The sequence below is a fragment of the Pinus tabuliformis genome, chromosome Q (genome assembly GCF_031772625.1).
Source record: "Pinus tabuliformis cultivar Carrire ecotype Pingquan chromosome Q, CPIR1, whole genome shotgun sequence".
NCBI lineage: Eukaryota > Viridiplantae > Streptophyta > Pinopsida > Pinales > Pinaceae > Pinus > Pinus tabuliformis.
This window is the reverse complement of record NC_142296.1, coordinates 202,894,232-202,966,320: the sequence shown is the minus strand read 5'-3', so window position 1 is coordinate 202,966,320 and position 72,089 is coordinate 202,894,232.

Here is a 72,089-nt window from a genome sequence, read left to right as displayed (position 1 = left end):
GTTTGAAAAGGATCATAAAAAAAGAGACTCTATACCTCGTCTGTTTAATTTAATGAGTCCAAATGAGACAACTCGATGGTCTTTTCATATTTAGAGAGTCTGAAAAGAACGTAAAGAATGACTCCAGGGTGGTCCCTTTGTCATAGTTTTTAATTGGGTGCGACAAAAGGTTAATAGTATACTCGGATCGATTACTTTTCCATGAATTAATATATTGAATCCGGATAAAGAGAAACCTATGTTCCATAGATGTTGACCTCATTTTGTTACGAGTATGAGGAGACAGACTAAACTCATTTTTTGTTGTGAATTTTTAATGAGTCATGTGACAACAAACTCAATACCTTCATCAAATTTTAACGAGTCAAATGAAGAAAACTCAAGGTATCTTTTTCAGTTTATTGAGCAAGGAAAAAGAGGTAAAAGAACTACTCATTCCTTATTCATAGATTTAACGAGCCCGAAGAAGGGGAAAAACTCGGGGATTTTTCAATTTAAGAGCGAGAAATGGTCCCAAAAAAGTAAGTGCTCTTGCTGATACCGTAGATGTTTTAACAAGCCCGATGGCAAAAACTCGGGATTTTTTAGTTTAACGAGTGAAAAAAGTACCTAAAAGAATGCTCGGGTCATCTTTATAAATGTTTAACGAGCTTAAAGAAAAAACTTGGGATTTTTTCAGTTTTATGAGCGAGAAAAATCACCTAGAAAGAATGATCTAATGATCTTTTTCAGTTTAATGAGATAGAAAAAGAGCGAAAAAGAGTTGCTCGAATCGTCATTGTATGTGTTTAACGAGTCCAATGATGACAAACTCAGGGATTTTTCAGTTTTTTGAGAGCAAGAAAATATCCCATAAAATAAAAGTGCTCATTGAGAATTGCATGTAATGCTTTACTACTTTTCATTCCTAAGGGTACTTTCATCAAAAGCGAAAAAAGCTATAAAAAGGCAATAATTCCTATCCATATGGGTTCATGCATGATAAACAATCATGGGGAATGGACTACTTCCTCTTTAATGATTCCAAAAAATCATGTCTCCAAAACTAAATATAAGGAAGTTTTTTGAGCTTTCACATTCACCATTTTCACTATTTAAGAATTGTGAGAGTGTTTTGGAGCCAAAGAGGAGCAGATTTTCTATGGACCATTGCAGGAGATCCGGGCAACCATTCGATGTACCACCAGTCCCAAGTAGAGGCCAAAACCTTGTTCTATGAATTTTTTAACCTTTCTTATTAGTTTTTGGGGTGGATTTTTGCAGATCTGAGGTGCCCTAAAGCAGTATTTTTGCACTAACACCCTCTAGTTGGACTGTAGGGAGCGTTAAACACCCTATATGACCTGCTAGAGGGCGTTAATCCTCCCTGTATATCATTAAGGGGAGCATTAGAACTTGAGGGCGCAGTTTAAAACCTCATGCAGTGATTCCTGAAGTTGTATTGCCCCATTTTGACTGATTTTTAGGTTATTTTGCACATGTTTTAGGCCATAATGACTAGCCTATGGAGAGAATGGGCCCATGATAGCTAGGAATTGTTGATGCGAAATGATCTAGCATGCATACTTGCTTTGCACCGTTGTGGTTTATTGAAGTATGCAAAGTTGGAGTTGATGAAAGGGCAGGAGGATTTATTGAGATGGATTATCCAGCGCTAGGATGAACACGAGCAAGTGTTCAGGATTGTAGATCATGAGCTGGCTATTGACCATGATGACATATACTTTTTAATTGGTCTGTCGTGTCGTGGGGCACATGCAAACCTCACCGGGGGTAGGCCTGATCCACGATCTACCCTAGAGCTGGTGCAATCCTACTGCATCCCTGAGAGTGGACTTGTCAGCAACAGGGTCCCCATAGAGAGGATAAGGTCTAGGTCTATGACAACCATTTTATGGTTGATTGTGTGGTTGGCAGGGTCAAAGAGTCCCCACGTTGCGACAAAGGCCAAATTGTTGCTTGCAGTTGACTGTGTCCAACCACAGATGTTCAATTGGTGTGAAGCAGTGCTTCACCAGTTGAAGGCAGAGTTAACCACATGCAAGACTTGAACCCAACAAACTTTTGGGTATGGTACTCTCATAGTCTCATTCATTCTTGAGAGGGTACTTGTTATGTGCCCAAGGATGAGCTTAGGTCCCTTTGATCTGAGGGAGCCGAGACAAGGCTGATGGTCATCACTCAATCCTCTTACAGGAGGAGGACCAATCTGAGATTTCTTCGAGGAAGATTTCTTCTAGTGGCTTCGTGGCCAAATCATGATGATTGATGACTATGCTTATGAGGGCATGGACTTTACCAGCAACCCTGACTTGACGCTGCTGCCCGAGACCAATTAGGGTCCTCAAGGTGAGAATGATTTTTGAAAGTGCTTCAAGTATTTTTTAGCTTTTAAATGTTTATGTGATGTTTTTTATGGGTGAACAAGTACTGACATGAAGCTTTATACTTAACACAGATGTGGTGCCGTTACAACCTGCAGGCGAACCCCGTCATATGAGATGAGGAGGCCAACTACCTGTTGGTGGGGGGGGGGGGGGGGGGGGGTGATGCCAACAATCTTTGCGAGGTTCTGAGGAACCTGGAGGGCTTGAACATGGGTGTGCCCCCCCTCCTATGAGGGAGATTCTCGCTCATATGCAGTGGCACACAGTCGGTGTACTTGAGCAGTTGTTGTTCCCTCTTCGGAGGATAGCTAGAGTGGTTTTAGCATTTCATAAGCAGTAGGCTCTTTTTAGCAGGTGTTTTGGTGTAGCCAAAGGGTGTTGGTAGCCAGGCTTAGTAGCCATTTTGTACTTAAAACATCCAAGTTTTGGAATATTTCGATGTAAAAGACTAGATTTTATCTATCTATCTATATATATATATATCTATATATATATATATATATATATATATATAGATATATATATACAGACATTTTGGTATTTTGATGACATAAATGTTTTTTAAATTTTTTTGTAAAATTTTTAACTCTGTAAATTTTTACTTTTCATGCATACTTCTATAGTGAATGAGACAGATTCCAATCTAACACATAGTTTGCTAATGAATTTGTGACCGCATTAAATTCTTTAGGAATGTGTTCATATGTGATTATTTCAAATTGATGTTCCAAGAGTCGTACCCTTAAATAATGACGTAACAAGGTCGGATTACGAATGTGATAACGATTTGTCAATTGCATAACAACTAGCTGAGAGTCTAACCTGACCACCAGATTGGAGATGTCCCTTGATGACGCTTCAATGAGAATTGAAATTACGGACATGTACTCAGTAATATTGTTGGTGATGGTACCAAGAAAGACTCCTTTGGAACAAAATAGTTCCGACTTTGGTGTGTAGATGACCCAAGCACCTGATGTAATGTGCCATGTGTGACGATTGGCACCATTCGTGTATCCTACGTATGCTAAGGGTAACGAAGACATCTGCATTGTGAGAAGGATGTATGAGACAAATACTCCAATAAATATCAAAACAATCCAATCACACCAAAAAATGAAGAAAAACTTATAAATACATAAAATTATAAAGCACATGCCTAGTGCAATACTAGGCATAATACTTTTTCAGATAGAGCCCATTTCTGGGCTCGGTGAGCGGGACTCCTTCCTAGTCCTGAAGTTCACATGCCCCTTTTGAGAGGGATTTCTTGACAACATAGGGACCTAGCCATAAGGGTTGAAGTGTTCCTGCCCCCAAGAGGTCATGTTTTTGATCATAGAGCAAGACAAGATCTCCTTCTTTGTAAGAATGAGGCTTGACCTTTTTGTCATATTGGGTTTTTACCCGGTGCTTGTGAGCCTCGAGTGCCAATTCGGCATCTCGATGGGTTTCATCCAGTTGATTGATGTATCGTAGGAACTCTTCTTTGGCAGTAATTCCGGGTAGGAATTCAATGACTATTTGTAGGGAAGGGATCTGACACTCGGTGGGTAAAATTGCTTCTAGGTTGTAAGCTAGTTGAAACGATGTAAAGCTAGTGGCAGTTTTTATTGAAGTTTAGTATGCCCATAGTGCCGAATATAACATTCGATGCCAATTGGTTTTATGATTTCCTACCAACCTACGGATCATGGTCTTTAAGACACCATTGATGACCTCTACTTGACCATTAGCTTGGGGGTATTAGGAGGATGATTGATCTTGGCAAAAACCTAGCAACGATGTTAAGTTAGACATCATGTGATTCTGGAAATGAGACCCATGGTCTGTAACGATCGTGTGGGGTACACCGAAGTGACAGATAACCTGATTAAATAGGAATAGCACTGCGGTTTCCCCATCGGCCCAATAGGTGGGAAGGGCTTTGGCCCATTTCGTGAAATAGTCCACAACTACTATGATATAGTTGTTTCTAGCAGAGGAAACGGGATTGCAAGTTACGAAGTCTATCCCCCATTTGGAAAAGGGGTCAACAGAGATAATGGGGTGGAGTAGGGCCGGAGTAGCATGCATTTTATTTGTGAACACTTGACAAGGATGGCATTGCCGGATGGCCTTGACACAATCTTTGAAAAAGGTCGTCCAGTAATAGCCTGCGCGCAAGATTTTCTCTGCATTAGATATGCCAGAAATATGATTGCCACATGCCCTAGAATGGTATTCATTTAAAATTCGTTTTTCCTCTTCAGGAGTGAGGCAACGTTGAATAAATGTATCCGCACCATGATGATATAATGTATCGTTAATCACTAGATAGTGTCACGCTTGGTGGCAGATGTGACAACGGTCACATGTCGATAGTTCAAGGTGGAACCATTATGCTTGGAGGTAGACAAGAATGTCAGCGTACCAAGGGTCAGTGGTGTTAATAAGATAGACAAATTCATCCAAAAGAGGATCGTGGGCTATCTCGTTAGGATTGATGATGGGAAGGTCCAACAAAAGTTCGATGAAGACTAAGGAGTGTTTCGCCTTGGCAACTGTGAAAACCAAATCAAATTTTTGGAGGATCACTATCCATTTCGAATGTTTTCCTCCAGTTACTTGACGAGACAAAATATGTCTCATGGGATTCTCCAAGGTGATGACAGTAGTCTGTCACAACAGGATGTAGCGTCGGAATTGGTTGACAGCAAAGACGACTGCCAATGAAAACTTTTCCACATGTGAATATCTGAGTTTGGGCCTAGCCAGGGCTTTGGACAGATAATATATCACATGTTTACTCCGGTCATCAGGAGTTTGAACCAAGACCATTCCAAGAGAGGATGGCGAGGCTGCTAGGTATAGAAGAAAGTCATGGCCGTAGTTGGGAGCGCTAAGGAGTGGGGCTAATATAAGCACCTTTTTCAAGGAATCAAATGATCGTTGAGCTTGATCATCCCACAGATATGACACGCCCTTCTTAAGTAGGTGCATAAAGCCTTTTGTCAACTCAGCATATTTTATGAGGAATTGTCGTAAAAAGTTTGCTTTCCCTTGCAAACGTTGGAGCTGTAGAACGGATTATGGTTCGGGAAATTGAGTAATTGTCTTTACCTTATCGGGATCAACCTTAATCCCGTACTTGGAGACAATGAATCCAAGTAAGTGTCCAAAGTCGACAAAGAAAACACATTTATGCGAATTCAGACGGATGCTGTAAAACCGGCACCTAAGACAGATGGCTCTTAAATGGTTTAGGTGTTGCGTTCGTTGCTTGGAATGCGCTGGAAGGTCATCCAAGTAAGTTTGAATGATATGCTTGATATCATGAAATGCCTAGTCCATGCCTCTTTGAAACATTTCTCCAACATTCTTTAAACCGAATGGGATTTTTCAACAGGCAATGATGCCCCATGGGCAGACTAAGGTGATTTTGTGTTGGTCTTTGGGTTTTATAGAAATCTAGTTGTAACCTAAGAATCCATCCATGAATGAAAATGATTCAAAACTGACGTAGTCATCAATGATTTAATCGATGAATGGTGTTAGATAATTATCCTTGGGACACAGAGCCTTCAAGTTTCGATAGTCGACACATACATGGATGGTTCCTTGTTTTTAATCGACAAGAACTAGATTGGAAACCCATTTCGTTTAAGGAACAGGATAGATGAAACCAACATGTAACAACTTTTCCACTTCATTTTTGATAGTTTCTATTTTGCGGGGATGGATTGGTCGAAGCCTTTGACGGACAGGTTTAGCATTGTTGTAAAGCTTGATCTCATGCTCGACAATAGACGGATCTATGCTGGGGATTTCCTCATAAGACTAGGCAAATACATCGTGGAATTTATTAAAAAGGTAGGTGAAGCTTGCAATTTCCTCAGGATTGCAATCCACTCCAATCTGGATGTTTTCCACGATGCCTGTCTTGATAGAAATATCGATGCGCAATGTCTTTGAAATATTGCCCATGTTTCCTTCCGCCACCAAAGTTTGGATAGTCGTATAGGGTGAGGAAATGATTTTTGGTATGTCAGATGACAGGATTTGAAGAGGCATGTCCGAATCAGATATCGAAATACGATGGTGCAAGTCCTCCCAAGGTCACTCTTCTAAACTCATGATTTCTCTAATAGCTTTGTCTGTACGTAGGACTTGATTGAGTGGATCGAAATAAGTAGTCATTATGGGAGGGGCAGTGGTACCATTGGTTGTAACCAAAATGACCAGAGATTCAAATGTAGATAGAATGGCTTGGTAGGCCAATTTAGTTGGTGATAACGACATTTGTTTTTCGTAAGTGTTAATGTCTTAAGGAGCTGGTAAGATCCATGGATCGGTCTGTTCATGAGGAATGGATGAAAGCATATTGATTGTCTGTGAAACCTTGGGTGGATGAAGAGGGAAACAACCCATGAGGGAAGAATCCTTCAGTAGACCAGTACCGATACTGACGTAAGAGTCAGGTACACCACTTACTAGGGGTACAGAGCCACTTGGTAATGGGGAATAATCATGGGTGAAAAAGGACAGCTGGTACACTGTAACTACCTTTCCATCCAATGGAAATAGGTTGATGTGAAAGATAGTAGATACAATGGCCTTCATGACATATGTCCAACTGCGACCCAACAAGATATTATAGTCGAGATTTTTATCTATGACTTCTATGTCCACTGTTACTGTTTTCCCATACAAAGTGATGGGGTAGCTAGCTAGGTACACTTTTGGGATGAAAGTGTGGCCATCGAAAGCTTTAAGGGAATTCGATGGTGGAGATAGGGTTAGAGAACCCAAAGCAAGCCAACATGAAGCCAACATGGCACAAGTAGAAGCACCTTCATCGATGATAGTTCTCTGTATACCTGTACCTTTCGAAAAAATTTGCACCTGAAATGCAAGCTGGTGGGAAAGGGGAGGTTTACACTTTCCCATGTCAAAAATTGCAAGCATGGTATCTTGTGGGTTGATACCACCAATAGACGAAATAAAAGCTTTCATTTGTGATAGACATGTTTGTAATACTTTGAGCGCCGACATAGCCAATGGTGCATGTGCCAAATCTACTACAATGTTGTAGTTTTGGGTGGCACGTGCAGATGTATTGTGCATTGTGCATTGAAGTGCCCCTTTAAGGGGGCGAACCACAAGGTCAACAATCAGCCTTTCGATATGAAAATCATTGGGTGGCGATGGGTTTTGACTTGAGGAAGGTTCCTCTACATGAGCGACATGAGCTCCATAGGATTTGGCTCTTGTTTGTAGATCTACCGTTTCAAAGGTGTAAATGGTAGAAGATCCTTCACCAGCTGAAGGATGTTTTGAACCACCATTGCCCCCTTGTGGGGGTTGGGGTTGGTTTGCAATGAGGTGTTGTTGTTGTTGAGTGGAGAAAGGATTATTAGGGATAGTAGGGGTCCTACCAGTATACTTTTTAGCAATGAAATTTCTACATTCTTGAAGATGTGGGCAGTGATAGGTCATGTGGTCTTCAACACAAAATTTAAAAGGGAATTTGGTGGGTTTATCCTTTCCATCATCAGGAGGTGCAAATTCCTTCTGCTTTGGGTTTTGTTTCTTTGTTGACTACTCCTCAGAAGGAGCGGTCTTTTTCTTATTCTTCTTGTTCTTACCACTGACTTTTTACATAGACTACACAAAGTTTATCATGGTGGTAGGAAGAGCAGTCGATTTGGTAGAGGGGTCCACTGACATTTGGGTAATGTGACCCCTGAGTTTTTTACAACAGCCTTGGAGGTTGCGCTGATAATCCCATCGGCATGCGCTCCAGGTTGCTGAGTAGTGGAAGCATTGGAGTTGCGAGGGGCATTGGGGATTACGTCGTAAAGAGTTCCATGTTGAGATTGCAACAAGATGATGGAGCTTATTGAAAAGAGTCGTCTTCACTAAGTGGGCCCACAGGCAAATTATGGCGCAAGTTCTATTTTTGATCACAGTGTGGATGATCACAATGTGGGTGACCACAGTGTGGGTGACCAAAGTGTGGGTGACCATAGTGTGGGTGATCAAAGTCTATTTTTAGATTGGCTGTCAAAAATAGAAAAGTCAAATATTATTGTCTCATAATAATATTTGGACTATAAACTTGATCGTATTCTCTTGGAGCACTTCAGTTTGAGCTACAGATGTGGCCCATGCAGCTGTCAGAAGGAAGTACGCTTTTCTTATGAGTCAGTTGAGTTTTTTCATGCATGACTTCAGTTAGAACTCAATCAGTTGAGTTTGGTGGAGTTGATTGTGGAGTTGATGGAGTTGTGTTCAGTTTGACTTGGTTAAACTAGTTGTAGTTAGTCTAACTGCAAATAGACTAATGATGAGTTGTTAAACTAATTATTAACTCATAATACAACTATAGAATACATCAGTTAATTTAGTTGCATGTCAGTTCATGTTCAGTTCAGCAGGGACAGGTGTTAGAGAATCAAATTGCTATCAGTTGTGACTATAGTTGTGCATCAGATCTTGCACAATCAAAGGATTGAGTATGCCAATGAGTTTGCTCATGTATTTTCCCAGTTTGTAGCTTCTGCTCACGTCTTACACATTGTGAGTGATTCTTTGGAGGTGAAATACGAGTTTGGTAGACCATTCTCATTCATTCTTGAGCAGGTATTGAGCAGTGGAGGCAGGCAAGCAGTGGGATAGATTTGGAGATTAGATATGAGTTGTATTGTGTGTAACAGGTGGAGCTGGTACTGGATTGCTTGTGATAAGCATTGTACTTTGTAATGTTACATGGTCTCAATCATTAATATACAGATAGTGTGGGGTTTTTAGCGAGATGCTTTCCCCGGGTTACATACTGTGTTAATGTGTGAATGCTCTTGATGTTTTATTATTATTGATGCTGCTATATTGATGATCAACATAGAGGAGATTATGTATTGTGTATGTATTCTGCAAGAGTACATGATCAGGATAATCTCTGTTGAATATGTGGTAAATTATTCAAAATTTCTACATGGTATCAGAGCGAGCTAGATAATTGTAGAAAAAGTTTCTACATGGTATCAGAGCTGTTGATCATCAGATCTACTATTCAGGAAGTGTTTACATTCTATTTCTTCAGGCAGAGGCTATAATCGGGCCATGTAGCCTCTGGATTCATCCTTCCTTTGGAAGGTGAGATATCCGATGAATGCCCATACAGTCAATCTCTGTACGAGAAATATTGTGTTCTCACGAATTTTAGATCGAAAGCGGTTGAGTTTGAGCTCGTGGAAATCGAATTTGCAGGAGTGTTGTTGAAATGTCTTTCAACGGATTGCAAATGTTATTCGAAAGCAAGAGCGATCTGGCGCTCAAGGATAAACTCAGTAACAATAAGTATGAGAATGGATCTTCATCAAAGGTATCTGATGAAGAGAATTGTGCTTTGGCTGCCAAAGCAAAGAAAGGGAAGAGCAAGAAAGCTTCTCAGTCTGGTGCGAAAGGCAAGAAGCAGGATATATCCAAGGTGAAGTGTTTCCACTGTCACCAGCACAGACACTATGCCACTAATTGTTCGCAGAAGAAGAAGAACAAGCAGGTTGCTGGATCTTCAGCAGGAGAGGCTCTAGCCTCACAGTTTGAGCTTGATTTTTCATTGATCGCATGCTTGGTTTCAAGTGTGATGGGATCAGTGTGGTTCTTGGACAGTGGTGCGTCTTTTCACATGACGGGAGATAGAGATTTGTTCTCTGATCTGGAGGACAAAGATCTTGGAGTGCACATCGAGATGGGCAATGATGGTAGATACAGTGCGACCGGTATCGGTACCATTTCCTTTGAGAGGGAGTCCGGTAAACCCTTCGTATTGAAGGAAGTCATGCATGTTCTAGGATTGATGAAGAATCTCATCTCAGTGGCAATGTTAGAAGACAAGGGGTATGATGTTGTTTTCAGTGAGGGAAAGGCTTTCCTGCGCATCAAGACAACTGGTGAGACCCGGAAGATAGGGGTTTGAGTGAGGAACCTTTATCAGTTTCATGTAGATGGATGCGCAGCAATGGCAGGCAAGGCAGAAGGATTGGTGAGCCGGGATGATGGCGAGTTGTGGCACAGGAGATTGGGTCACCTTCACCATGGAGCCTTGAAGATACTGCAGCAGATCACTACAGGGCTTCCTAAAGGCACACTTGCGCAGTCAGATCAATGCAAGTGATCCGGATTTAAACAGGAACGCAACAAATTACAGAGATAACCATATACACAAAGATGCAGCGGAAATAATACTTCATTTCATTAATGGAAAATACTGAAACATGTTTACAACCAGAAATGGAAATAAACTAGCTAGGGCGATGGTAGCTTATCTCTGAGAAGAGATGTGATGGCTACATGCCTCTGAACTGTCTTACAATGAGGCTCGAAGGCCTATTTATTGTTGAGAAACAGTGGAAAAACCCTTAACATTCCAAAACCTAACCCTAGAAGATGAAACGCCAAACTATGGGGCCCCGTTTGGGCTAAGTTTGTACATCAACTTCCCGGGGTCGTAACTTTGGCATACGATCTCCGTTTGACGCATACAATAGCTCGTTAGAAAGATCTATCCGAGCACTATCATTGTTGGAACAGGCAACATCAGTCCATTCCATGGACCCATGTTGCCCCCGGATTCCCCAAAAAACGTCGTTTAGGGCCTCAAAACGGCTCCGGAAGTTCAGGACCCGAAAAACTGCTAAAAATAGTAAGTTGTGCTACAATTAAGGAAACTGAAAATGCTGAGAAGAACAATGGTGGGGGTCCAGGTGGACTTGGCAGGTGGCCACCAATATCCATCTGGATCATTCCTCCCCCCTTAGGAAGCAATGGTCCCCATTGCGTTGAGCTCCTCCATGAGATGAAGAAACTTTTGCTAAACTTGTTCCCTGGTGAGCCACTTGCCCTGCTGAAGGAGTTGGCCTGCTTTGACAACTCGATACAGTTGGATATTCTGTTGGCGAGTGTTCTTGATCTGTGTGTCCATGATCCGATCAGTTGCAGCTTGTTCCATGCAATCTGGATTTAATTCTGTGGGTTTGAGCTGTTCTGCAATGTCGGATGTGTCTAGCAATGGTGGAAAGTATGGCCGAAGGTGGTCCACATTGAACACTGGGTGCAGGCCAAGGAATGGGGGAATGCTGAGCTCAAATGAATTGTCTCCCATAGCCTTAGTAATGGTGTAAGGACCATATCGGAGTGGTCTCAATTTCCGATAGGCTCCAGTAAGGCGTTCCTTTTGCAAATGCAACCAGACTTTGTCGCCTACCTGAAACTTGTGTGGCACCCGATGTTGATCATGTCACTGCTTGTACTTGGCATTTGATTTCTCAAGAATGTCATGGACCTGCTGGCGAATGTGTTGGATGCGCTCAATGAAGCTGGTGGCCTTATCTGTTTCAGACTGGACATGAGCTGAATTTATGTGAGTAGCTGCAAGTGGCATGGCCACATCAATGGGGCATAGTGGCTGGAATCCCAAACCCACCTGAAAAGGGCTATGGCCAGTGGAGCTGTGAAGAGCTCGGTTGTAGCTGTGCTGAACATAGGGGAGGCTCTCGTCCCATGTGCGTGGATGCTTTGAGTTATACATGCGCAGAATGTGCACAATCATCCTATTGACAACCTCTGTCTGGCCATCAGTTTGAGGATGGAAGGCTGTGGACTTCGTGAGTTTGGTGTCCAGCATTGACCAGAGACTGGACCAAAATGTGCTGAGAAACCGACTGTCCCAATCTGAGATGATAGACTGTGGGATCCCAAAGTGCACCCACACTCGTTCAAAGAAGAGTTTAGCAGTGGCTTCTGCTGTGATATTCTTCTTGCAGGCCACCATAATGGCCATCTTCGAGAACCTGTCGACGACCACAAAAACACAGTCATTTCCATGCTTGGTGGAAGGAAGGCCTGACATGTAATCCATGGAGATGGATTCCCAAGGTCGACTTGGGGTAGGCAACGAGGTATAGAGGCCGTGCTTCTTAATGGTTGGTTTGGCAATGGCACAGGCAGTACATGATCTGATCTACTTTCCAACATCCTGTCGAAGATTCGGCCAATAGAAATAATTTTGCAGAACTGCCACTGTTTTCTCGACCCCGAAATGCTCAGCAGCCCGACTGTAGTGGGCTTCCCAAATCATCTTGGCACGCTCGCTTGAAGGAACACAAAGGTGACCGAGGTGGCATAATAGGGCATCCTGGAGGTGAAAATCTAGAACATGCCGACCCTCCAAGAGTGTCTGGTATGTGTGGCCGAATTCTGGGTCGCTTTTGTAGAGAAGTGGCCAATCAGAAGTCTCGTGCCCACAAGAGTTGAGCACGGTGGTTAACGCCATGATCGGTGGTTGACTGAGGCAATCTGCAACATTATTGGTGCTGCCCTTCTTATACTTGATATTCAAGTGGAACTGTTGCAGGTATGTAGACCACTTCTGATGGCGATCATTCTGCAATTTCCCTTGGGTCTGTATGAACTGCAGGGGTCGGTGGTCTGTGTGGATGACCGTTTCCTTCCCCAAAATGTAATGCTTCCATTGTCGGCAGGCCTGTACAATGGAATACATCTCTTTATCATAAGTGGGGTACTTCCGAACTGTGTCTGAAAGTGTTTCACTGTGATATGCCACTGGATGTCCATGTTGAGTAAGGACTGCCCCAATAGCATAGTCAGAGGCATCTGTCTCGATCTCAAATGGTTGTTGTAAATCTGGTAATGCGAGCACTGGTGCCGTGCAGAGGCGATCCTTCAACTCCATGAATGCCTTCTGTTGAGATTCAGACCAAAAGAATTTTGCTTTCGCCCCTCCCTTGGTGACTCGACTCAAGGGCCAAGAAATATGAGAAAACCCCAACACAAACCTGCGGTAGAAGTTGGCAAGACCTAGAAAGCTGTGGAGCTCTGTTAGAGTGGTTGGCGAGGGCCAATCCCGAATGACTTGGATCTTGGCTGGATCGACATGCACCCCCTGTTCATCAATGATGTATCCCAGATACTGAACCTGGGTCATGCCAAAAGTGCATTTCTCCAAATTGGCACATAACTTGTGTTGCCGCAGTGTTTGGAGAACCTGTCGGATGTGGTGGAGGTGCTCTTCCCAACTCTGGCTGAAGATCAGAATGTCATCCAAGTATACTACTACAAAGGAGTTGGTGAATGGCCGCAAGATGTCATCCATTAGCCTCATGAAGGTTGCAGGAGCATTCGTCAATCCGAAAGGCATAGCCAACCATTCGAAGAGGCCCTCCTTGGATTTGAAGGCAGTCTTCCACACATTAGAGGGTTCGATTGGTACCTGGTGATATCCTAACTTCAGATCGATCTTGCTGAAATATTTCGCCCCCTTTAGTTGGTCTAGGAGGTCATCAATCCATGGGATCGGGTACCTATTACGGACAGTGATCTTGTTCAGCGCCCGATAGTCAATACAGAGTCTCCACGTCCCATCCTTCTTCTGTACCAACACGATCGGGCTCCCATAGGGCGATGAACTTGGACAGATGTGACCTTTCTGCAGGAGCTCCTGAATCTGCCTCTTGATTTCATCGTTCTCCAGAACAAAGCGCCGATAAATTGGTCCATTGGGTAGCGGCGCACCTGGGGTCAGATCGATGGAGTGCTTGACTTGACAGTGCAGAGGAACCCCTGCCGGGGAGGTGAAGATGTCCTCGTACTCCTCCACAACCTTGTCCATCTGTAGTTGTCGTGCAGAGGGACCCCGTCTGGAGGCCGCAGCCACTGTCTTCTTCTTTCCTTGAGGGCATATCATCAGGAAAATGAATTTCCTGGTTTTGGAAATGATCTTACTGCATTGTTTTGCAGTAATAAAAGAGATGGCGGTAGGTGGTGCTACCTCTGGTATCCTGTACAACTTATTTCCCAATGTAATAATAACAGCACGGGGCCTTGATTCATACATAGCATTTCGCTTCCACAGGTATGGTTGTCCTAGTAATACATCACAAACTTCAAGGGGAGCAATGTCACACAATACCTCATCCGTGAAGGGCTTGATGTTGTATGGAAGGCGACACTGTTGGCTCACGCGAAGATCTCGTCCTTGGTGAAGCCACCCAATGGTGTATGGTTGTGGATGTGCTGTGGTCGGTAAGCCCAACCACTTCACGACCTCTGCCGAAATGAGGTTCTTTTGACTCCCTCTATCAACAATGAACTGTATCGGGGAGCCCTTTACCCACATCTGGGAGTGGAAGAGACGCTCCTCCTCCTCTGGATCTTCGGGTTCATTTTTCTGGATCTTTGCGGTAGCAACAGTGGCGCTGGGATCCGCATCAATGATCTGCTTCCCTTTTTCATTCCCCTTATCGTGTTCTGACTCAGAGTCGGAACATGCATCTGATTCTGAAACCTTTACCTCAGCCACCAGTGACTGCTTGGCCCCCGACACTCACTTGTGTTGTGAGTGGAGCTCTTATGGAACTCACACCATTTTCCAGTGTCCTTTCTCGGCTTCGCGGCGCTGTTCTTTGCTTGCAGCTTCGGCTGGTTTTCTTGGGCTGTCCCGCCTTGGCTTTGTCCTTTGTTCTGTGGTTTAGGGGCACCTTTCCCCTGCTTTGGATTCGCAGATCCAAAGTCTCGCTTCTTTTGTTTAAACTTCTGCTCGACCTTGACGGCATATCAGTATGCTGCGCCGAGCGAGGAGATGTTTAGGAATTGTATTTCTTCCTGGATGTACTTGTGCAGGCAGCCATGGTATTTGAGTATCAAATGTTGCTCCGAATCCTTGATACCCAACTTTGTGCGAAGGGTATGGAAAAGATTGGTGAACTCCAGCACGTCTTGGTCCCTTCCCTGCCGCAGCGTGGTCCACTTTATGTATTCATCCTCATAGCTTCCAACAGGGTAGTACTGCTCCTTGATGGCATCCTGGAACGAATCCTAGGTGGGTGCGGCTGAAAATAGTGAGCCAGTACTTTCATCCTTCTGCTCGCAGTAGGTTTCCCACCAGTCCTTGACGTGGGGGGCTGCTTTGAGAAGAGCAAAAACAATCTTTTCCCGACTCGAAAATTCATGAACAGAAAAATAACCCTCTAGCAGATTTAACCATTTATCTACGGCATCTGCATCTATCTGACCCTCGAATATGGGGATTCCAAAATTAACTTGTACCTTAAAGGGTGTGGCGTTTCCAGAGTAGCTGCTGGAAGCCGATGCGTTGCTTCTGGGTAGCCGCTGAAGGATCTGGGCAAAGTTGTCCATCATCGCGTTCCGTTGTCGCTCGAGGGCTTCTTCGAGCAAGATTTTGATGGGATCTCCTGCCCCCTCGTCTTTCTTCTCATCCGCCATGAGAGGCCATCGGGATTTGCAAGGCTGGTCTTGCAAAGGTTCAACTAGTTCAAGCCCTAACTCCTTATATCCCGACATTGTTGGGGACATGCAAAGAAAAACAGAGAAAAAGTAGACCACTCTGATACCACTGATCTGGATTTAAACAGGAACGCAACAAATTACAAAGATAACCATATACACAAAGATGCAGCGGAAATAATACTTCATTTCATTAATGGAAAATACTGAAACATGCTTACAACCAGAAATGGAAATAAACCAGCTAGGGCGATGGTAGCTTATCTCTGAGAAGAGATGTGATGGCTACATGCCTCTGAACTGTCTTACAATGAGGCTCAAAGGCCTATTTATTGTTGAGAAATAGTGGAAAAACCCTTAACATTCCAAAACCTAACCCTAGAAGATGAAACGCCAAACTATGGGGCCCCGTTTGGGGTAAGTTTGTACATCAACTTCCCGGGGTCGTAACTTTGGCATACGATCTCCGTTTGACGCATACAATAGCTCGTTAGAAAGATCTATCCTAGCACTATCATTGTTGGAATGGGCAACATCGGTCCATCGATCCATTCCATGGACACATGTTGCCCCCGGATTCCCCAAAAAATGTCGTTTAGGGCCTCAAAACGGCTCCGGAAGTTCAGGACCCGAAAAACTGCTAAAAATAGTAAGTTGTGCTACAATTAAGGAAACTGAAAATGCTGAGAAGAAAAATGGTGGGGGTCCAGGTGGACTTGGCAGGTGGCCACCAATATCCACCTGGATCAGCAAGGGGTGTACTTTGGGGAAGTTTGTGAAAGCCACCTTTCATGAGAAGGATAGTCGCACCACGACAATCCTTGAGAGAATTCACACAAACGTGTGTGGACCTTTCTCAGTTGCTTCGACAACAAAACACAGGTATTATGTGATTTTTGTTAATGATTTCTCTCGTAAGTGTTGGATCTTCTTCATGCAGAAGAAGAGCGAGACATATTCAAAGTTCTGTGAATTCAAAGCACTGGTCGAGAAGGGTCGGGGAAGAAGGTGAAGGCTCTTAGGAGCGATAATGGTGGTGAATACATCTCGGACGAGTTCAAGGATTTTTGCAAGCCAAAAGGGATTCGTAGAGAGCTCATAGCTCCCCATAACCCACAGCAGAACGGGGTAGCTGAGCGGAAGAACAGAACGTTTGTGGGTGCTGCACGGGCAATGTTGCATGATCAGGGCCTACCCCTTCACTTGTGAGCGGAAGCATGCAATACAGCAGTTTATGTGCAGAATCATTTTCCTCATAGGATACTTGGCATGAGTACACCTGAGGAGACTTATTCTGGTAAGAAGCCTGATCTTTCTCATTTGAGGATTTTTAGTGATAACGTTTACATGCATGTGACAAAGGATGCCAGGAAGAAGTTGGAGGCGACCGCAGAGGTTGGGATATTTGTGGGGTACACTGATACGCCCCACAACTATCGTGTGTATTTGCCAGACAGTGGTAAAACTGTTGTGCGACGGGATATAAAATTTCAGGAGGAGAAAGCCATGAAGTGTTCGCTTGAGAGGGAGCTACACTTGCATGCAGAAGAGGAGCTATTAGTTCCTAAGGATGAGCTTCAGGACGTGGATCAGCCACAGGACGAGGTTCATGGAGTGGAAGAGACCACTCATGCAGCGCCAACCATCAGAGGGTGAAAGCACTTGACAGAAGCTGAGCGACTGGCTCAAGATGCAGAGAAAGTTGTAGGACCACCTATAGCCCAACGCAGGCAGAGACAGTCACCTGATCGGTACACTGGATACATGGCTCTGATGAGCAAGTGTGTTGTGACTGAGCCATCCTCTTTCGAGGAAGCTGTGGAGGATCCTGCATGGGTAGATACCATGGTGGAAGAGTATGATTCTATTGTCAGAAACAGTGCATGGGAGATTGTTCCTAGACCGGAAGGGAAATTAGTGGTGGGTTCGAGATGGATCTACAAGGTCAAGCAGGCAGCTGACGAGAGTATGGAGAAGTACAAGGCAAGATTTGTTGCCCGAGGCTTTTCACAGATAGAGGGGATCGATTATGAGGAGACTTTTGCACCTGTCACAAGGTATTCTTCCATACTGTTACAGGGAAAAGTGTCTATTTAGAACTGCTCTATCCCACTAAGGTGTGACAGCTGCCTTAGAAACAAACAGAGAAAAACTACTTTTGTATTTTCTTTATGAATTATAGATAGAGAGGAATAGAAAGAACCAACCTGTGTCTTGCGCTAATCCTTTGATCCAATCCCTCTCTTCTTTGATAGTCTCCAGCTACCTACTCTCTTGCATGCCCAGCTTCACAAAGTACCTGTAAGATCACAGAAGCAGAACACTATACAAAGACATGGATCTATATTCATAAACAACTTAGGATCAGATTTAAGTTAGCCATACAAATGTAACAAGCATCAATGATACAAAAGCATGGAGGAGAACTCAAATAGTTTTTATTGATAAACAAGAAAAGATCCAGGAGGAGTTACAACCAGTGGTTCCAACCCAGCATCAACCTCCCAGCAAAGAAGCCCCTCTTCACCTCAAACAAATCATAAATCAGCCAACAATCTGATGTTTGTCTCTAGAAACCAATAACAATTCCTTACAATATGCAAAATTCCAGCCTCTGGATCTCTGGGATGAGGGATCCATATATAGATATCTGTAAGGAGGATGAGTCAGCTTGTGATTTGATTAGTGTCTTCTCTCTGTCAGTTCGTGCTTCCACTTGGAGACTGAGGGCCTCTTACTCATCCTTGGTCGAATTCAGTGAGGCAAGTGTCACAGGAGAAGATCCTGGAAGCTTCCTTTGCCTCTCCACCTCGCGGAATGACACTGCCATTTGCCATTTCTCGCCCATCGCACCCTACAGAAGGGAGTTTTGAAATGCAACGCACCCTCACAGTGTATTTAGGTGCAATGCAACGCACTTAGCCAGTGGAGTAGCTGAAATGATCTTGTTTTGACCAATTCTGAGCAGTTTCTGGTGGAGAACTTCTGGGAGAAGCTGTAATCTGTTGACCTTGTTCCTTTAGGGGTTAGAACAACACTTTTAGGGACTTAGGAGCCCTTGGTTTATGGACATTTCATGCTTGGAGTTGTAGGGCACAAAAATGTCTATAACAGTTGCCCCCTAAAGTATGAGGCCGTTAACCTTTTGGGATGGGTGAAATGCTTTATTATGAGGATCTGAAGTTCTTTCAATGCTGGGAGGAGACCTGTAATAAGATACAATACAATACATTATCTTCATACTGTTTTCATGATCTAGCTGAGGCGGGCATTCCCATGCTCAGCTTTATAAATTCATTTTCATGTACATAGGACAGACAATCGTTTGAGTGTAGACTGATGATTCTGATAGAGTCATCATCCTTTTGGTAGGATGATTTTCTGTGCTACAATGCTGTACATTTAATGTCTTTATTTCCCTGAATATATATCGCAGCCCGGATGGATGAAACTAGATCCGGGGTCTTCAATCTCGTCCGATCTTCACTCGAAGTACAAGTCGATCCATGTGAGAAATGTTTTGAAGTCGAACATGGAAAGACATCGCTTGATTACCAGTCAATGATGTAAACTGTTAACAAGCGCAAGAGGAATCACCGACAATGATAATGATCCTCAAGGTACTGCAGTACAATTCACGTGGTGTGAATAAAGGACTTGGCGTCGAACACCACGCAAAATATTTCGGTCGAAGGCCATTGATGTAAACCTGTCGCCGGAAGTGAGAAACTTGCCATTGAGGCATGCAAGCTTCAAAGTACTGAATGGGGTGTTCCTAGATCAACTTCTTGGATAATGAGCTGATGTCGACAAGAAGTGATCCGTCACAGGAGGGCCTTAATGAATCCCACATCAATGACATGGAACGGAGCAAATGATTTTGATGGAGGTGAAAACGATCTGATGATATAAGGTTCAGGGTGGTGGTCATGAAAGAATGGAGTATAATGTATGGTAGTGGGTGAGACACAGGTGACTTCTCTGGATGACTTCTCTTGAACATATCAGCGACACTGATGTGATGGATTGGTAGCATTAACCCCAAATGTGGATGGTATGGCGTGACCATGGTGATGTGACTGGTGAATGAAACAACCCAACCCGACTCGGACACGGAGTGGAAGTGTCATGTTCAAGAGTGACTTGCTACCAACAAAGTTTCTTTGAGTTTTCTTCCCAATTTTTCCCCAGTCATTGTTGACCAGTACCTCTTTATTTTTGTCAAGCTTGAGGAGGATAACATATGCTTGTTCTATAATTTTCCCTTCGGGCAAACCCATCGCTATGTTTTAACGAGCCTAGCGATAGTGAAACTCGTTCTCGTCTAAATACAAGTTTGTCGCTATTAATCTTTTTAACGAGTTTAACGACAAAGATAACTCGGTCCTTTTCAATTTTAGAGAGTCTGAAAAGGAACGTAAAGGTAACTCCAAAATTCCTTTTTCGTCATCTAATCCCTTAAGTCCGAAAAAGTATAAAACAATACAGAAGGAATGAATTTTTGATAGTTTTAACGAGCCGAACAAAACAAGCGCTCGATCTTTTTGTGTAATAATCCCTTAGGTCCAAAAAGATTAAAATCTAGAGGAGGGATAGCACTTCATGTCCCTTTAACGAGCTGGAGAGGCCAATGGCTCGGCAATCTTTTCATATTTTACGAGTCAGTTGAAAAGAGCTTAAAGGAGACTCGTCTTTTGAGGAACGAGTGATAAGACGAGTAGCAGCTGATTCTAGGTAAGGTTTGGAATTTTCCAATCATGGCAGTGTCATAAGGATGGCTAGTGAAATCACTCTTCGCAGTTGTTCCTCAAAATGGGTAAACAATCAAATGGAGGTGAATGATCGGCCAATGAAAAGTGGAGGTGACGGTGCAAACACGACCAAGGCTTTAACGGCTGAAGTACTACATTCACGATGGTTATTTACCGGGGGAATAGTTCATTTTTTAATGAGCTTAAACGCGGGTGGAAACATTTTCTCATGTCTTATGTTTATTGTTTAACGAGCTTGAACTATGTGCTAAAACTGCTCGATTAGATGGTCTTGTTTTGATTTTACCATAAATAGCTTTGTCCTTTCAAAGATCGTACTGTATTTTCAACTGCTTCATCAAACTAGTCAGAAATGAACAATATTTGCTTGAAAACGAGTTAGAACACTAATATTTTACTTTGAACTATGTAAAAGTAATGAAAAAGTGTTTTTTACCTCTCATTTTACCATTTCATTTGAACTTGGTTTGTTTAACCTTTGGAGGTGCTTTTCCCCCTTGATTTTCATCAGCTGATTTCGGGAGATTCTATGGACGATTCTCGGCGCCGTCTGGACCAGGTAGGAGCTAAACCTGAGCTCTTTCATTTCATGGTTTCCATTTTGCATTTTGAGCTTGATTCCTAACTTTTCTGAGTCCCTGGGGTTTAAAGAACTCGTTCTGCCATCAACGCACCCTCAGTGTATCGAAAACTGTGTTGAATGTTGGCCTGTCTAAAGGCTATCTGACATTCAATGCACCTAGAACACTGCTGCAGGTGCGTTGGGCGCAAAAAGAGAATTTGATGCACAATTTTTGATGGAATTTTTGCCTTTCTCACCAAAATCAAGACCTAACTCCTCTCTTGTTTGTTTTTCAGAGATCTTGGGAGTAATATGACCATTACATGGCGAGAACGTGAGCATGAAGAAGAGGACATGCTTGCCCTACATGATCCAGTTACAGTGAACGCGCTGCGGAACTGTGGCTTGCTGAAGTTCTTCCACATTTCTAGCATGAGACAACAGATCAACTTACTGCAGTATTTGCTTGATGCTTGGGATCCTACCAATCAGGTTTTCTAGATCAGGGGCAAATCTATCCCCTTGACTGTAGTAGACATCTATTTCTTGACTGGCTTGTCGAGGCGGGGTGCCCCCATCTCTTTGTCAGGTTCGGCTCGAGGAGGCGATTCTGTGAGAGATTATGTCCACTGGTACTGCAGAGAAGGATCTCAGTCGAGTAAAGCCGACAAGATCATCATCCGTGATGTCACTGACAGGTCCCTCAGGACTATTCTGTTTACTTTTGGTAGGATGGCCAGTGGTGCGGCTCTTCATGTAGCCAACCGATCTTACATGCAGCATGACTTGGAATGCCTCCAACCGAAGGTGTTCAACTGGTGCGACGCAGTACTTCTTGTGATGAAAGAACAGTTGACCAAGATAAAGAGCGACAGGTTGAAGAACTTTGGGTATGGTTCTATTTTGACCGCCTTTGCCTTGGAGAAGATACCACTGATGCAGCCGCAGTACATTGCACTCGATTTACCTTCTCCTACTGAACCACGTATGCAGATATGGGTTGACCATATGTCTAGGCATGCTGGCCAGTCTCAGATTTCATTTTCTGATACCTTCTTCAGGTGGTTTGATCGTCGGGAGATGGTTTATTCTAAGTATCCATATGCTGGCATGGACTTCCGGGGTGATCCAGATTTAGTACTGCCGGATGGCGAGCAGTGGGGCGCCATTGGTAAAATCTTTGACCATATTCCTGTTTATCGTTTTTTGTTTATAATGTCCTTGTGCTTTATTCTATCAAGACTTTAATAAAACTCATGTGTACATGTAGATGTTGGTCCTGTTCGTCCAGTAGTTCGCCTGAGAGTACCAGCTGCTGCCCCAGTAGGAGAGGCCGTCGGAAGGGCTATTCTTCGTGACCTCAATGTGGCTGAGACTCTCACAGCATTACAGGAGCAGGTTGAGGGCCTCTCTCTCGGTATTCCAGATGTGAGGACCAACGAGCTACCTTTGCGGTTACAGTGGCATACTACTGGTGTGCCCAGACGATGGACTCGTCTCTTACGCATGATCGCACAGGTTGTGACTTGCTATCACGAGCATCATTAGACTAGGGTGCCCCCTAGAATTTTGAGTTTTTGGGTCATTTGACCGATTTTGTCTTGGTTACAGAACATTATGTGTAAACCATAAACAGTTATATATATTTTTGATTTTCGGAGTTTTATTTTGGTTGAGCTACATGATCCACATGCAAAACTTTGATGGTGTGTTTCTTTTTACAAATGTTGCAAATGTCTACTAACACATAGTTTGCTAATGAGTCAGTTAATGTGTTTAAGTTTCTGGAAATATGTTGATATTGAATAAGATCAAATTGTCTTTCCAAATTCTTAACCCTTAGGACCATGTGATAAATAGCTGGGTTTCGGACGGAATATAAACCATTGAGTTGTAGTATTATGAGTTGTGAGTCTAGCCTGACTCGGTCCTTTTCAATTTTAGAGAGTCTGAAAAGGAACGTAAAGGTAACTCCAAATTCCTTTTTCGTCATCTAATCCCTTAAGTTCAAAAAAGTATAAAACAATACAGAAGGGATGAATTTTCGATAGTTTTAACGAGCCGAACAAAACAAGCGCTCAATATTTTTGTGTAATAATCCCTCAGGTCCAAAAAGATTAAAATCTAGAGGAGGGATAGCACTTCCTGTCCCTTTAACGAGCTGGAGAGGCCAATGGCTCGACAATCTTTTCATATTTTACAAGTCAGTTGAAAAGAGCTTAAAGGAGACTCGTCTTTTGAGGAACGAGTGATAAAACGGGTAGCAGCTGATTCTAGGTAAGGTTTGGAATTTTCCAATCACAGCAGTGTCACAAGGATGGCTAGTGAAATCACTCTTCGCAGCTGTTCCTCAAAATGGGTAAACAATCAAATGGAGGTGAATGATCAGCCAATGAAAAGTGGAGGTGACGGTGCAAACACGACCAAGGCTTTAACGGCTGAAGTACTACATTCACGATGGTTATTTACCGGGGGAATAGTTCATTTTTTAATGAGCTTAAACGCGAGTGGAAACATTTGCTCATGTCTTATGTTTATATTTTAACGAGCTTGAACTATGTGCTAAAACTGCTCGATTAGATGGTCTTGTTTTGATTTTACCATAAATAGCTTTGTCCTTTCAAAGATCGTACTATATTTTCAGCTGCTTCATCAAACTAGTCAGAAATGAACAATATTTGCTTGAAAATGAGTTAGAACACTAATATTTTACTTTGAACTACGTAAAAGTAATGAAAAAGTGTTTTTTACCTCTCATTTTACCATTTCATTTGAACTTGGTTTATTGAAGCTTTGGAGGTGCTTTTCCCCCTTGATTTTCATCAGCTGATTTCGGGAGATTATGTGGACAATTCTCGGCGCCGTCTGGACCAGGTAGGAGCTAAACCTGAGCTCTTTCATTTCATGGTTTCCATTTTGTATTTTGAGCTTGATTCCTAACTTTTCTGAGTCCTTGGGGTTTAAAGAACTCGTTCTACCATCAACGCACCCTCAGTGTATCGAAAACTGCGTTGAATGTTGGCCTGTCTAAAGGCTATCTGACATTCAACGCACCTAGAACACTGCTGCAGGTGCGTTGGGCGCAAAAAGGGAATTTGATGCACAATTGTTGATGGAATTTTTGCCTGTTTCTCACCAAAATCAGGACCTAACTCCTCTCTTGTTTGTTTTTCAGAGATCTTGGGAGTAAGATGACCATTACATGGCGAGAACGTGAGCATGAAGAAGAGGACATGCTTGCCCTACATGATCCAGTTACAGTGAACGCGCTGCGGAACTGTGGCTTGCTGAAGTTCTTCCGCATTTCTAGCATGAGACAACAGATCAACTTACTACAGTATTTTCTCGATGCTTGGGATCCTACCAATCAGGTTTTCCAGATCAGGGGCAAATCTATCCCCTTGACTGTAGTAGACATCTATTTCTTGACTGGCTTGTCGAGGCGGGGTGCCCCCATCTCTTTGTCAGGTTCGGCTCGAGGAGGCGATTCTGTGAGAGATTATGTCCGCCGGTACTGCAGAGAAGGATCTCAGCCGAGTAAAGCCGGCAAGATCATCATCCGTGATGTCACTGACAGGTCCTTCAGGACTATTCTATTTACTTTTGGTAGGATGGCCAGTGGTGCGGCTCTTCATGTAGCCGACCGATCTTACATGCAGCATGCCTTGGAATGCCTCCAACCGAAGGTGTTCAACTGGTGCGACGCAGTACTTCTTGTGATGAAAGAACAGTTGACCAAGATAAAGAGCGGCAGGTTGAAGAACTTTGGGTATGGTTCTATTTTGACCGCCTTTGCCTTGGAGAAGATACCACTGATGCAGCCGCAGTACATTGCACTCGATTTACCTTCTCCTACTGAACCACGTATGCAAAGATGGGTTGACCATATGTCTAGGCATGCTGGCCAGTCTCAGATTTCATTTTCTGATACCTTCTTCAGGTGGTTTGATCGTCAGGAGATGGTTTATTCTGAGTATCCACATGTTGGCATGGACTTCCGGGATGATCCAGATTTAGTACTGCTAGAAGGCGAGCAATGGGGCGCCATTGGTAAAATCTTTGACCATATTCTTGTTTATCGTTTTTTGTTTATAATGTCCTTGTGATTTATTCTATCAAGACTTTAATCAAACTCATGTGTACATGCAGATGTTAGTCCTGTTCGTCCAGTAGTTCGCCTGAGAGTACCAGTTGTTGCCCCAGCAGGAGAGGCCGTCGGAAGGGCTATTCTTCGTGACCTCGATGTGGCCTAGACTCTCACAACATTACAGGAGCAGGTTGAGGGCCTCACTCTCGGTATTCCAGATGTTAGGACCGACGAGCTACCTTTGTGGTTACAGCAGCATACTACTGGTGTGCCCAGACGATGGACTCGTCTCTTACGCATGATCGCACAAGCTGTGACTTGCTATCACGAGCATCATTACACTAGGGTGCACCCTAGCATTTTGAGTTTTTGGGTCATTTGACCGATTTTGTCTTGGTTACAGAACATTATGTGTAAACCATAAACAGTTATATATATTTTTGATTTTCGGAGTTTTATTTTGGTTGAGCTACATGATCCACATGCAAAACTTTGATGGTGTGTTTCTTTTTACAAATGTTGCAAATGTCTATCTAACACATAGTTTGCTAATGAGTCAGTTAATGTGTTTAAGTTTCTGGAAATATGTTGATATTGAATAAGATCAAATTGTCTTTCCAAAATCTTAACCCTTAGGACCATGCAATAAATAGCTGGGTTTCGGATGGAATATATACCATTGAGTTGTAGTATTATGAGTTGTGAGTCTAGCCTGACTCGGTCCTTTTCAATTTTAGAGAGTCTGAAATGGAACGTAAAGGTAACTCCAAAATTCCTTTTTCGTCATCTAATCCCTTAAGTCCGAAAAAGTATAAAACAATATAGAAGGGATGAATTTTCGATAGTTTTAACGAGCTGAACAAAACAAGCGCTCGATCCTTTTGTGCAATAATCCCTCAGGTCCAAAAAGATTAAAATCTAGAGGAGGGATAGCACTTCCTGTCCCTTTAACGAGCTAGAGAGGCCAATGGCTCGGCAATATTTTCATATTTTACGAGTCATTTGAAAAGAGCTTAAAGGAGACTCGTCTTTTGAGGAACGAGTGATAAAACGGGTAGCAGCTGATTCCAGGTAAGGTTTGGAATTTTCCAATCACGGCAATGTCACAAGGATGGCTAGTGAAATCACTCTTCGCAGCTGTTCCTCAAAATGGGTAAACAATCAAATGGAGGTGAATGACCGGCCAATGAAAAGTGGAGGTGACGGTGCAAACACGACCAAGGCTTTACCCGCTGAAGTACTACATTCACGATGGTTATTTACCGAGGGAATAGTTCATTTTTTAATGAGCTTAAACGCGGGTGGAAACATTTGCTCATGTCTTATGTTTATTTTTTAACAAGCTTGAACTATGTGATAAAACTGCTCGATTAGATGGTCTTGTTTTGATTTTACCATAAATAGCTTTGTCCTTTCAAAGATCGTACTGTATTTTCAACTGCTTCATCAAACTAGTCAGAAATGAACAATATTTGCTTGAAAATGAGTTAGAACACTAATATTTTACTTTGAACTACGTAAAAGTAATGAAAAAGTGTTTTTTACCTCTCATTTTACCATTTCATTTGAACTTGGTTTATTGAAGCTTTGGAGGTGCTTTTCCCCCTTGATTTTCATCAGCTGATTTCGAGAGATTATGTGGACGATTCTCGGTGCCGTCTGGACCAAGTAGGAGCTAAACCTGAGCTCTTTCATTTCATGGTTTCCATTTTGTATTTTGAGCTTGATTCCTAACTTTTTTGAGTCCCTGGGGTTTAAAGAACTCGTTCTGCCATCAACGCACCCTCAATGTATCGAAAACTGCATTGAATGTTGGCCTGTCTAAAGGCTATCTGACATTCAACGCACCTAGAACACTTCTGCAGGTGCGTTGGGCGCAAAAAGGGAATTTGATGCACAATTTTTGATGGAATTTTTGCCTGTTTCTCACCAAAATTAGGACCTAACTCCTCTCTTGTTTGTTTTTCAGAGATCTTGGGAGTAAGATGACCATTACATGGCGAGAACGTGAGCATGAAGAAGAGGACATGCTTGCCCTACATGATCCAATTACAGTGAACGCGCTGCGGAACTGTGGCTTGCTGAAGTTCTTCCGCATTTCTAGCATGAGACAACAGATCAACTTACTGCAGTATTTGCTCGATGCTTGGGATCCTACCAATCAGGTTTTCCAGATCAGGGGCAAATCTATCCCCTTGACTGTAGTAGACATCTATTTCTTGACTGACTTGTCGAGGCGGGGTGCCCCCATCTCTTTGTCAGGTTTGGCTCGAGGAGGCGATTCTGTGAGAGATTATGTCCGCCGGTACTGCAGAGAAGGATCTCAACCGAGTAAAGCCGGCAAGATCATCATCCGTGATGTCACTGACAGGTCCCTCAGGACTATTCTATTTACTTTTGGTAGGATGGCCGGTGGTGCGGCTCTTCATGTAACCGACCGATCTTACATGCAGCATGCCTTGGAATGCCTCCAACCGAAGGTGTTCAACTGGTGCGACGCAGTACTTCTTGTGATGAAAGAACAGTTGACCAAGATAAAGAGCGGTAGGTTGAAGAACTTTGGGTATGGTTCTATTTTGATCGCCTTTGCCTTGGAGAAGATACCACTGATGCATCCGTGGTACATTGCACTCAATTTACCTTCTCCTACTGAACCACGTATGCAGAGATGGGTTGACCATATGTCTAGGCATGCTGGCCAGTCTCAGATCTCATTTTCTGATACCTTCTTCAGGTGGTTTTATCGTCAGGAGATGGTTTATTCTGAGTATCCACATGCTGGCATGGACTTCCGGGGTGATCCAGATTTAGTACTGCCAGATGGCGAGCAGTGGGGCGCCATTGGTAAAATCTTTGACCATATTCATGTTTATCATTTTTTGTTTATAATGCCCTTGTGCTTTATTCTATCAAGACTTTAATCAAACTCATGTGTACATGCAGATGTTAGTCATGTTCATCGAATAGTTCGCCTGAGAGTACCAGCTGCTGCCCCAGCAGGAGAGGCCGTCGGAAGGGCTATTCTTCGTGAACTCGATGTGGCCGAGACTCTCACAGCATTATAGGAGCAGGTTGAGGGCCTCACTCTCGGTATTCCAGATGTTAGGACTGACGAGCTACCTTTGTGGTTACAGCGGCATACTACTGGTGTGCCCAGATGATGGACTCGTCTCTTACGCATGATCACACAGGCTGTGACTTACTATCACGAGCATCATTAGACTAGGGTGCCCCCTAGCATTTTGATTTTTTGGGTCATTTGACCGATTTTGTCTTGGTTACAGAACATTATGTGTAAACCATAAACAGTTATATATATTTTTTATTTTCGGAGTTTTATTTTGGTTGAGCTACATGATCCACATGCAAAACTTTGATGGTGTGTTTCTTTTTACAAATGTTGCAAATGTCTATCTAACACATAGTTTGCTAATGAGTCAGTTAATGTGTTTAAGTTTATGGAAATATGTTGATATTGAATAAGATCAAATTGTCTTTCCAAAATCTTAACCCTTAGGACCATGCGATAAATAGCTGGGTTTCGGACGCAATATATACCATCGAGTTGTAGTATTACGAGTTGTGAGTCTAGCCTGACAATTAGTCGGCATATACCATGTGTGATGGCATCAGAGAGAAGTTCTATTAACACGCTATATTCAGCGATGTTATTCGTTGATCGACCAATACATACACCTCTGAAACTTACTAACTCACTGCTTGGATCAAAAATGGCCCAAGCTGTGGAGGATATGTTCCGCGAACTACGACTCGCTCCGTCGACATATCCAACACATGACTCCAATAGGTTTGACATCTGCAACAAATGTAAAAAGTGGATTACTTGACCAAAATAAACACTTTAGCGAAAACAAAAATATAACAAAAGCACACAGGTTACCATTACGCATAGTAACACTTGAGGTACAACCCATTACGAGGTTGTGCCAGCGGAATTCCGTCATAATCCATTAACTCGTAGGCTCCTTTTGCTAACACTCGTTTAACAATATAGGGGCCCATCCATAGAGACTTAAATTTACCTGCTCCCAATTTATCGGATTCTTGGTCGTAAAGCAAGACTAAGTCACCTTCTGAGAAGACACGGGGTTTGACATTTTTGTCGATCTGCGCCTTGACTCGTTTCTTATGGGCTTCATTAGCCAAAGCGGCATCACGACGGGTTTCATCCAATTGGATTAATTCCAAGAAATGAGCTTCTTCTTCTAAAGTTCCGGGGAGGAGATCAATTGCGAGTTTGAGAGACGAGATTTCACACTGGATTGGTAAGACTGCTTCCAGGCCATATACCAGTTGGAAAGGTGTGAACCCGGTTGCATTCCTTACCGATGTTCGGTAAGCCCACAAAGCTGAGTACAGGATTAGGTGCCATCTTCTTTTGTGAACTCCAATCATCTTTTGCAGCATGCGTTTGAGGACCTTGTTGATTGCTTCAACTTGTCCATTGGCTTGCGGATAATATGGAGTAGATCTGTCGTGAGACAACCCTAGTTTGGCAGCTAATTCGACCATCATGTGATTGCGAAAATGTGATCCATGATCTGTGACTATAGCCTGCGGCACGCCGAATCTGGCGACTACATGATTAAAAAAGAAGAGGGCAGTTGTTTCACCAGTATTATCTAATGTAGGCATCGCCTCGGCCCATTTGGTAAAATAGTCAACTGCGACTATGATGTACCCATGCCCCCCGGTCGAGGTGGGGTTACATGTCATGAAATCGATGCCCCATTTGGCGAATGGCCCAACAGTAACTATTGGTTGCAGAGGTGCGGGTGGTCTTCTGGTTTTGCTATCGAAAATTTGACAAGCATGGCAACTTCTGACTGCGGTTATGCAATATTTGAACATTGTTGGCCAGAAGTATCCTGCTCGTAAGATTTTTTGTGTCGTAGCATATCCAGATTAATGTCCCCCACACGCACCTAAATGACAATCATTCAGGACTTTTTCGGCCTCCTCATGGGTGAGGCACCTTCTCAGAACTGTATCGATACCACGACGGTATAGTGTATCACCGATGATCATGTAGTCTTTTGCTTGGTATCGAATACGTTTTTGTTCAGAGTGGGAGGTGTTTGGCCTGTATTTTTGAGTTTGGAGATAAATGATTATATCTCCATACCACTCATTGCTTGCAGATATCAGAAACAAACTTTCATCTACGATTGTTTCTTCTGATGTGTCATCGTTGGACGACGATGGTAGATCGCACAATAATTCTGTGAAAACTAGAGCTTTCTTTGACTTGGATTTTACAAATTCCAGATCAAACTCTTGTAGGATTGCTATCCATTTTGAATATTTTCCCCCCAGCAACTGTCGCGACAGTATATAAGTCATGGGGTTACAATCTGACAGAATGGTTGTTTTCCGAAAGAGGATATAGTGTCGAAATCTCTGTATCGTTTGAACAGCTGCGAGTGCTAGCTTTTCAACGTAAGAATATTTGCTTTCTGTATCATTTAAGTTTTTATTTAAATAATATATAGGATGTTCAATTCCATCGACTTTAATCAGGGGCGTACATTAATGATGCTTTCATTAGGGAATCTTTTAAAGCATCAAAGGAAGCTTGCGCAACCTGATCCTAGACAAAGGGTACCTCCTTTTTCAAAAGACGTGTATAACCTTTAGCAAGTTCGGCGTAATTTGGAATGGACCTCCTCAGAAAGTTCGCTTTCCCTTGGAGTTTCTGAATCTAAAGCAAATTCGAAGGTGGAGGCAAATTTATGATTGCCTGGACCTTACATGGGTCGAGACGAATCCCGTCCTTCGAGACTACAAAGCCAAGTAAACAGCCAGAACTGACGCAAAATACACATTTGTGTGGATTGAGCCGTATCTTGTAGTGTCGGCAACGTAGAAATATCGCTCTTAAATGCTGCGGTTGATCAGTCCGCTTTCGCGAATGAGCCGGAAGGTCGTCGAGGTATGGTTGAACGATGTTTTTGATGTCATGGAAGGCATAATTCATTGCCCTCTGAAAAGTCGCCCTTGCGTTCTTTAAACCAAAGGGTAATTTTCGATATGCTAATGTGCCCCACGGACAAATAAATGCAGTCTTTGACTGGTCCTGTGGGCGGATATTTATTTGATTATACCCGGAGAATCCATCCATGAATGAAAAGATTTCGCATCCGGCGCATTCATCAATGATTTGGTCAATGAAGGGTGTAGGGTGGTTGTCCTTTGGACAATCTTGATTTACATCCCTATAATCCACGCACACTCTAATTTTTCCTTGTTTTTTCATAACAGGGAAAATATTCGATACCCAATCGGTTAGAGGAACCGGGTAGATGAAACCAGCATGGAGACGTTTTTCAACTTCTGCCTTAATGGCAGCGGCTTTCTTGGGGTGCACCTGCCGTAGCCGTTGTCGTACTGGTTTGACATCTGGATACATCTTAATTTCGTGTTCAACGATACTCGAGTCAATGCCTGGCATTTCATCATATGACCAAGCAAATACATCTCTGAATTCACGAAAAAGAGCGTCATATATCTCTAGTTCTGAAGGAGAACAACATTTGCTGACATGAATATTCTCTACAATATATGTTTTAGTCGAGATATTTATGGCGATAGTCTCTTCAATATTGGACAAGTTTCGCTCAGAATCCACCGTGTTTACAGTATTTGATAGGAATTCAAAAACTGAAGGATGATACAGGTCATCTTGATTATCTTCTCCACAATCCGGAAGAAGGGAACAATGGTGGGAATCATTCCATGGTGTCCCTTCAATTACCATAGATTGGACAATCCCTTCGTCGGTGGCATGCACTCGCGACCAAGGATCTGAAGGGGTACCATATTCTCTAGACCTATATATCCAAACGCTTGATGAGCGTTGATTTGGGTTTGCCTCCCATGCTAGGAACATTGATTGCTATAATATTTTCGTTGGGCTTGGGGGCAAAACCACTGCATGATCCATGTCGATATCGTTTTTCGAGATCTTTTTAGAAGATATAATGTTGCAGGTTCCTATCAACGCTACTTCTGCCAGATAGATTGGAGGTGGAAGAGTGAAAGTTCCCTTTAGTATAGGATCTTTTAGTAGGCCTACTCTGATATTCTGAAGTGAATGGGGGCTTCCATGGATCATGGGAATGCTTCCAGTAACTTGAGAACCATTGGGGAGGAAGTTTTGTTGATCGACGATTGTAATCCCTCCTTGAAAGGGAAATGCAATCTTTCTAAAATAGGTCGACACAACAGCTGCCATGGCATATATCCATGGTCTTCCAAGTAGGATGTTGTAATCAAGATTCCCATCGATGACTTCAACATCTATTTCTACCGTTTTCCCTCCTAGTTCAACTTTCAAGTTACTTAGGATACCATATGGGGTATATGTCCTTCCGTCGAATGCTTTTAATGTCATCAAAGATCGCGACAAGGTTGGAGATCCTAAAGTTTTCCAGCAACTCATCGACATAATGCATGTAGATGCCCCCTCATCAATAATCGTTCGATGAACAGTTTTGTTGAGGGCTTTCACTTGAACAAGGAAAGCTAGTTGAGCTGGTAATTGAGGATCATATCCTTTATGATCGAAGGATACAAGATTGGAATCCTTTGGGTCAATCCCACCAATGGCCGATAATAAAGCCTGCCTTTGCGATGGGCAATTTTGTAGTACTTCAAGAGTCGACATAGCGGATGGCGATTGGGCCAAATCTTCCACTATGTTATAATGTTGTGCCGCTCTAGTGTGGGGATTAAATGTCGACTTGTGTACTACTCCCTTTGGCGGTTTTATCGTCAATTCAGGAATGGTGGGTGGCACAACTTCTGTCGAAGTCGTTGTCGAACTACTTGGTTGATCTTTATCCTTGTTGTTCGACAGTTGTGGATTCCCATAATCCTTGTTCCTTGTCGATATCAAAGCATCATTTTGTTGTTTTGAAACCGACAACATTAGCACTTGAGACGGGGAAGCATTTTCACTCTCAACCAGATTTGTTCCTGGATTCAGAAACGGATCAGTTAACACTGCGGAGGTTTTCAAATTCTTGAAGAATTTCTTAAGCTCAGCCCTGTGTGGAAAATTTGCGGTCCAATGATCCTCATCGCATATAAAGCATGGATTTTTTGGTTTCCTATCTCCAAGAGGGTTTGAAGAATATTTTTCAGGTGATGATTCCTTCTGTTTCTTCTTCTTCCCTTTGCCTTTCTTCTTGCTTCCTGGTTGTTTGGTTTCTTTGCCTTTATCTGTCGATACGGCATTTACTTCCGAAGCAAGAAGTTCGTCTTTTGCATTTTGACCTGAAATCTTACGGGAATTTTTGGATGTAGCCTTTGTCGATTTCGTGTATGTCGTGCCAATCAAGCCATCGCCAGCATGAGAGTCATTGTTTGATTTAGGAGGAGGAGGAATTGAGAATTCCGGTCTAGGGGCGTCAGGTATTTTATCGTAGAGTGTGCCAGACTGAGTGTAAATCAAGTCCAGATATTGCGCACGAGCGATAACTTGCTCTTCTGTTACGACTCCCCCCTTTGCCACATCTTCCATGATGGAAGGCAGTAATGAATTGATAAACCATTCAGCTAACAGCTGATCGGGGACATACGTTTTTACCATTCTACGACGACGTCGCCACTCATGTATATGATCAGCTATGTGAGTGGTCGTTGTCTGTTTGAAATTGGTAAGAAGTTCTGTTCCTGTTTCGTACCTTATTGGTAATTGAAAATGGGTTAAAAAGGTTGTGGCTAAGGTACTGAAGTTGTCGAACGAAGCTCTAGGCAATTCGATGTACCATTTTGCGGCCGGACCCGTTAACGTCCTCTGAAAGAGGTGAAGTCTTATCGAATCATCATTTAGGGTGTTTGATGAACACCATAGATGAAAGGTCATCACGTGATTTGATGGATCTTCACTCGGATTTCCATTAAATTTAGGAATATCTGATGGAATTTTATGCGGAATCGCTGGCCACCAAGGGGCGTAAGCAATTGGATCGTTTGTTAACCGATTTAAATCAGGTAACTCTAAAGTTGCCACAAAGGGTAACTGTTGGTTCAGGTTAGGTGAAGCATACCCAGGGTAAGATGGGATTGCCTGAGCAGTTGGTCTTTGCATACCGGCATAATGCATTTGCTGCTGGTATGTTTGGTAAGGTTGGTGGACATGACCATTGTAAAATGGTTGATTTTGACCGTTTTGAATGTACGGCTGTCCACTGTTAGCAAAGATTTGCTACTCAGAACCATGGTATACTTGTTGGAATTGCAGTTGTTGGTATTGCACCAGCCATGGTTGTGAAGCCATGTGCTGTTGCCCGATACTAACAGTTTGACCAAGATGAGGGGTAATTGTACCCGTCTGAACTTGTGTCGCTCCACTAGTCGGTGATTGTGGTTGAGTCGCAGGGTCAAGGGGCTGTTGCATTACAACCTGAGAAACCTGAGGTTGGCATACAACAGGCAGCACTTGAACTTGCGACACCGTCACAATAGCTGGCGTAGTCGGGATATTCGACATAGGTACGCATTGTTGCATTGAGTACACAACTCTTGGTTGTTGAGGTAGTATAGGTACCCAACCACTTGAGGTAATTCCAGTATAACCTGAATGTTGTTGTGAACTCCCGTATGGATATCCTCCCGGAGGGGATAATGAAAGGGTATACTGCCCCCCATACGGTGGTAATCCAGAACTCAAGGGAATTGTTTGCCCTTGGGGGCCGGACTACCCAAATTGACCTCCAAATGGATCAATTTGTTGAGACTCAACATAAGAGTTTCCGGATATTATTCTGGATGAACAAACAGGAACGGACCATACTGTCGAAATAGCCCCTGAGTGGGCTCCTTCTAGCGGCTGAGAGCTAGTCGGGACAGATGGTATACCGGCGAACATTGTTGGAGTGATAGCAGGGAGTTCTGCCGTCGCTGTGTCAGATGACACAGTCCTAGATGTTGACGGTTGTTCAGACATTTGTAGTCTATCCAAAAGATTACCTAGCAATTCTACAGGAGCTTCCGCTGGTGGTAGACTAACTTCCGAAGAAGAAGGATATAGAATGATCTCGACTCCAAATTGCGTTGGAGTACTTGTTTGAGGATCTTCTACAATTTCTTCTATGGCAATCAGACCAGGTGGAAGGGGAAGACCGTCAGGTCCGTAAAATATTTCTGGTGCCGAAGAAGGTGTGAAATCGGCAGCGATAGATGTTTGAAGAGTAAGACTCTCTGAACCGGTTGTAGATGGAACTGGTTCGGTAACACAAGTGTTTACTCTCAGACTAGGATCAGTATCACTGTCCTTCTGTGGCTGCTGAACTTCTTCTGTAGAGGCAGGGATTCCAGAAATGTTTGGAGTAATCGGAGCTTCTGATGTCGTTGGAACACTTGTTCTAACTTTAATAGGAGATTTGGAACTGGTTAACCGAGTTCGCTTTGTTCGTACTGGTTTCGATTCCGGAGACAAAGATGGTTGACTCGTAAGCCTCCGCGAACGACGGGGTTTCAATTGACTTTCTTCCACGATTGTGGATTACTTGATCAACTAAAATAAAGGGGAAGTATGTTTCCGAATTAAATGAATTTTAGATGCTTTGACACAACTCGTTTTTTCAGTTTTTAAGAGTCGAGAAAAAACAAAAGATGACTCTAGTCTCCTTCGATTTTTAATGAGCCTGAAGTGACAAGTGCTCAGATGGACCTTTTTCGTTAAGGAGTCTGAAAAGGAACGAAAGGGACTGCTTTGGAGGTCTAGGTAGAGGGAGTACCAAACCAATCGCAAAACTGCAAAATACTTTTTACGGTACGGCAGTCAATCTTCCCGAATGTTGTGTTCAGTGCATTGCGATCGATAGGGCAGCAGACACGACTTCCTAAGGATAAAGGATTTAAGCCTATAGGGGTCTCCCAAAATATACTCGACGGTACGTGGGAGCACAAGTCCGTACTGGCACTTATCGTCTCAAAGTGGAGGAATCACCCAACCATCAGTGAGGACAACAGTTACCAGGCATTACGACGCCGGAATACGTCTCTAGCCTAGACCTCTAAATGTTGTGCGTTAAGTTCCAAAGCGTTGTTAGATTCATTGAATTTATTTTAAGTTGATCTTGTTTATGAAGTTTGTCTTTCGGGTTCACCACGAGATGTAGATGTAATTCCTAAAATGCAATCTAAAGATGATAAACAAACTTTTATCTCTTTTGTGCAGTGAAAATCCTAACTACTAGGGGAAAAGAAAGACAGAATCTTTTCACAAAGAGCAAAGAGCACACTGTAAATGCACTTTCCTAAATCAAGCCAAACAGACTGTTTATATGCAAATGCACATGCATGTATTTGTTTTCGACTTTCTTAGTATTGATGCTAAAAAGAAAGTTGATGTACAAATCTGAATTTCTTTTCAAGCGACAAATATAAACAAGCTCTTTTTCGAAATCAAAAACAGAGATGATTACGACACCTTACGATTTTGAAATGAACACTCGTTCTTGACATTAGAAAATTACAAATTCAGACCAAAGGCAATAGTAACAGTATAATCGACCATCAACAGCAATCAAACTTTCTCCTATGATCGAAATCGACACTTGCGACAGATTCAAATCAAAGGACGATAGTACGACTATTCTACTTTTGCAATGGAAAACTGTAAACGACTCAACAAACACACAAAAACATCTACAGTTCTTTTGTACAAAGGAGGCGGAATAACAGCAAGGAAAAGAGGTTTCAAACAGACATATACTGATCATAGGCAGCAAAATTCAGGGATAGAATTGGAAAGAATGAAGCACAAGAACCACAGCTGCACAGAGCTAGTCTGATCAGCGCACCTGTAACACAGAGAATCTAAAATGCAGCGCAGGTTGCCCCTTCAGGAAGTGCGCTGAAATTCAGGATCTCTAAACAGTACCTGCGCTGGGCCAGAAACGAGACTCTGTTCGGGTTATGGGTCACAGTTTGCAGTTCAGTCCTTGGTTTTTGGCCGAGTAAAAAGCAATCAGTAATGCAACAATCAGGGGTAGATCTAAGGAGGATCTAAGAGCTATCACAAGGGCAATCAGATAGTTTGTGAATCAAATGTTTAAATCATAAACAGATCCAGTGAATGGATTGAAGCAGCAGTTATCTACTTTGCATTTGTTATGGCAAATGCAGTTCGAAAGCTACTTATAAGTTTATGAAACAAACAACAAAGAATGATACACAAACAAACTAATTAGACATTCCCCAGTGGAGTCGCCATTTTGTTACAGGGAAAAGTGTCTATTTAGAACTGCTCTATCCCACTAAGGTGTGACAGCTGCCTTAGAAAAAAACAGAGAAAAACTACTTTTGTATTTCCTTTATGAATTATAGATAGAGAGGAATAGAAAGAACCAACCTGTGTCTTGTGCTAATCCTTTGATCCAATCCCTCTCTTCTTTGATAGTCTCCAGCTACCTACTCCCTTGCATGCCTAGCTTTCAAAGTACCTGTAAGATCACAGAAGGAGAACACTATACAAAGACATGGATCTATATTCATAAACAACTTAGGATCAGATTTAAGTTAACCATACAAATGTAACAAGCATCAATGATACAAAAGCATGGAGGAGAACTCAAATAGTTTTTATTGATAAACAAGAAAAGATCCAGGAGGAGTTACAACCAGTGGTTCCGACCCAGCATCAACCTCCCAGCAAAGAAGCCCCTCTTCACCTCAAACAAAGCATAAATCACCCAACAATCTGATGTTTGTCTCTAGAAACCAACAGCAATTCCTTACAATATGCAAAATTCCAGCCTCTGGATCTCTGGGATGAGGGATCCATATATAGATATCTGTAAGGAGGATGAGTCAGCTTGTGATTTGATTAGTGTCTTCTCTCTTTCATTTCTTGCTTCCACTTGGAGACTGAGGGCCTCTTACTCATCCTTGGTCGAATTCAGTGAGGCAAGTGTCACAGGAGAAGATTCTGGAAGCTTCCTTTGCCTCTCCACCTCGCGGAATGACACTGCCATTTGTCATTTCTCGCCCATCGCACCCTACAGAAGGGAGTTTTGAAATGCAACGCACCCTCACAGTGTATTTAGGTGCAATGCAACACACTTAGCCAGTGGAGCAGCTGAAATGATCCTGTTTTGACCAATTCTGAGCAGTTTCTAGTGGAGAACTTCTGGGAGAAGCTGTAATCTATTGACCTTGTTCCTTTAGGGGTTAGAACAACACTTTTAGGGACTTAGGAGCCCTTGGTTTATGGACATTTCATGCTTGGAGTTGTAGGGCACAAAAATGTCTATAACACATACGGACGATTCTTGCTCTCTCAGCACAGATGGGATGGCACATTCATCAGATGGATGTGAAGACTGCGTTCCTCAACGGAGTCATTGAGGAGGAGGTGTACATTGAGCAGCCCGAAGGCTTTGAGGTCTTCAGCAGCGAGTCGCATGTGTGCAGGCTCAAGAGAGCGCTGTATGGGTTGAAGCAAGCACCACGTGCTTGGTACACACGGATAGACAGCTATTTCACAGGACTTGGATTCTCCAAGAGCGAGGCGGATCCTTACCTATACCAGATTGTGGTGGAGGGTAAGTTGCTTATCATTGTACTGTATGTTGATGATTTGATTCTAACAGGTGATGAGCTGTTGATACTGTCATGCAAGAAGGATCTTGCTACAGAGTATGAGATGAAGGACTTGGGCCTCCTTCACTATTTCCTAGGATTGGAAATATGGCAGCGCAGTGGTGGACTGTTTGTTTCTCAGGGCAAGTATGCTCGGGAGATATTGGAGAAGTTCAACATGCATGGCTGCAAGCCTGTTGATACTCCTCTTCCTGGAGGTTGGAGGAAGGAGGATACCACTTCGGGAGAAGAAGTGGATGCCACTGTTTATCGAAAGTTGGTGGGGTCGCTGATGTATTTGGTCAATGCACGACCTGATATATGCTATGCAGTTAACCAGCTTTCACAAGCTATGGTTAAACCTACCAAGCTCTTCTGGAAGGCGGGCAAGCATCTATTGCGCTACTTGAGAGGCACATCGGGATATGGTTTGTGGTACAGACAGGAGGATGAGGTGAAGCTATGTGGCTTCACGGATGCAGATTGGGCAGGGAGCCCAACGGACAGAAAGAGCACATCAGGAGGGGTCTTCAGTATTGGATCGACAGCAGTTTCTTGGTACAGCAGGAAGCAAAGATCCGTGGCACTCAGTTCAGAGAAGGCCGAGTATATGGCAGCAAGTTTGGCTACATGCGAGGCTATATGGATGAGGAAGATTCTGGTTGGTTTGTTCAGTTCTCATTTGGATCCTACTGTGATTTACTGTGATAACCAGAGTTGCATTAAACTCTCGGCTAATCTTGTATTTCATGATAGATCTAAGCATATTGACATCAGGTACCATCATATCAGAGATTGTGTGCAGTGGAGGATCATGTTTCTTTCATACATTCCAACGGAGGATCAGGATGCTGATATTCTGATGAAGGCTCTCACCAGGAGCAAATTCGAGTACCACCGAGGCAGGATAGGGGTTGCTGATAATCCATATCTTGTCGAGAGGGAGTGTTGAGATTGCAACAAGATGATGGAGCTTAGTGAAAATAGTAGCCTTCACTAAGTGGGCCCACAGGCAAATTATGGCGCAAGTTATATTTTTTATCACAGTGTGGATGATCACAATGTGGGTGACCACAGTGTGAGTGATCACAGTGTGAGTGATCACAATGTGGGTGACCAAAGTGTGGGCAACCACAGTGTGGGTGATCAAAGTCTATTTTTAGACTAGCTGTCAAAAATAGAAAAGTCAAATATTATTGTCTCATAATAATATTTGGACTATAAACTTGATCGTATTCTCTTGGAGCACTTCAGTTTGAGCTACAGATGTGGCCCATGCAGTTGTCAGAAGGAAGTACGCTTTTCTTATGAGTCAGTTGAGTTTTTGCATGCATGACTTCAGTTAGAACTCAATCAGTTGAGTTTGGTGGAGTTGATTGTGGAGTTGATGGAGTTGTGTTCAGTTTGACTTGGTTAAACTAGTTGTAGTTAGTCTAACTGCAAATAGACTAATGATGAGTTGTTAAACTAATTATTAACTCATAATACAACTATAGAATACATCAGTTAACTCAGTTGCATGTCAGTGCATGTTCAGTTCAGCAGGGACAGGTGTTAGAGAATCAGATTGCTATCAGTTGTGACTATAGTTGTGCATCAGATCTTGCACAATCAAAGGATTGAGTATGCCAATGAGTTTGCTCGTGTATTTGCCTAGTTTGTAGCTTTTTCTCATGTCTTACACATTGTGAGTGATTCTTTGGAGGTGATATACGAGTTTGGTAGACCATTCTCATTCATTCTTGAGCAGGTATTGAGCAATGGAGGCAGGCAAGCAGTGGAATAGATTTGGAGATCAAATCTGAGCTGTATTGTGTGTAACAGGTGGAGCTGGTACTGGATTGCTTGTGATAAGCATTGTACTTGTAATGTTACATGGTCTCAATCATTAATATACAGATAGTGTGGGGTTTTTAGCGAGATGCTTTCCCCGGGTTACATACTGTGTTAATGTGTGAATGCTCTTGATGTTTTATTGTTATTGATGTTGTTGTATTGATGATCAACGTAGAGGAGCTTATGTATTGTGTATGTATTCCGCAAGAGTACATGATCAGGATAATCTCTGTTGAATATGTGTTAAATTATTCAAAATTTCTACATGCCAGACTGTGAATATATTAGATCTAATTGTTGGGCACGACGTATGGATTGGTCTTCTGTGACTGCACCACCTAAGGTGACATCTTTAGTGATTTGGGGGAGTAGGGACTTGCAAAACCAGTCTGCTAAGAGATAGTCTAGGAGGGGAGCTTTAACTAACCTTTTCCTACTTCTCCATTCATGTATATGATCAGAGATGTGGGTGGCGGTATCCTGACGTAATGAGGTGAGGAGTTCCGTCCTGGTCTCATAGCGGATGGGTAGCTGGAAGTGCTTTAAGAATTCCATCGCTAGAGCATCAAAGGTATTTACTGACGTGTGTGGCATCTCGATGTACCACTTGCCTGCGTTTCTAGTAAGGGTGCAAGGAAAAAGAGATAAATGGATACTATCATCCACCATGGAGTTAGAAACACACCAAAGATGATAGGTGGTGATATGGGTACTCGGATCCTCCCCTTGTTTCCCTTCAAATTTGGGGATGTCTGTCAGTATTTTATGTGGGATTGGAAGCCAGAGTATGTTATGATAGATGGGGTCATTTGTAAGTTTGTACAAGTCAGGGATATCCAACGTTGCCAAAAAAGGTAGAGTGTGTGATGCCCCTGACAAGGACCAAGGCGATGACATATGACTTAAGTATCCTTGCGGTCCTCCCATCGTTTGAGTCCCAATATTATACATAGGTTGCATGGTATAGTAGTTTCCTTGGGGTATGGTATTGTAATGTGGATTTCCATGGGGATTGTGATACTGGGGTATAACATTGCCCCCAGGATAAGTAGTGCCCCCTTGACCCATTTGAGGTTATGAGTAGGGTGCCCCCATGGATTGGTTGGGACCTCCATGAGGATTCACGCACACCACATAACTAACCATATGTCCTTGATTGACATAAGGAGTGCTCATGTTAATCAGTGATTGACCATGCATGCCTGAAAATGGAGGGGGTACTGTTACATTCCCTACCGGTATATGCATATTGGGAGTGCCCCTAGATACTTGAATATGGGGGTTAGAACTATACAATGGATGCCAACCATATTGTTGGTTGAAAGGACTTGTGCTAACTGTGCTATATTGAGCGTTATAAGGAACGTTGTATTTAGCACTTGTCAAAGGTATTGAGTTTGACACTGAGGGGGTGGAGCACGGCATAGGTTGGGTTCCAATCGTGGAGGGTGTCATGTGAGTGTTAGTACCTAGGACAAACGGGATAGCAAGGTTCATCATCAACGGTGTGGTGGTGACTATCGACTGGGGAAGTGGTGGGGGACCAAAAGTGTCCACAAAGTTCCATGAGCTGTTAGTCATTGACGAGATGGATGGAAATGTTCCAACTAAAGTCACAAGGGGTACAGGTGCCACACAAACCAAGAGTGGGTCCAACAGATTCATGAACGGAGGGTTGTAGGGAGGAAGAAATCCTACAGTGAAGAAATCCTCAAGTAAAATTGAATCATTGGTTGTCCAAACAGATTCTGTGTGAGATCTTGAAGATTGATTTCCCAAAGATGGGGAATCTGATTCACTAGAGCTCGGTGGATCTTCCATAATGAGTGGAGGAAGTCCTAACAATCATCTAGATTGACAACGAGGGTCGAATGTAGCCATGGTGACCGTTAATTTTTATCAATAATTTTTATCGTGATATTTGTTAAAGTCTCAATGTTAACACTCAGGTGCCTAAAAAATAAAAAATAACAAATAAAAAATACACTAAGTGAAACAATCAGCAAACAGAGGGGAATGACCCTGTCTGATAAGCGCAGATCACTGGAGATGAAACCTAGTGTCACAATGAATAACAGAGAGGGTTGGCCAAATGTACAGTTATGGTTACTCTAGAGCTTCGCCCAAACCTCAAATTGAGGGGCCAAGTACTCTCGTGAAGATGAGCACCCTCCCAAAAACTAAAGATAGAGTAGGTCCGTCTGTGTTAGGTACTAGGGCAGCCCACCCCAGTCACCTTGTGTAAGTCCCTAAAAGTATGGCCACTAAGGATACCTCAGATCACAGACACTATTGGGGGGGACATAGTCGTAAACAGTATGTTGTGTGGGCAGGCTACTTGAGTCCCCAACACAGCTCCGAAATCCCCAAAGGGATCCCCCATACACAAAATACCCAAAGGAGTTGCAAGCGAAGGTGGGATACCTTCACTTACAGTCCGATGTTGTCTCGTATTTAGCTCCACTTTGACTGGAGTGGTTTCGGTCAGTATGAGTGTAGAATGAATTTTCTCTCTTTTAATGACACTAGTTTTGGTTTCTGATCTTGGGCAGTTTACTCACACTGCCTATCCCAAGATCCTAGCTTGAACTAATGTTTGTTTGCTCTATAAAGGGTTACTGATTGATTTTAGGTCAATTTTATGTGTGCTTTTTTAGTGTCTTCAGTAGGGGTGTTGACATATGATGTGTGGTGGGACTCTGACTCAAAAATCATGCAAAATACAATGCTTGAATATATTCAATTCGATGAAATAAGATGTATTCTACAAGTGAGAGTCTTTCATACATTCATATTTGTTCCATGCATCCTAGTCATTAATACACATGCATAACCAACATAAATCTTTCCAATGCTTTCTTGAAACCAAAATAAAGTAGACTTTAACCAGCTAAGCAGAAGAATGAATAAAAAATGTTGATTTTTCGTTTATAAAAAATGTTTAAGAAAGAAAAAGAAACTTATTTTCTAAAAAAAAAAATATTTTAGGACACAGATCTTGCTAACAAAGTACAACTGCAAATCCTTTTTCAGTCCATGAGCAGGTTTCCCATCCCTTTGAGTTTACAGACACTGCTACATGTCAAAATTTGGGTGACTAACACTTTGTAGCAGAGGTCACAGAGAGTTACTTGGTCCACTAATGCACTGCTTGTGCAGACACAGAGCTTTATAAAGCTCTGTTTTCTCTGCTAACCTGCGTTAGTGTGGGAAAAGGGTTCAAAACAGGGCTTTAGGGATGAGATCCAGGGGTGAACATATGAGGGAAGAATGAAACAAGGTCTTGATGGGCTAGAAAAGGAATGCAAAAGTATGGGGAGGTCTAGAAGGTGGAGGAAACAAAGAATTGTCTAGGTGAACCGGGAACTAAATGTATAGTCCCCAGTGGAGTCGACAATTCTGCTATAGGATAAAATGCATGGTGTATGGAGAATGGAGATACCCTCAAAGGTATTCCCAAGACCTTTGTCAAACTATAATATTATCTGCAGCTATCACAGAGTTACATGCATGTCCATAAACAATAACTAACTATCAAAGCAAAATAGATTGATTACCTCAAGCCTCTATGTAGATTTGCTGGAGAGTGCAATGCAGCTAGGTGGAAGTCCCGTGAGCCGGCTCCAGATCAATTCCTGCACATAGATGAGAAAAGCATAATCACAACATACAACCTTGATAACTAATACATGAATGCATAAAAGACATCTAGTTACACATAACTAAGCTACTCATGCTAAAAGGTATTGGACAAACAAGTAAATGAATGATAGTACCAACACCACGGAGTAGACAATACAAATGAAGTTCTATATTAATGTTGGAAGAGTGATTAAAACTATCTATTTCATCAGCCTTCCCTTACCCCTCCAGCTTCTCTCTCTCTCTCTCTCCCTTCTTACCAACTTCTTATGCTTAGATTTGAGACTATGCTCGACAATCAAGTAAGATATCCTTTCAAATGATCTGACCTCTATCACCATAGCCCTAGCTTTTCTTATGTAGCAATTGAGTTGGGGTTCCAAGTTCTTCCATGAGTCTCTTAAGGTAAAAACAATGATGTTGCCATGCTTTTCAACTCTTTCCCATTTGCCTCCTTCATTAGGATTTAGAAATCCCATAAATAGGTCGAACTTGAGATGTTTCCTTTCTTTTCTGAGTAGATTTAGGAGGGAATATAGAGATATTTATGATTAAATTTTCTCCTTTGACCTCTAGATGCTCATTAGGATCCACTAACGCTATTCCCAAACTAACAACTAGAGTTAGTAGGGTCACTGACGCTCCCTTAAGCTTATAGAGAAGCTTTATAATGCTTGTTGTCAGCGTTTAGCCAACGTTAGTGTGGAAACAAGGCTTTTGATCTTGGTCTTTGCTATCATGTCTTTCCCCTCTGAGTTGATGAGGGGGTCATTTTGTTGTATAACACATATCACCCACATGCTAATGGAATGGTTGAAGCATTTAATAAGATATTGGAGAACGCGTTGACGAAGGTTTGCAATGCACAAAGGAACGATTGGGATGTGCACGTATCCATGGTGTTACGGGCTTACAGAATTGCAAAAAGTTGACTGGGTAGACATCTTTCAGGCTAGTTTATGGCATAGAAGCTGTGATGCTGACGAAGTACATTGTACCTAGTCTACGCATCACGACGTTCATAGGAATTGCAGATCGCGAAGCCTTGGAGGAGTGGCTCGCGCAACTGATAGAACTTGAAGAAGACATATTTTTGGCTGGATTACACTAGCAAGTTCAGAAGGAGTGCGAAAAGACATGGCATGTTTGACACATCAAACTGCACACCTTCAAGGTAAATGGTTTAGTTTTATTATATGACAGCAAGTTTGATAAATTTCCAGGAAAATTTCAGATGCATTGGCTGGGGCCATATGTTAGGTCCCTATAATACTAGTGATTACCCCATTACTATTGTAGTTGTATCCCTTATTAATATTGTTGTGCCCCTATTGTCCCCATATTGTTATTACTGTATAGAATCCCTCTATTGTTATTTTTGTGCCTTTATATTATTATTGTTAGGTCGGCTAGGTTATATTGTGACTCCTTAGACTCCTATATATAGAAAGGAGGTTTTGTCATTTGAATAATCAAAGAATCATTCATTTGTGTAATGTAAAGGAAGTTTCCCCCTCAAAGAGGCTGAATTCTAAGGCGTTGATCTATCTTTTCTATCTTTTTGTGAGCTGGTTTCATAACATTTGGGATTAGAGCTTTGGATTTTAGGGTTTTTCTGCTCCAAATAGGTCATCATGGCATTTTTGCTATAACTTTTTTTCTGCGACATTTCAGAAGAAAAAAAAAAACCCATTTGAGACGAAATCACATTGAACCTCAGGTCCAAATTTCAAAGCTTTTTGCACGATATTTACGAAGATATGATCTGAGGAAGTTGGTCTTTTTGTAGACTCCTGAATTATATTCCAAATAGGTGACCTGAGGAAAATCATTATAACTTTCTCCCTAAGCATTGGATTGAAATTTCGTAAGAAGGTACAGAAAGAGGACGGATTGTAGTTTCTTTTATATATTTTTCACAGCTAAAGGTCGAAACAGGGACACGTGGCACATCGTACAAGTTCGCTCTACTGAACTAGTCTATAATCAGGTCACTGTGGGAGATTTGGCATAACTCTTCCTTGGAGAATCCAATTGGGATCAGCGTGGTGGAATTGGAAAGAGGACACAGAGGGCTACTACAGGTCACAATTTCAGTACTGGATGATCCAAAATTATAGAGATACATCAAAGGCAATATCAAGATCCTACAAAGTGAAAAAAGGTGTGTAGATTTTTAAATTTTTTCTTAAGCTTGGTTTGAAAAAATATTTTGAAGGAATTCATAGGGCATAGTAGAGCATTATTATCAGTAACTGATGCCTCTAGGAAAGAAAATGCAAACACCTAGTAAGCAACCTGAAAGCTCTAGCATGACTCATGAAGAAGGGGAAGAAATGCTACATGATATATCAAAATTACAAGACCAAGTGCAACAAATTTCACTCTCACAAAAGCTAACAGAAGCTAAGATAAATGGCGTGGAATCTAAGATAAAGGGTGTGGAGGCTAATATTGATGATTTAAAGATAGATTTGACAAATTTTCTACAAGAAATACTTACTAATGGTGAAAGGGTAGTAAAGGAAACTCATGATGCGAACAAAAGAAATGTTAATCATGATTTCATAGACTCTAATGTTGGATCAAAGACCCACCATATTCCAAAAATCGATATGAGGAAGTTTGATGGCAAGGATCCCACAACATGGATATTATAGATGGAGCAATTTTTTGATCTCAATAATGTGCAAAACACACAAAAGGTACGTATTTCAACTTTATATTTGGAACCAAATCAATTTGTATGGTATCAATGGCTTTGCTCTCGTAAACAATTTATCACTTGGGCAATTTTTACGGAAGAATTAATAGCACATTATGAGGATACAAAAAGAAACACTTTTTTAGCCAGTTGATAAGTTTCAAACAAAAGGGTTCAATAATGGAGCACATTAAGGGGTTCCAAAAATTGAACATAAGGGTAAAAAATATTCTAGAGGAGCATAGGATTGATGTGTTCATAGGGACTTTAAAAGATAATATCCAACATGATGTTCGCCTTTGGGAACCTGATTCATTAGAGAAGGCATTTAGGTTAGCAAGAAAAATGAAAAGCAAAATTATGGCAACCAGGAAGAATACCACTCACAACTATAAAGATGGAAGTTTTGTTGCCCCTAGTCTTCCACAACCTATAAGGTTGACACCACAACAATTGGAAGAAAAAAGAGCAAAAGGACTTTGTTACAGTTGTGATAGGAAATACACTAAAGGTCATAAGTGTGTTGAGAAGAAATTATTCTACATATATTGCAAAGAGAAAGAAGAAAAGGAACAAGAAAGGTCAAAAGAAGAGGATATACTTCAGGAACAAAACCTAGATAAAGAAAAAATGAATCTGACCATATCTTGTAATGCATTGGCTGGAATTACCACTCCTCAAACCATCAAGATAGAAGGACAAATCAAGAAGAAAAAGGTAATAGTGTTGATTGATTCAGGGAGTACCCACAATTTTCTTCATTGTAAGTTAGCAAAAGAATTGAATTGCTTCCTATATCCAGCACCAGAGTGTCAAGTGATGGTTGCAAATGGAGGAACAATAAATTGCTCTAGAAAGTGCCATAATATCAAGCTATCCATGGGAGAATATGTATTGACTAGCCCAATGCTTTCCATTCCAATGGGAGGTGCTGATGTTGTACTAGGAGTCCAATGGTTACAATACTTGGGTACAATAGCATTTAATTTTCAAGAAATTTTCATTATATTTTTTACGAAAGGAAAGGAAGTTGAATTAAGGGGTATTGTAGGGAAACCGGGAAAGATAATCAGCTCTAACAGGATGACAAAGCTTCTAAAAAAGGAACAAAGAGGTGTAATTGCACAACTATGTTCGCTAGATGTTTCCACATCGAAATCATCTATTTCTCTAGATCTCCAAAAAGTCTTGGACAATCATTCCAAGTTATTTGAGACTCCCAAAGGTCTCCCACCTATTCGTGATCATGATCATGCTATTCATCTGATTCCAGGAAGTGTTCCTCCAAACATCAGGATGTACAGATATCCCTATGCCCAAAAGAGTGAAAATGAACGTATGGTTGTAGAAATGCTAGAGGCTGGTATAATTCAACCTAGTCAACGTTCTTTCTCTTCTCCAGTAGTATTGGTGCACAAGAAGGATGGATCATGGCACATGTGTCCAGATTATAGGGAGCTCAAAAAGCTCACTATTAAAGATAAGTTTCCCATTCCTATCATTGATGAATTACTGGATGAATTGCATGGATCAATTTACTTCACCAAGTTGGATCTTCATTCAAGATATCATCAAATCAGAATGAAGACTGAAGACATTCCGAAAACAGCATTTAGAACTCATGAGGGTCATTATGAATTTTTGGTCATGCCTTTTGGCCTTACCAATGCACCTTCTACATTTCAAGGTTTGATGAATTCCATTTTCAAACCCTTCCTTAGAAAAATTGTGTTAGTATTTTTTGATGATATACTAATCTACAGCAAGTCTTGGAAGGATCATGTTGAACATGTTGACAAGGTGCTACAACTATTGGAGGAGAAAAAATTATATGCAAAAAGATCCAAATGTTTCTTTGGAGTACAAGAGGTGGAATATCTAGGTCATATTATATCTCATGAAGGAGTTAAGGTAGACCCTAGCAAAATTAAAGCCATTAAGGAATGGAAAATCCCCACATCCATAAAGCATCTGCGAGGATTTATCGAGTTGACAGGGTATTATCACAAGTTTGTTAAGAATTATGGGAGAATAGTAGCACCTCTAACAACATTATTAAAGAAAGATCCATTTTCATGGACTCCAAAAGCAACAAAGGCCTTCGAACATCTTAAAGACGCAATGTGCCAAGCACCGGTCTTAGCTATATCGGACTTCACAAAAACCTTTATTATGGAATGTGATGCTTCAGGAAATGGAATTGGTGCTATTTTAATGCAAGATGAAAGACCCATTTCTTTTGAAAGTCATCCAATCAAGGGAAATTTTTTACACAAAGCTATTTATGAGAAGGAAATGATGGCAATACTACATGCACTTAAGAAATGGCGACCCTACCTAATGGGAAGACACTTCAAGGTAAAAATGGATCATGATACCCTTAAATACTTTTTAGAACAAAGATTATCCTCTGAAGAGCAACAAAAGTGGGTCACATAGATGTTGGGTTATGACTTTGAAATCATCTACAAAAAAGGGAAGAAAAATGTGGTGGCAGATGCACTCTCAAGAAAGGATGAGGATGTGGAAGCATTGTTGTGTGCCATTTCTACTATCTAACTATATTGGATAAATGAAGCAAGGGAGGAATGGAAGAATGATGAAGAAGTGTGGGCACTTATTCAAAAGTTACAACAAGATTCCAGTACATCTGATACATTTAGCTGGAAAAATGATTCATTATGGTATAAAGATCACTTATACCTCTGTAAGAATTCGCAACTCAAACAAAAGATTCTTATGGAATTGCACACTTCTCCCTTAGGAGGGCACTTAGGATTTTAAAAAACTTACCACAGGGTTAAGAAGGAATTTTTTTGGGATGGCCTTAAATCAGATATTCAAAAGTTTGTGGCGAAATGTTTGGTTTGCCAACAAAATAATGTTGAAACAATTAAGACCCTAGGTCTATTACAAACTTTATCCATTCCAAGCCAACGTTGGGAGGAGGTTTCAATGGATTTTATCACAGGTTTACCCAAGTCTGAGGGAAAGAGTGTCATCATGGTGGTAGTTGACAGACTTACCAAGTATGCACACTTTTGTGCATTATCACATCCATTTAGAGCCAATACAGTTTCTACTGCATTTATGGAAACAATTCAAAAGCTACATGGAAACCCAAAGATTATTGTAAGTGACGAAGATCCCAGTTTCACTGGAAATTTTTGGACATAATTTTTTTCTTGTCTCGGTACTCAATTAGCTCATAGCTCATCTTATCATCCTCAATCTGATGGGAAAACTGAGATAGTAAACAAATGTTTGGAAGGATATCTTCATTGCTTTGTATCTGATAAAAAGACACAATGGGTCAAATGGTTGCCTCTGGCTGAATGGTGGTATAACACTTCCTTCCATACAGCAATAAAAATGACCCCATTTATGGCACTTTATGGATATCAGCCCCATCCATCACATTATGTTTAAGAGAAAATTCTAAGGTTCAAGCAGTGGAACATCACATCGAGCATCAACAACAAGTCCTCCAACTCTTAAAGGATAACCTTGTGTTGGTGTAGAATAGAATGAAACAACAGGCAGATCAACATTGCAGTGAAAGAAGTTTTGATGTAGGTGATTGGGTATTCCTACGGCTACAACAATATAAACAAATGTCCCTCAAGAAAGCTAAGAAGGATAATAAATTATCACCCAAGTATTATGGTCTGTACAAGGTGTTGCAAAAGATTAGTACTATGGCATACAAATTGGAGCTTCCTGCAGCTTCTTGAGTTCACCCAGCTTTCCATGTTTCATGTTTAAAGAAGGTTATAGGTGAAAAGCTCCCAGTTCAAACAATATTGCCAAAACTTGACGAGGAAGGAAAAATTATATTGGAACCGGAAGCAGTCACAGAAACAAGAACTTGACAGCTACGAAATCAATCAATTTTGTAGTATATCATCAAGTGGAAGAACTTATCCACTAAATATTCCACATGGGAGGATGAGAATTTTATACAGAAGCATCCAGAACTACTCAAGCGTTGAGGACAACTTTTTTGAAGGAGAGGGGCATGTTAGGTCCCTATAATACTAATGATTACCCCATTACTATTGTAGTTGTATCCCTTATTAATATTGTCGTGCCCCTATTGTCCCCATATTGTTATTACTGTGCCCCATAGAATCCCTCTATTGTTATTTTTGTGCCTTTATATTATTATTGTTAGGTCGGCTGCGTTATATTGTGACTCCTTAGACTCATATATATAGAAATGAGGCTTTGTCATTTGAATCATCAAAGAATCATTCATTTGTGTAATGTAAAGGAGGTTGCCCCCTCGAAGAGGCTGAATTCTAAGGTGTTGATCTATCTTTTCTATCTTTTTGTGAGTTGGTTTCATAACACCATATGTCATCAAGGAGATTACCGATGGTGGAGTAGTTCAACTGGTTAAATTGAATGGAGATTCATTTCCCAGAAATGTAAATGGAAACCGATTGAAGCCATACATCGAGGATCTGTCCAGATGACTATATGATGGAAGCACAGTCTTAGTGCTCTAGGTAGCTGAAAGGAGGCACGGGACTATAAACTAGACTACCCTTATTATAGAGCTGCGCGACTGGGGGACTGTGTTGGCATTTTGGCACAGGTGTGGCGCTTTGATACAGGTGTTGTCCTTGATGGCAACTCTCTTTGATGACAGATCTCCATTCAGACTACAGAATAAAGAGAAATCTAATATACGCCGGTTAATCAAGTCCAAGTTGCGTATACACGCTGGTGATATGCATGCTAAGTCGCATATACGCAGGAGAGCTATATACGAAGGCGCGTATACACGCAGATGCATGAACAAAAAAGGACGTATATGTCAGGAAGTTTCCTTTTGGTCCATGGTAGTTAGTCCTCGGTACTTGTGCCCATGTCTTTGGACCAAAGTACCTCGACAGACGTGTAGATCTCTAGTTTTGAAGTTGATGGTTTTGGATTTCTATGGTTTTGGCTCTTGGTATTGAGCTACGCCTAAGGCTATATAAGGAGGAGAAGATCATTAGGCAAATTATCTAGAAAAGGCTTGAATATCTAAAGAAGAAAGAGATCTAGTATGCAGGTTCTGGGTTGCTTGATCTAAGCTAAGGAGAGATCACTTCGGTTGATGAAAGACTAGATCTAAAGGATAGATCGGGGTCTAATGATTTGAAATGCACTATTATGATATGGTTGATTATGCGTATTTCTAGATCTGCATACTGACGCAATGTTATGTTCTGGGTCTAACTGATGTCTGGTACAGCTGCAAGTTGATAGAATTTATTTTTAGATCTGTACGCAGGTTGGCTTCGTTAAAAGCGCGTGTATACGCGGGTTTCTCTCATTGAAGTAGCGTATATATTTTGGAGCTTGATTTTTTGAGTTACAGTTGGGTCTGACTGTTATTGCAGAGTTCTGTAGTCTGCTCTATGTTCTGGTAACTGGTGTTTGACAGGGTTTCAGTGGTTCAGTGATTGATGATGCTAGTATTGGATGTTTTGTGCTTCAATGATTTGTTGTGAAAGTTGAATGAATTGTGGTCTTCAGATTGTAACGTTGTGCTTCAGGAATATCCAGTCTGAAAATGTATGAAAGGTGGTACCTGAAAGAAAGAAGATTGTAGGCCAGCACCTACGTACTAGTATCTTGGCTAGTACAAGAGCAAAGGGGGTTGGAGCTCCCTTCCAAGGAAGTTTGGAGAACGAGAGAAGGTTGTAGCCTTCTGCAGGTTGTAGCCTGCGTACTGGTATAAGGCTGCACCAGTACAAAAGGATTGTAAACTGAAGTTTCATATTAAAGATAGAGACGACTTGCAGCAGGTGGTTTTCACCCACATTGGGTTTCCACCTTATATCTTGGTGTTCATATGTGTGGTTCTGTGTGATCTGTTCTACTGCATCTGTTTACTCTTAATATGGTGAATAATGTCCTCATGCACTTAACTGAAGATAAACTAACTGAATTATAAGATTTCTAGTTATACGTTGTTTTCTTTATTCACAGTTGCGTGTACACGCTGGTTCACTTAACGAAAGTAGCGTATATGTTTCTGAGCATTGAAAAAGTTTTATAGTTCTGATAATACTGATTCACCCCCCCCCCCCCTCTCAGTATTATTTCCAACAATTGGTATCAGAGCAGGTCCTTCAGAGAAGCTTGATCGCTTGAAGGTAGATCGTTCACCATGAGCAACTACGAGAGAGAAGCATCAATCAGGCCACCGATTTTTGATGGGACAAACTTCAATTATTGGAAGGTAAGAGTTACTGCATATCTTCAATCTCTTGGTACAGAAGTTTGGGACATTGTAGAAACAGGCTATGCTTTTCCTTCAGCTACTCCTACAGATCCAGCTGAGAAAAAGAAGTATGAAACAAATGCAAAAGCAGTCAGTACTCTATTAGGAAGTATATCCCAAACAGAATTCATGAAGGTAATGCACTTCAAATCAGCAAAAGAGATATGGGACAAAATGGTCACGAGCTATGAAGGAGATGAACAGGTAAAACAAGCTAAACTTCAAACTCTCAGGATTCAATATGAGACTCTCAAGATGTATAATGATGAAAGTGTTGCTAATTATTTTCTTCGAGTAGATGAGATTGTTAATTGTATGAAAAATTTGGGTGAAGAAATAAAAGAGGCTATAGTAGTTCAAAAGATTCTAAGATCATTATCCCCCAAGTTTGAATCTAAAGTATCTGCAATAGAAGAAAAGGAAAATCTCCGTGTTCTCACTATGTCTCAGCTACATGGAATTCTAACTGCTTATGAAATGAGAAAGGGAGGTCCATCAGACAGAAGGGAAGCTGCTTTTAAGGCATCAGGCAAAGAAGATTACTATGAAGCAAGCCATGTTCCAGAAGAAGAGGAAGAAGAATCAAATTTTGTCAGAAATCTTCAAAGGGGTTCTGGAAGGTTCAGAGGTAAGCTACCTTTCAAATGCTTTGCTTGTGGAAGAGTAGGTCATTATGCTGCAAAATGTCCTTATAAGGATAAAGGAAAGGAACCTGCTAGATGGAACAAGAAACTAAGTGCAAATAAGAAAAGATACTACACCCATGAAGATAGTGATGGTCTATCAAACAGTGATGAAGATGAACAAGGTAATAAATATAAGTTGTTAATGGCATTTGAAGATGATGATTATGAGGATGCTGTAGATGTGAATAACCTCTATGATGAAATTACTAGACTCAAGAGATGTATAGAAGAAAAGAGTGTGATCATTGATACTCTACAATTTCAAATTGATGAAAAAGAAAAACATCTTGAAAAACTAGAAGGTGAAATTGTTGGTCTCAGAAAAGAAATTGAGAAAACAAAAGCTATTAATCTTAAGTTTGTCAAAGGATCTGAAACCTTGGATGAGATTATCAATGTGCAGCGGTCTCCTCTGATCAAGACAGGTCTTGGATATAATGGAGAAACATCTCAAGCCTCTACCTCTAAAAGTTATCTTGATGCAGCAAGGAGAAGCGAGCAAAGGCCAAATAAAAGTCATCAGGTGAATCAGGGACAGTTTATCTCAAGAACAAATAAAGACCATCAAGAAATTCAGGGACAAACAGCCTTAAGGACAAACAGAAGCTACAATCAGCCACAGGTAAAATCTTCCCAATTTGCTCCAAGAATGAATAGAAGCTACAATCAGTTGGATGATAGATCTGATTATCGCAGAAGTTTCTTTAATGGCCAATGCTTTTCTTGCCATAACTTCGGTCACAAAGCAGCTCAATGTGTTGCCTACAAAACAATCATGACTAGAGAAGCTCAAAAGCAAGGGAGAATGACTGGAACCATGAAAAGGACTTATAACAATTTTTCGGTTCTTGAAAATGAAGTTGAATGCTCTATTTGTAATAACTTTGGTCATGAAGACTCTGAATGCAGGAGCAGATTCCGGAAGACAACTCAGAAGGAACAAACCTCAAATGTTAGAACATGGAGAATAAAAGAATCACAACCAGAAAGATGTGGGATAGCCTTTTATGCAGAAGGTCAAGAAAGTCTATGGTACATTGACAGCGGATGTTCGAAGCATATGACAGGGGACAAAGAAAAGCTTGAGTCATATACCGCATTAGAAAAGGGGAAGAAAGTTTCTTTCGGGAACGATATCTCTGCAGCCATAAAAGGAAAAGGTGTTGCTCCGTTGAAAGAGGAGGTCAAAGCAGGAAATGTTTTATATGTTGATGGATTGAAGCATAATCTTCTCAGTGTCAGTCAGATGTGCGATCAAGGAACTGAGGTAATATTTAGATCAAATGGATGTTGTGTTCGCGATCTTGATACAGGTAAAACAGTGATCAAAGGAAGAAGGACTCCAAATAATCTATATATCTTTGAGGAAAGACAACAATGCTACTTAAGCAAGGATGATGAACATTGGCTATGGCATCGGAGGTTGGGGCATCTAAGCTTTTCACAAATAAGGAAAGCATGCAAATATCAGGCAGTTCGTGGTCTTCCAGATATCAAAATTCCAGACAATACCATATGCAAATCTTGTCAATTTGGAAAGCAAACCAGAACTAACTTTCCAAAGAAGGAAGGATCAGCTAGCATGCCTCTCGAGCTAGTCCATACAGATGTATGTGGTCCATTTAGGAAGAGGACACCTCGAGGAGAAGAATATCTGATATTATTCATTGATGATTTCTCCAGATTTGTTTGGTTAGGGCTCATGAAGCACAAAGATGAAGCATTCGAAAAATTCAAATCCTTCAAAGCCTTGGTTGAAAATGAATCAGGACACAAAATTAAGTGCCTCAGATCTGACAGAGGTGGGGAATTTACCTCAAACGAATTTTTCGATTTCTGTGAAGAACATGGGATAAGAAGAGAATTCTCTACAGCTAGAACTCCTCAGCAAAATGGGGTTGCGGAAAGAATGAACAGAACAATCCAACAAATGGCTCGTGCTATGCTTGATGAATCAGGTACTCCCACAACCTTCTGGGGTGAAGCTGCACATGCTGCGGTTATTATTCTTAACAAAACAAATGTCCGAGTAAACAGCACTCAAACACCTCATGAGCTCTGGAGTGGTGAGACTCCTTCGGTGAAGCACTTCAAAATCTTTGGGAGCAAATGTTATATTAAAAATACTGATGAGCAACTTGGCAAACTTGAACCAAGAGCAGATGAGGGCATTCTTCTTGGTTATTCTCCACATAGCAAAGCATACAAGTGCTACAATAAAAGACTTGGCAAAATTGTTGACAGCATTGATGTAGTGGTTGATGACAAGGGATATATTCCTAGGCAAGTTCACCATGAAGACATTGAAGAAGATGAAGGTTACCCTCAAAGATGGAATGATGAAGAAGAAGAACCTCAAGAAGAAGAAGAACCTCAAGAAGAACCAGAGGAGCAGACAAGAATAGAAGAGAAGACTCCATCCAGATATGTTCAAAAGAATCATCCGGAATCTCAGATTGTGGGGCAGAAAGAAGAAGGAGTACAAACAAGAAGGACACTTGCAGAAGCTTCAAGCTATTTGGCATTACTCTCCTCCACTGAACCACAAAATGTGAAAGAGGCATGCAAGGATGAATGTTGGGTCAAAGCAATGGATGAAGAACTTGAGCAGATCGAAAAGAACAACACTTGGGAATTAGTTCCTAGACCAAAAGATAAAAATGTAATAGGAACAAAATGGGTCTTCAAGAATAAATTGAATGAAAATGGAGAAGTAATTAGGAACAAGGCCAGACTCGTTTGTAAAGGGTATGCACAGCAAGAAGGAATAGATTTTGAAGAGACCTTTGCTCCTGTGGCAAGACTTGAGGCTATCTGAATGTTCCTTGCTCTCTCAAGCTTTCAAAACTTCAAGGTATTTCAAATGGATGTGAAATCAGCCTTTCTGAATGGAGACTTAGAAGAAGAAGTATATATTGAGCAGCCAGATGGTTTCATTCTTGGGAATGATCCAAACCTTGTATGCAGATTAAAAAAGGCTCTCTATGGACTCAAACAAGCTCCAAGGGCTTGGTACTATCGGTTGGACAAATATCTTCACTAACAAGGCTTTTCAAAAGGATCAGCAGATAGCAATCTCTATATAAAAGTTGAAAATAACAAATTGCTAATTCTTGTTGTTTATGTAGATGATATTATCTTTGGCAGCAATGAAGAGACTATGAGTCAAAACTTTGCCTCGGTTATGCAGAAAGAATTCGAAATGTCACTACTTGGAGAATTGACATATTTTCTTGGATTGCAAATTCAACAAAATGAAGGAGGTATCTTCTTGTCTCAAACCAAATACCTCAAGCAGATCTTGAAGAAGTATGGCATGGAAGAGTCAAAGCCAGTATGTACACCCATGGTTACAGGATGCAGCCTCAGTGCAAATGATGAATCAGCAGCATTTCACCAACCCACTTATAGATCCATGATTGGGAGTTTGCTCTATTTGACAGGTACCCGACCAGATATTACACATGCAGTAGGAATTGTTGGAAGATTTCAAGCCAACCCAAAGGAAACTCATCTTCAGGCAGTCAAAAGAATCTTCAAGTATCTTCAAGGGACCCAAAACTATGGCTTATGGTATCTTAGAAATACAGATCTCACTCTTCATGCTTACACAGATGCAGATTGGGCTGGAAGTGTGGATGATAGGAAAAGCACAAGTGGTGGTGCTTTCTTCATGGGTTCCAGATTAGTATCTTGGTTCAGCAAGAAACAGAGTTCGATTGCCTTATCTACAGCTGAAGCAGAATATGTGGCTGCGGCATCTTGTTGCACACAACTTCTTTGGATGATGCAGACCTTGCAGGACTTTCAAATCACTTGCACTCCACCAGTTTCTATCTTATGTGATAATACTAGTGCAATCAGCATTTCAAAGAATCCAGTCATGCACTCAAAGACCAAGCACATACCAATCAAGTACCATTTTCTCCGGGAACAAGTGCTTGAGCAGAAGGTCAAGTTGGAGTATGTTCCTTCTAAGGAACAAGTTGCTGATATTCTCACAAAACCACTGCCCAGGGAAACTTTTGAATATCTCAGACAAAAGCTGGGAGTAGTTGATGCTTCATCCTGCTGTTGAAGCTTGTCTGTTCTACAGAAAAGTTGGTATACGCAAGTTACGTAAGGTATATACGCGTATACACGCGGATTTATGCGGGGAAAGTCGCGTGTATGGTGTACGCTTGTTGCAGAGATTATATCCGCGTCCATACGCTGTTTTGTACAGGATAAATCGCGTATATGGAGTTCTGAGCAGCAAGGGTAAACTCTGGTTTGAAAAGGTCTGAGATGGGTATGTCAGAATCCTTCAGACACAGTTTCAGAAGGTGCAGCAGGCACAGGTTCAGGGGGAGCAGCTTAAAAGTCTCATAAAGCATTGTTGGCATTTAGATGTTTTGGTTATTGGTTTCAGGAGAAGGAGCTCAGAAAGAAATCCTGGTTGCTGATCTAAAAGATGTTTATCAGATGCTGCTGGTGACTTTCATAAGTCTTGGTCTAGACCTGTTGTCTCTATGTCATGTATCTCTTTTGTGATATCTCTTTTATGATGTCAAGGTCATGTAACGGCCTATGTTGGTTTCCCCACTATGCCTGGGATGATTGATGTAATATAATTGGTTGTTTCTGATGTGTCCCCTCTTGGTAGGGAGTATGGATGTATGTATTGAGTCTTTTGGTGATAGGAAGGTTCCTTATGGTGTAGAAGTCTTGGTTCTTGTTGAAGAACATCTTTTACAGATCTGGCCTACAGTCAGGGGGAGCATGATTCAGCACAGCCAAGCAGAGGTATCAGCATGTACTCAGGGGGAGCATAGCCCTTTGCCCTTGATGACAAAGGGGGAGAATGATTCTAAGGATCTTGAGGTTGCCATCAAGTCTAAAGGGGGAGATTGTTGGCATTTTGGCACAGGTGTGGCGCTTTGATACAGGTGTTGTCCTTGATGGCAACTCTCTTTGATGACAGATCTCCGTTCAGACTACAGAATAAAGAGAAATCTAATATACGCCGGTTAATCAAGTCCAAGTTGCATATACACGCTGGTGATATGCATGCTAAGTCGCGTATACGCAGGAGAGCTATATACGAAGGCGCGTATACACGCAGATGCATGAACAAAAAAGGGCGTATATGTCGGGAAGTTTCCTTTTGGTCCATGGTAGTTAGTCCTCGGTACTTGTGCCCATGTCTTTGGACCAAAGTACCTCGACAGACGTGTAGATCTCTAGTTTTGAAGTTGATGGTTTTGGATTTCTATGGTTTTGGCTCTTGGTATTGAGCTACGCCTAAGGCTATATAAGGAGGAGAAGATCATTAGGCAAATTATCTAGAAAAGGCTTGAATATCTGAAGAAGAAAGAGATCTGGTATGCAGGTTCTGGGTTGCTTGATCTAAGCTAAGGAGAGATCACTTCGGTTGATGAAAGACTAGATCTAAAGGATAGATCGGGGTCTAATGATTTGAAATGCACTATTATGATATGGTTGATTATGCGTATTTCTAGATCTGCATACTGACGCAATGTTATGTTCTGGGTCTAACTGATGTCTGGTACAGCTGCAAGTTGATAGAATTTATTTTTAGATCTGTACGCAGGTTGGCTTCGTTAAAAGCGCGTGTATACGCGGGTTTCTCTCATTGAAGTAGCGTATATATTTTGGAGCTTGATTTTTTGAGTTACAGTTGGGTCTGACTGTTATTGCAGAGTTCTGTAGTCTGCTCTGTGTTCTGGTAACTGGTGTTTGACAGGGTTTCAGTGGTTCAGTGATTGATGATGCTAGTATTGGATGTTTTGTGCTTCAATGATTTGTTGTGAAAGTTGAATGAATTGTGGTCTTCAGATTGTAACGTTGTGCTTCAGGAATATCCAGTCTGAAAATTTATGAAAGGTGGTAACTGAAAGAAAGAAGATTGTAGGCCAGCACCTACGTACTAGTATCTTGGCTAGTACAAGAGCAAAGGGGGTTGGAGCTCCCTTCCAAGGAAGTTTGGAGAACAAGAGAAGGTTGTAGCCTTCTGCAGGTTGTAGCCTGCGTACTGGTATAAGGCTGCACCAGTACAAAAGGATTGTAAACTGAAGTTTCATATTAAAGATAGAGACGACTTGCAGCAGGTGGTTTTCACCCACATTGGGTTTCCACCTTATATCTTGGTGTTCATATGTGTGGTTCTGTGTGATCTGTTCTACTGCATCTGTTTACTCTTAATATGGTGAATAATGTCCTCATGCACTTAACTGAAGATAAACTGACTGAATTATAAGATTTCTAGTTATACGCTGTTTTCTTTATTCACAGTTGCGTGTACACGCTGGTTCACTTAACGAAAGTAGCGTATATGTTTCTGAGCATTGAAAAAGTTTTATAGTTCTGATAATACTGATTCACCCCCCCCCCTCTCAGTATTATTTCCAACAGACTGCATGGAAAGGAGGAATGTCACAACATCAACAAAAGCACGAAGGGAGCTATGTTATAGAAGGAGAGACCATGCAGGGCAGCCATAAATTGACCGTTAAGGTCACTATTCATGATTTGACAGTAAGAAAATGACTAAGAGGAGTGGGGGGGTGGCATTTAAGACATAATTTAAATGCGAGGTCTTTTAAAATATGCCACCAATCCACCATTTATGAATGGATTTTTGGGGGAAGGTCGGATTTGAATTCGAATTTGCCTATAATTTATAAATGGCCACCCTACAAAAAACACTTTACATTCTGAGAGTTGAGGTGTCAAGCTATCGATTGCACATGAACCCTACGAGTTTTGATGCTTTGGTGGCTAGTTCAGTGTTTGACAAGTTGCCTAAGGAAACCCAGGAGATCCTTAATAGCTTGATGTCGACACCTGTGGAATATGCAGGTGCTGGAGGATCGATGGCCTCTGAGGGAGCTACCCCTGAGGTTGTAAGTGTGGAGATGCCCGTCGCAGTGATAGAATCACCGAGGTCACCTAGGCCAAAGCCTACGTTGATAGGAGAGGCTTCCAAGATGAAGAACGAAAAATAGAAAGTGACGTAGTGGATGCAAGAGTCACCAAGGAAGCACCAGAAGAAAGAGAAGCCCGCCACGCAGGAGAAAGGAAAGGTGGTCAACCTAGAATCTGACGAGGGCACTGAAGAAACTAGTATGGGCGCAGAGGACATTGACATTGAGGGTGTAGACCCTATCTCAAAGCTACTAGAATACATTCCTCCGCGTCGGGGTAAGGTGAAGATCCCAAATGACCAAGACGAGGGAAAGTTTATGCTTAATACACTCCTGCTGCTAGAAAATATCATCTTTCCAAGCACGGTCCCCCATCTAAGACTTGAAGAATGGGACTTGGTGAATACGGAGTGGTTCCCCCACCTGGCTATTGATAGTTTCATGTAGAGGGTATTCTATAAGGACTCAGGTGTCACCACGTTGGAGTCAGTGAAGTGGATTTGTGGGGTGGAGAAGGCAGGATTGTTGAATGTTCTATGGGTGCCGCATTACCACCGCGCATCCATAAACTTAATAGTTATCAAATATTTGTTGTGCCTGGTGCATGGCAGGTGCCTTTGGTTGGAGGAGCCAATCCCTATAACTAATATGTTGATCCATAGGACCACCCGGCTACCCCATTCAGGAATAAATCCAGCCAAGGCATTTGGCAGAAAGTTGGGCAAGCGCGATCTCACTGAGCGAATGAAGGAAAAGTTTAAGCTTGTTAATAAGCCATATGGATACTCAATTTCAAGCATAACCGACCCCGTGGTCAAGGTAGCCACCCAGATCTTGGCTGGAAAGATAATGCGGAAGTGTCGTGCAAATGAGGTGCTGACACTAGTAGTTTCATTAGCAGCCTAGTTCACGAAGGGCATACAATTCAATTGGGTGCGCTACCTCTACAGCGAGTTCCTCGCTAACTGCAGAGAAGCGCAGGATCACAACAAGACGCTCCACTACCCTTGGTTGTTGTTATCAATTGTGTTGGATGCATGGCAGTTGCCACAGGACTTTCAGTTTCCTTCGATTACGATAGATTTGCCAGAGGCAACAAATTTTTCTTCGTTATGGGCCACGAAGGACACTGAGCGGGTCCGTGAGAGCAAGGTATTCTAGGTTTTGATGGAGATGAGCATCAATATGGCCATCAATCGCAAGCCAATATTGTCACCAACTGTCTTTGAGCAATTGTCAAGATACACGGAGTTCAAAGCAGACTTCCATTGTATCTCCATCCGGCCGTGGAAGGACCCATAACAGAAATGGTATGATCTCCCATACCTTGCGACGGATGATGCGATAGTAGCGATCCTCGATGGTTGGCTAGCAGAATGGCACAAAACCTCAGATTTATTCGATGGATCCAGTAAGTCAGCAAGAAAGAAGAAGAAGGAAGAGGCATAGTTGAAAATGCAGCAGATGGTTGAAATACGAAAAAAGGAAGCAGAGGAAAAATCCAGAGCTAAAGCAGAGCGCATCGATAAGGAGCATGCAAAAGGGAAGGAAGAGGAGGAAGAGCATGACTCTAACAGAAGTAAGAAGTCTCCTTCACCATAGATAGAGGATGAGAAACAATCTAAACAGGGTGGTGGAGACCAGGAAATCACTCCCTTCTGGGTGAAGCAGAATTGGGAGCAGGAAAGAGAAGGGTCGTGGAAGATGTCCAAGGCCAATAAGTCATCGCTCGACTCGATCACCTTGACAAAAGGTGAATTAGACGACATTGGGGATAAGGTCAGGGACACGATTGCAAAACTGTTGCAGTAGTTTGAGTAGCAGCAGAAACAAGCCTTAGTGGCCATTCAAACAGATTTGTGCGAGCTTTAGATCCAAACTACTCAACTACAGGCCGGTGTAGGGCAGGGCACTGTGGCGTCAACTAGGCTAGCACTGGGGACCAATACAGTAGTGGATATGGTCCACTCCTTGGATCCTCAAGTTGTCGTGCTACCTGATGGAGCCCTAAGCGTGGAAACAGAGGCTGACAGGGTTGCTTTAAGGAACATTGGTCTCAACTTGGCCATGCTCCCAAGCAAATTCCCTCATATGCTGCAAGCAGGGGTGATCGTGGAGCTGAGGGCCCGAGAGCAGTGCGCACTGAGTGTGATTAATGAGAAGAAGATTAAAAAAGAAAAAAAAATTGTTGAGAAAACATATGCAATAGAAACTTGGAAGAAGGTCTAGGATAAGAACGAGCACATAATAGCAGTGGTAGCAGAGGCGTGTAGAACCGTTTCAGAACTGTGCATCCCCAAAGAAGCATTGGTGGAAGCCAAGATTCGGAAGTTGGCTTCAGGTGTGGGCGATGCCAAGACTGAGGTAGCCAAGGTTTAGTTTGAGTTGAACCTTAAGATTATAGAGCTTGAGTTGAAGTACCAACCTTTGACTCCACCAGAGGTTAAATAATAGCATAAGGCAGCTGTCAAGGATGCAGTTGCTAAGGTAGATAATGCGGTAATGGATTGCATTGTGCTCTTTGAACAGTTGCTGGAGGTACTTACCAGTCTGTAGGAAGATCCTAACCTACAGAGGTTAAATACTGAGGTGAGGGATTTACAATAGCGGTACAGCAAAGCAAGACTGACAGTGCGTACTGTCATCATCACACAGAGAGTGACAAAACTACAAGAAGCAAAGCAACTGAAGGAACAGGCGAAAGAAGTGCAGTGCAAAGATGCAGTACTCAAGGCCAGATTGGGGACTTGGCTATATGAGGCCTATGTGCTCACTGCCACCATTGAAGGAAAGTTGGCCAGCCTATAGACAATACAACAGAAGATCCAGGTAGATAGTGTAGGACCAACAACGGAGCAGCTAGTGGAGCAGGTTAAGCAGGTAGTGACATAGTGTACCGTTGAAGTTGCAGTGGTGCAAGTAGAGATGGGAGGTCTCCACGACAAGATATCTATGCCATACGAGTGACTTGGGGGCAAGTCACCATATTTGTGTTGGGGGCCTGTTGGGAACAGGTCCCCTAGAGTCAATTTTGGGGTTAAAAGCCCAAGTTTTGGGGCAGAAAGCCCAAGTTTTTGTATAAAAAGTGTAAAGTCTCCGCATTTTGTGGTCACGGAGCATGAATATGTAAAGTTTCATAAAGGATTTTCCCCCTTCTTTTATGTAAGTCATGTTGGCTTTAGGAGATCTACCCATGGTTCGCGAACCATGGGATTGTACAAAAAGGGAAATCTTAGAAGAGTCTAAGGCATATTAGATTTGGTAATGTAATGGGTTAGTAAGAGCTAAGAGTGAAGAGTCTTAGAATATGAAAGAGGCTCTACAGCTGTGTGCGCAGAGGCCTAGGGTAGAAGTCTACAGCTAAGTGTGTGGATCCTTGCAGCTGTGTGCGTAGGGTAGTCAGAGTTTGTAAGGAAGATCTAAAGCATTAATAAAGAAGATTATGCAGGGATTACATGTGTTTGATCTATTTACTTCTCTTACGAATGCATGCAATTATGTTACGAAGAATATTTGGGTTTATGATTTAATTCTATATTGATGTGCAAATCTATATGTTTTACTTTGTTATATGAACACAAGTAATAATATATGTTTACATGAAGAATATCTCAATGCATGTTGAAGTTATCAGATACTTAAGATGATCAGGGTAAATACAGAGGTAAGAATAATTATAGAAGCATGTAAGTAGATAAATCACCTGTTTAGGGTCCGCGGAGGACGATTGCAAACCTTCACGAAGGTCTTAAAGCCGAAGAAGAGAAGTATATCGATAAGCCCTAAAAGGATTATCGATCTGTGCGAAGATAGGTTTAGGGTAGAAAATGACATCACTACCATCTCTGGGTGTGAAAACTTGGTTCCTTCATCCCCCCATATTGCTTCAGGTGATACTTCAATCTGCGCTCCACAGATTGATGCCAAAAGGGCTAGTAGTATAGGGATTTTCTTGGCTAATTAATGTTGAACTTGGGTCAGGGCCCATTAAGCCAAGAAGCCCACTGATGAACCTCTAAATATTTACTTTCTCCTCCTTGAGAAAAATTACATACCTCAATAGCTCCAAAAACTTGGTGACATACTCATCACTAGTTAACTGACCCATTTTGAGTTCATAGAACTCTTTCACTTTATTATCATAATATCGCTCAGATAGGTATTTCTCTTTGAAGAGCTTCTCAAACTCTCCCCATGTAAACTCCTTCTCAGAAATGACTCTAATGTTCTTAGAGCCTTCCCACCATATGTTGAATTTCACTTTTAATTTGTACGAAGAAACTCTAATCTTCATATTCTTTGAATAGTCATGTATCCTGAAAATTTCTTCATTCCTAGCAGCCAGGCTTCTACATCCTCTGCTTGCTTCATGTACCATCAAATGTAGGTGGTTTTTCCTTCTTAAATTCCTCAGGCATATGATCCCTTTATTTTTTTGTTGAATGATGGTGATGGTGAGAATGGTAATGTCTTCGAGCATTAGGCTTAGAGATTTTTCTTGAATACTACACGTGCATTCTAGTTCCTCCTCTTGGGGTGCCAAAAAGTTCACCTCCGAGCACAATGTCCTCACTTCCTTTCTTGTGCCTTTTCCTGGATCTTCCACCATCTCCTTCATTGGTGTTTTCTTCTATTTCTTGAAGGTTTTTTCTTTTTCTATGACTTTCCCTCCTCTCAGATTGCCTTTACCTATGCCAATCCAAGAGACTTTGCAGGATAACTACATTGATCGCAGCTTGCCTTTCTTGGGCCCTTACTAGCCTCTCATTATCATACTTAAGGCTTCTCATCTCTTCCCTTAGGCTTCTCAAGGTATCCATTCAGTCTGGGGAATGATTCCCTCCCCCTTGGCCAACTCATTTCTCTTCTTCATTAGCTTTGACCCCATTGCTTTTGTGCCATAACTAACTGAAACGGCATACATCCATTCCAGTCTTCATTACTGTGACTTCTTTAGTTTAATGTTGCTTGTGATGTGTTTTCAATCACACAAATGCAAAATCGGGATCAATATTATAACATGGAGATTTTTCTACAACAAAACAGTCATGTTAGTGTGTCAATTAAATTTACAAATCATATGTGTTGGGTCAATTTATTGAGTAAATTAACATAAGTATTTTATTATCAATCTGGGTTTGTAGAACTTAGAAGCATGTCCAAAGTCTATGGATTCCAATGGTAGTCAATTTCAGAAGATGAAATAGAAAGATTGAAAGAAACGCATATTACAAATATAAACTCTAATTAAGTAATTTTTAATTCACTTAAATAATATGTGGGATGAGGCTCCTAACTTAGGAGAACCTGGTTGTCCTTCCCTACAATACTATTTCCATGAAGAGAAATGAAAAAGCACTAATTAAAAATGGTTTATGATGCAAAAGATGTAAAAGAAGAGGCACCTAACTAAGGAGGACTAGGTTGTCCTTCTTCACAATTCTACTCTATCATAATCACCATTGCTTCAAAATAGAAATGCAGAAATAACTTCAAATAAGAAAAGGAGAATGAAATTTAGTTTTAGTTCAAGATCAAATAGAAGGGGAATTTAACTTAAATTCATGTGTGTCCCTTCATATGTAGATTAGAATTAAACCAATATTCATTCAACAATCATCACACATCTAAATACATTTGAAACAAGAACTAATTTATGAAAACTATGAAAATTTAACCAAGAAGTGCACTTAGCTTGGTGTGGGGGCCCTCCACCCTTGCCTTGCACACTTGAAGAAATCTCAGCTACAACAACTTTAGTAAATCAACCAAGCATGAACAACAAATTGAAATGAAACAGGTTCTTCAATTAACTTTCAGTCTTCAAAGAGTCTCAAAATCAGATTACATAAATTCTACATGCTTAAGCCTTCAATAGTCTTGGCTTAAATAGAGAAATAATAAACAAACTTGACTAAAAAGTCTCTAACAACATTATCTATCTTGGTCGAATCCACCAATTCAGTTACACAAAATTTGGAAAAATCCCAAAAATCACTCATTTTGGCCTATTTCCTAGGGATTTTCTGGATAGCAGGTCTTGTTTGACCAGCTTTGACCGGGCCTGTTTAATCTTGGTTTGAACGAAATAATAGGAGTTCATTCAATCTTAGTTCCCAAGCTTTCTAGAACTTTTCTTAGCTCGTGCCTAGGTGTCCTACAAGTATGACATCAATGAAGTGTTGATCCCCCGTTTTGTTTCCATCACTACTGTTTTCCATCCATATTTAGACCTTTTTGGCACTCCTAAACCTACTTACTTGCTATTCTACTATCCTAATCACTGTCCTAATCTCCATTTTGAGGTAAAGTCTTTTATGATTACATTTTCTATTTATTGGTGAATTTAAGTAGATATGAGTAGTTAATCCCTAAACTAGCTAATTATTATGATCGAAGTGTAGTCCTTCCAACAGATGTGCAGGATGACAGCAGGAAGAAGCAAGTAGTGAACCATGGTTCCCCACTTTCGTACTCAAGAGCTATCTTGAGTTCGGTACTTAACAACACAGGAGATAAGTGACCGTATGTTTCTAGATGGCAAGATTACCTCTAGCCATACTTGAACGCATTCGATTCCAGCTACACCAAGGATTCATGATTATCCTCTCTGACTGGAGCAGACACTAATATTAGAATCGGTTGGAGGTTGTTGAACCAATTTGGACCAGTTGTTCAAACCATCCGATTTGAAGGAGTAGATTAGTTGGGCTGTTACGATTTACCATCTTTAGTTCAGTTGTTTAAACTTAATTAAATGCCTATAAAAGGTTGTGATGTAATATGTTAGAGCTAGCGAACAAATGTTGAAGTGGTTACTGTGTATTGCATGACTTATTTTTAATCAAAAATGTTTACAATGGTTCTGCCTTGAATTCGAATTAAACGTTGGTGATTTGCTGGTGATGACAAGTTGATTACGATTGAAATCTCTCCCTTACTGTAAGTTAGTCAGCTCCCAGGTGTGGCTGGGCCCACCCATCTGGGTTAGCTTTATACATTGCATAGTAGTAACTCTGTGTGTTAGTTACAGTTGATTCTTCATTCTATGCTATTTATTATCAGTTTGGTTTGTTGCATGGAGAATTATCTTAGTTTCATTTGATTATAATATGCTAATGTGTTGATGCTCTTACAACCCTTTGTTTAAACAATCCAAAACCAAAATCTCTGGGGTGATTCTTGTTTTTTCTCTCGGGACAAAGTCATACTCTGCTCATAAACCTCACCATCACATTGATTTGCAATTGACATAGATGTGCATGGAATCTATCGAACTACATGGTCATTTAATGATTGAGAAGAGTTTGTTTATCCATTAACAGTGTCGAAATCACTTTTAAATACTTAAATCAAATAACATATTCAACGATAAGGGATGAATGGGATTCGAGTTAGTTTAGAGTGAGATCAGTCCATTCCAAAATCATTTCCTCATTTCCTCTAATAACTGGATAGGTTGAATCTCTTTTGAATTGTTTTATAGGTGATGTGACATAAGGAAATACTTGTCGATTGTTTGAACACTGTGATTGGCATGAACTTGGTTTGATTTTCAATTGATTGGATTGATGTTAGGTTGTTTGTATATACAAATAGAACACTGCTTTCAGAATATCAATTTGAATGATTTGTTATAGTTAAGTTTTGCGTGGTAGATAGATTTCTCGATTGATAAGTGTGTGAATCAAACTTAGAATGCAAAAAGGGTGTTTAGTGTGATTAGTTGGTAAAGCAATTTCATTAGTTTTGTTTTGATTACCGATTCCCCTGTTTCATGTGATAGTTGATTTCATCAGTTTCGTTTGGACTATTGATTTCCCTTGTTTCGTGCTTGATTATATTTCTCATAATTTAGATGCCTGATTGAATGTCAACAACAATGCCTTGATTTTAAATAGGGTTACTTATAGTTGAGGATTGGTGTGATTGTAGGGCGATTTAAAGGACAGTTTCTCAGAATTGTTTGTTGGATTGCCATGTATTGAGTAGAATTAATGTTTGAAGTCATTCCATGATTAATTAGGACCTGTATGCAGTTGATTGAGAACACAAAATTAAGTTGGTGGATCAAAGAGTGAAACAAAGTGTTCAGTTCAGTACTTAACTCCAAAATATTTGGTAGGGAACGAGTCAAATAAGTATAGATTGCTTGTTGAAGCTAGAATTAGAAGTGCTATCACAAATAGTGAATCCTTATTCCTTTTTGAGTGTGGACTGTAAGAATTAAAACTAGAACTCGAGTGTTTTTTATTGATTAAGTCTGGTGTACTAAGTGTTCACTTGAAATTAGTAGTAAAGAATTCAGTAACTTGTTAAGTTTGGATTTCAATCCTAGGTTAAGTTCGTAAATATTTTGAAGTCTTTAGATTAAATTTGATTGTTGGGTTTGCTGATATCAGCTAGATGTTTGATTTATTTTAAGCTTGAAAGCATTTGTGTGTTTATTACCCCGCTAATTATTATAAGGAAATGTTACAACTCTAATCCAGCACTGAACAAAGAAAGCGCAAGGCAACTTGTGCTTACAAACCCGGATTGACAATTAATATTAAGAGGTTTAATTCACCAATTTAATCTCTCAACATTTTGGTGTCGTTGCCGGGGAGTTGTCATTTCAATTTCAGGTAACCATTATAATTTGAGTTTCAGGATCTTGCAGAACTGTTAAAGGGCAGAGAGTGTATGGTAAGACATGATTGAAGAGCCACGCATCCACTTTTGTGGGGTTGCTCCAAAGTTTGACCAATCACTGCTTGTTCTTGAATTTCTATTTCTTTTATCTTTATGCGTAGGAGTACAGGTAGACCTAGGGATAGCAAGGCTAGATTTATTTCCAGTTCTAAATTTCCTACAACTTTTGGATCAGTTAATATATCCATTCTTACCGCTGTTAATTGATGTGCAGGATTGAGACAAGAAGGAGCAAGTGTTGATGCCAACGTGGTTTCAGATCAGGAATTCTTAGATCAAGGGGAAAGGATCCTTCAACAAGTTGTCTTTGACAACCCTGTAGAAGAACTAGTAGAACAACAAGACCTCTTGGATGAGAAATCAACTAACATCAACCATGTTCCAATACCCCCTGTTCACGCCATAATCAGCAAACCCCAACAGGTGCCAACTGCAGAAATGGATCACCAAGATTGGGAGGACAAACATAATGAAGAACACCAGGAAGAGGGAGAAGGTCCTCGACGCAACAAGAACCTCTTTAGAGGGAGAAATCAAGAAGACAAAGAGGAGGTTACCTTTGGATTCCTTATCCTAGATGTGACTCATTGTTACCGGGAAAAGTGTCTATTTAGAACTGCTCTATCCCACTAAGGTGTGACAGCTGCCTTAGAAACAAACAGAGAAAACTACTTTTGTATCTCCTTTATGAACTATAAATAAAGAGGAATAGGAAGAACCAACCTGTGTCTTGCGCTAGTCCTTTGATCCAATCTCTCTCCTCTTTGACAGCTTTCAGCTACCTGCTCCCTTACTTGCCCAGCTTCACCAAGTACCTGTAAGATCACAGAAGAAGAAAACTATACAAAGACATGGATTTATATTCATAAATAACTTAGGATCATATTTAAGTTAACCATACAAATGTAACAAGCATCAATGATACAAAAGCATGGAGGAGAAACTCAAATAGTTTTTATTGATATACAAGAAGATCCAGGAGGAGTTACAACCGATGATTCCTGACCCAGCATCAACCTCCCAGCAAAGAAGCCCCTCTTCACCTCCAACAAAGCATAGATCACCCAATTCTCTGATGTTTATCTCAAAACCAACAGCAATTCCTTACAATGTGCAAAATTCCAGCCTCCAACCTCTGGATCTCTGGGATGAGAGATCTATATATAGATATTTGCAGAGGTGTGAGTCAGCTCTGGGTTTTTTATTAGTGTCTTCTCTCTGATAGTTCTTGATGCCACTTGGAGATCTCATTGATCTCTTACTCATCCTTGGGCGATTTTGAGAGGCAAGTGTCCCAGGAGAAGTTTCTGGAAGATTCCATGATCATCCACCTCGCAAACTGTCTCCGCCACTTGTCTTTTCCCGTCCATCGCACCCTCACAGTGTATTTAGGTGCACTGCAACGCACTTCCCGTGTGTACAAGGTGCGATGCAGCACACCCTGGCCATGGAGCAAGTGCATTGATCCAGTTTTGACCAATTTTGAGTAGTTTTTCATGGAGAACTTCTGGGAGAAGCTGTAATTTGTTGACCTTGTTCCTTTAGGGGTTAGAACAACACTTTTAAGGACTTAGGAGCCCTTGGTTTATGGACATTTCATGCTTGGTGTTGTAAGGCACAAAAATGTCTATAACACTCATGACATCACAATGAAAATCATTCCAATGGCATCTCTCCCATTGTTCTACGGTAAATCATCTAAAGATCCTGATGCCTTTCCTTTTGAATTCAATATTTTATGTCGTAGTTATAATTATTATGACGATGCTCATAAACTTAAATTATTTCCCGCCACATTAAAATATGCAGCCCTTAGGTGGTTGATGAGTCTAGGACAACACATTATAGACACATGGGATGACATGAGATCAGTTTTTCTTAAAAATTATAAATATTTTTGTAAAAGTAGGGACATCAATGATATCATTAGGATGCAACAAAATGAATATGAAAACCTAGAAGAGTATCTTGAATAGTTCCTATACAACTTCCACAAATCCCATGGGTCTAACCTAGATGAAAATATTATCAGAACTGTGTTCCTAAAAGGGCTGAGAGATGACTGCATTGAAACATTAAACCTGCCCAGTGGTGGAGACATTTATAAAAAGCAATTTGTTGAATTCATTGAGCTGTGTCGCACCTATTCGATAAGCCAAGCCAAACTACGTAAAAAGCTTCGGAAACTTAGAGACAATTATAGAGACTATGTGCAAAAGAAAACTGTGGCTAATGTTGTTACAAGAGTCAAGCTGGGGAACCTATTAGACAACTTTAAAATTGATTTCTTGAACACAATTAGTGACCATCTAGATACCGTGAAAATTAAACAAAAGCAAGAAGCCAAGAAGGCAGCCATGGTAGTCTTTTGTTCCAAGTGTAGGCATAAACATGCGGTAAGGGAATGTCCTTTAAACACCATTGAAGTCTGTGGAATCTGTACCCTAGAACACCCGATCGAGAAGTGCCCATCACTTCCTGGCTTACAGGCCACCTACAAGGGGAACACTGAAACCATTGACCAATCTCAAGCAACCAAAGACCCACCTGGAGAGGCCAGAGATAGAATGTGTTTCCAAATCTAAATCCTCAAG